Source organism: Elgaria multicarinata, chromosome 8 (assembly GCF_023053635.1).
Source record: "Elgaria multicarinata webbii isolate HBS135686 ecotype San Diego chromosome 8, rElgMul1.1.pri, whole genome shotgun sequence".
Lineage (NCBI taxonomy): Eukaryota > Metazoa > Chordata > Lepidosauria > Squamata > Anguidae > Elgaria > Elgaria multicarinata.
The window spans coordinates 105796825-105851599 of record NC_086178.1 but is presented as its reverse complement, the minus strand read 5'-3'; the positions used below and the strand labels follow the sequence as shown (position 1 = coordinate 105851599).

The 54775-nt window shown below is 43.7% G+C and overlaps 3 protein-coding genes across 11 annotated transcripts; all 3 read left to right on the top strand.

The window, feature by feature from the left end:
• The first annotated feature begins 3095 nt into the window (after positions 1-3095).
• LOC134402292 (mannose-binding protein C-like) lies at positions 3096-10645 on the top strand. 6 transcript variants are annotated; one of them, XM_063131671.1, is made up of 6 exons: positions 3096-3183; positions 4402-4475; positions 5260-5462; positions 6208-6312; positions 7627-7710; positions 10056-10645. In XM_063131671.1, exons 3-6 carry the CDS (start codon positions 5279-5281, stop codon positions 10442-10444), a joined length of 762 nt encoding a protein of 253 aa, XP_062987741.1. In that variant the 5' UTR covers positions 3096-3183; positions 4402-4475; positions 5260-5278; the 3' UTR covers positions 10445-10645. The 6 variants fall into 6 exon arrangements, with proteins under 6 accessions (XP_062987741.1, XP_062987740.1, XP_062987745.1 ...); XM_063131673.1 differs by lacking the exon at positions 3096-3183 and adding an exon at positions 3735-3786; XM_063131672.1 differs by lacking the exon at positions 3096-3183 and adding an exon at positions 3803-3823.
• A 3106-nt stretch (positions 10646-13751) lies between these two features.
• Positions 13752-24804, top strand: LOC134402291 (mannose-binding protein-like). The gene is made up of 7 exons (XM_063131669.1): positions 13752-13828; positions 14387-14538; positions 17146-17248; positions 18939-19131; positions 19804-19911; positions 21618-21701; positions 23500-24804. The coding sequence occupies exons 4-7, from the start codon at positions 18948-18950 to the stop codon at positions 23871-23873; spliced, it is 750 nt and encodes a 249-aa protein (XP_062987739.1). The 5' UTR covers positions 13752-13828; positions 14387-14538; positions 17146-17248; positions 18939-18947; the 3' UTR covers positions 23874-24804.
• A 5347-nt stretch (positions 24805-30151) lies between these two features.
• On the top strand, positions 30152-52181 carry LOC134403075 (pulmonary surfactant-associated protein A-like). Of its 4 annotated transcripts, none has more exons than XM_063133150.1 (6): positions 30221-30303; positions 31982-32066; positions 45874-46058; positions 48747-48866; positions 49851-49928; positions 51516-52181. In XM_063133150.1, the coding sequence occupies exons 2-6, from the start codon at positions 32032-32034 to the stop codon at positions 51890-51892; spliced, it is 795 nt and encodes a 264-aa protein (XP_062989220.1). In that variant the 5' UTR covers positions 30221-30303; positions 31982-32031; the 3' UTR covers positions 51893-52181. The 4 variants fall into 4 exon arrangements, with proteins under 4 accessions (XP_062989217.1, XP_062989220.1, XP_062989219.1 ...); XM_063133149.1 differs by lacking the exon at positions 30221-30303 and adding an exon at positions 30313-30541; XM_063133147.1 differs by lacking the exon at positions 31982-32066 and having other exon boundaries at positions 30152-30303.
• The last annotated feature ends 2594 nt before the right edge of the window (positions 52182-54775 follow it).

Here is a 54775-nt window from a genome sequence, read left to right as displayed (position 1 = left end):
ATTCACCATGGTTAAAGCCGTAGTTTGAGGTGTCTTCAGAACAAGGCCTATCTTTGGCCCAAGGTCATGGTTGAGTGGGGATTTGAACCTGAGTCTCTCCATGTTTTGGCAATCCAGATGTATCTGAGGTTCCCCTGTACCTGTTGCTGCAGAGAATCTAGATGCATCCTTGTTCTTTCCCTTGGGATGATGTGTTTACATTATATTGACATAGAAAGGGGTTATCAACATTGCACAGAGACAGAGTGACCATATTTGGTAAGCCAAAGAAGAGGACACCCAGTGGGGGGGGGCAGGATTGGAGACCCCAATTGGAGGGGAAAGTGTGTCATTCCTCCTCCGTACTGCTCCAATTGGGCCTGTTTCTATAATGTCTAGAATGACATTCCCCTTTAAGGACCAGATTGGAGCAGGGGTGTGTGCGATGCACCCCCAGAAAGCACACGCTGATGGCAGCCTTAAAGGGGAAAGTGTGTCAATCTAGGACATTATCGAAAATTACAGATAATCCCCCCTGACACCCAGGTTAGAACAAAACCCAGGACAAATCAAGGGAAATCCTGTCAGTTGGTCATCCTACACAGGGATCTTCTTGCTCTGACATAGGCATAATAAAGTGGTGGATGAATTCCACATGATGGCTTAATTTTCAAGGCACACTTCAGTAGGATGGCCACATATGAATCACCAAAAAACAATGACAAAAGAGGATACTAATTTGCATAAAAAATTAATGTATAATATATAAATGCAAATTTGGAAATAATTATTAAATAGAAACACAGTACCTGTATGCCTGCTTGTCCAGGGACTGTTGATGGCCAGCTTCCAGGCCCATCTCATGGTTCTTTATCTTTAAAATGGCTTTGGACTGGTTAGCCCTTCAAATAGAGGATACCTTCAACATAGAGGACTCTTTGGCAACTCTTCAAATAGAGGACTCTTCAAATAGATGGCATGTGGCCAGCCTACACTTCAGGTCATTTCATAGCAAATGCTTAGGGAATCAATCAATCAATCAATCAATAGTCTATGAACACTGTATGAAACTTTACCAGTTGTTGCACTTCCATCCCAGATATTCTCTCCAAGGAACCTATAGCAACTAATCTCCTATAAAATACTTAATTTGTTATAGGTGATTCGTTTCATTTGTTTGTATGTTACCTTCATAAAGAAGGGATTGAGGTTAAAACCAAAATCTAAAAAATGGAAGTCTCTAGACAAATTTACTCTGTGATAATTTAAGAGACAGGTGGTCTGTTAACTGTCAAATGGCCATGTGGTACTGATACCATTGCATATCAGCTAGAAAATGCTGCCTAACAATAAATATAATTGTATGTAAGCTATCAAATTCTGAAATACAGTTACAGGCCAACTAGCTTGCAGCCCCCAGGAAAGCCAGAGCTTACTTCTGAGTAGAAGTAAGATTATAATGTAAATCTGCAACCCTAGGCACACATACTTGGGATTAAGCCTCATTGAACACAATGGGCCTTATTTCTGAGTAGACATCGGACCCTCAGCATACTTACTTGGGAGTAAACTCCATTGAACTTAAAAGAATGCTCTTGGTGGGGTGGGGGAAGCATTTTACCCTCTTCGCCCTCAATTGCAGACATGGAAAGTCGTTCCTTAGCAAGTTCATATCACAATGCCAGCTTTATACACTGCCAATTTTGCACCATTAGGGTTTATTCCAACTTTTCTTTGATCTATTTTATAATGGAATAAGGGGGCGGGGGAAACCCGTGGAAGAAGTCATGGCTGATGCCGACATCATCAAAAGGACCCGCAAACTTCCATGAGTGGCCACTTATGAGCGCGCTTTCTTTTGCTCATGTGAAGAAGCCCACAGACTTAGCTTAATGGCCCTCAACCAGCCCACCACTAGTCCAGGATCTTCATGGCCACACAAATGCTAGAAAACTAATATTCACAGAACAGCTGTTGAATATTTGACACCAACATGTGCAGAACAAAATTGCTGGAAATAAATTAATTTCAGCTTTAATATAGATCTATATCTATAGACAAATGAGATGGTAGTTTCCACCAGGACCTGCTTGAGAGCCTCCCGAAAACAACTGGGTAGCTGTAGGTGTGGACAGAGTGATAAACAAGATGGTCATTTGTCTGTTGCCCTGAGGCAACTCTAATGTTAAATCTGAATGAGGCCAAAAAGTGCCCTTTCATAAGATTCTGTATTATTTTAATTCAGAATATATCAGGCAAAAACTTGTACTGGAATAAGCCAGTGTGGTTGCAATCCTATACACCAGGAGTTGCCAGAAGGTAGGTCTCCAGTTGTTTAGGACTTCAACTCCCAGAAGTCCCTGCTAGAACAGCAAGTGGTTAGGAATTCTAAGAGCTAACATCCAAAACATCTGTAGATCTACTTTCTGCCAAAACCTGCTACACCATGGGTGGGGGAAGCAGGTGCCATTTTTACATACGCCAAATGCCCCCCATGGGGTGCGCTCCCGTTTTCAAGATTTGGTTGCTTTAGGCTACCTTAGCAGTTTGCCACCAATATTGGCAGCAAATCAGAAATGTTTTTGCCACCACCACACATATCAGCAATAAGGACTACATGCAGCCCATGACTTATAAGTTACCAACTCTGCTATACTCACATATCTGGATTAAGTCCCATTGAACTTAATCACTATAAAGGAACAGAACTGTCCTGCATCTTTGTATTTCATTTGGTTGTAGGATATTATGGGGTTAAGTGTGTGTGTGTGTGTGTGTGTGTGTGTGTGTGTGTGCTAGTCAGTTTCAGCCATATTGTTAATTGTTTAGATGTTAAAAGTTTAGTTTAAGATATAAAGGTCGGGAAGTTTAGACCAGGAAGCAGGAGGATGAAAACTTCAGCCAAGGTCAAAATGTCATCCTAGAAAATGGAATATTATAAAGTTCAACAAGAGGTCCAAAGAAAAAAAGAGAGGGAGGGTTAGTCAGGAAACCGAAACATAGTTACCAGAAATGAACAAGAAACTACCCTCCTGATTCGCTGAAGTTCAGGAAAGAAAAAAGAGAAGAAAAGATAAAAGCCAGAGATAAAAAGTCAGAGAAAGAGAAAGCAAAAAGAGGCCAAAGTGCTGGAGAAAACAAAAACCAAAGCTGAACCAAGGACTTTAAGATATCACTTGGATCAAGAGACTTGGATAAAACAGGGTAACAGCCTAGTTAGATTAGTTAGATGCATTAATCTCTGGGTGTTTTCTAAACCTATCGATCAGGTGTGTGAATTCAGATTTTGCAACTTTGTTATTGACATTTTTCTTCACTAAACTTTAAACCTTTTTATTTGAAATTTTGTGGTCTCTTTTGGTGGAAGTGCACATTGCATGTCTAATAGCTAGACACACACCACCTAAAGTAGGTATCTAACACCTGATGGAAGCAGCCAGAGAAATAAAAATGTCACTCTGGTGGCAGAGGAAAAACCAATGGGAAGGGAAGAGCAAGAAGAAGTGTGGCATTTTGTTTTGCCTGTTACTCCTTCCACTCACAGAACAGGGTGTTGCTGGTCTATGGCTGGGACCTACTTCTGAGTAGGTGTGCATGGGATTGCACTGCAAGTCTTCCATTTTGACCTTGCTTTCCTACTGCACCATAAAGTGCCTGATGTCCCACAGAGTCAGGTGGAGAAAATAAATGTGTTACAGAAATCACGTGCCACAGAAGTAAATAGCAACGTACTCAGTTGCAGAAGGCAGCCGGCAGTAAATATTATACTGCGCATTCGATTAAACTGTAACCAAAAATTGTTGTCAGGTACTTATTTTATCTGGTCAAACAAAAGTGGGTGCTGGTAAGTGCTGCTGTTCTAGGCACTGTGAATATTTAGCGTATTTAGAATGTGGATATTTAGAAAATATTTGCGTAAAATAGAAATACAATATTTGCTTTAAAAGGCTAAGCTATGGTGAAGAGGGATGTAAGCTGACATTTCTATTGTATTCCTTAAAAGCTACAACAGAAATAATAATAATAATAATAATAATAATAATAATAATAATAATAATAATAATAGCAGCAGCAGCTGGAGGACACCAGGTTAGAGAAGGCTAAATTATAACCAAGGTTGTTCAGAAGCGATAAGAGGTTTTCCTAGCTCTTATTTTTGGAGTTGAAAGTGGATAGGCAAAAAGATGATTGGATTATGCAAGAAATACTAAGGCAGAAAATAGCATAATATTGGATAGGAAACAGCATTAAAACCAGGAGGAAAACAGCACAGGCTTCCTAGGGTAGGGCTTCTCAAACCAAGCCATCCATGAGCTGTGAAAAATTAAACCCTCTTGAATGTACGCAATTCTTTATTTGACCACTTTGGAGGGGGGGTAGGAGCTCTCTTTAGAATTAAGGCTGTACATATTTATATTTCAGAGATTAATGCTGAAGAGCTTGGGGAATCAGGAAGTCCACATTTCAGCTGAAATTAACAATTCATTCCTAAATTTGTAAGTCCTATTGTCCTCCTTGAAGACTGTTCAATGGCATTTACTTCTGAATAGACATTCATAGGATTTTGCTAAAACTGAATTAAACTGGCTTGAATTCCATTGTGTTGCTTTAACCATGTTAAGGTTTAAGCAATATTGAAGCCCACTCTTACCTCAAGAGGGACAAGAAGTTCTGCAACAAATATTTGTATCATTCAGAAGTGAAAACAGAGTGGTACTCACATGCTACAAAATGTCTTACTAAAGCTTTACTCCTCTGATCAGATGCAGCAATTGGACTTTGGAAAGCAAACAAACATGTTTATGCATAAGATCTCTTTAAGCTCAAGCATCTTTGCAACTTTGACAATTCTTGTAGAGAAATAATAGACCTTACATCATCTGTTCTTCCTGGAGCAGCAGAATAGCTGCTATGCTGGGGCGACCATAAGGAAAGGAGGACAGGGCTCCTGCATCTTTAACAGTTGTTTAGGAAAGGGAATTTCAGCAGAGGTCAGGGATATTTGATTATGTGAGCAGGACCAAGGTGGCCACCTCAATTTTGCTCAAATGCTAAGCACCCCGTGGCTGCTCCTCCATCACCATTCCCCATTGTATTTGTATATTGAGGTTAACCCATAAATGGTTTCTCCACCATTACTTTTCATGGAAATTTGTCCGCAATTACTGAACATCTCATTAGAGACCACTCTGATGAGCTTCCAAGTACCCCAGGGTCCCCCAAAATACAATCTGAAACCGCCAAAGTTAGCTATTGTTCTTTTCTGTTATTCTTTTCTAGACTGAAATACCCTTGAACAATGCTCTTGCAAGTATTTTGCATTGTTGTGCTGGCCACATTGTGCGTGAGGACAACTGACCCTGACCAGTGCAGATGTGAAGATAGAATGCATACTTGCATTGTCCGTGATGGAACTCCTGGAGTTAATGGATTACCTGGGAGAGATGGGTTGCCAGGACCTATAGGTGAAAGGGGAGAGCAAGGTACAACCCAATTAAAATATTAGGGAGATGTTTAATGTGGCCAGAAATATTGCAATATATAGATTTTTTTTCTCCCAATGAAACTGTCATTGAGGTCAACTCATGTTCAGTGTTTACTCTAGTAGAAAGAGTTAACCTCCTATCTAGGAATAGAGGTGGATGAGATCATCAGGAGGAGACACAGGCCTTAGCTAGACCTACCTGCTATCCTGCGTCAGAGGAGGGAAGATCTTGCATTGTGTTTAACGCGAGATCCCTCCGTCTACACATGACAACGTGCGACAACCTCAGGAGGAGAGGTGTCGCGCCCGCAATTTTTTTTTAAGTGACTCGAGCACACAAACACTCGTTTGCAAAAGGTAGGTCTTTATTATTATTTTTCCTGCAACTGCGGCCTAGTCTTCCTGTTTGAGTCCTCGGGCTCAGTTGAAGCAGCTGCGGGACCGCAGACCGATGCAGGTAAGGGAGAGGAGGGAGAGGGTTTACCTGACGCCACTCCCCGCCACTGCGGAGCTCCGATTCGGAGCCGGAGCTCCGCAGCGGAGCGGAGTAGCCCCCAGGCGGATCGAGGCGGGGAGGAGCAGGCCTGATCCGCAATTTGCAGATCGGCTGCGAAGAGGATCGGGGGGTCTGTGCACACCCCTATTAAATACTGCAGTCAGGAGCTTTCATGGTGCCAGGAAATCCTGCTCCATAAATATTTTTTGTCTGTTGCTTTCACCCATCCAATTCATGGGATGACCAGGATTGCAAGGGATTCAGGGTCCCCCAGGGAAAGCCGGGCCTCCTGGGCAAAAAGGAGATTGTGCTCCCTTAGGAGAGAGCGGATCAAGTGAAAGTAAGCATATTGGTAAGTACCTGAGGGTTGTTGAGTTGTTTTCCTTAAAATTAAAGTGGAAAGATGCCATACAATGACAGACAGACTTAGAATGACTTTTTGGTACAAATTTTTACTATGTGGGCCTAAAGTACACATAACGTGAGTCCTGCCTACACTACCAATTGTGGGGAAAGCAGAGCAAGGTCCAAGGCAAAGTGCAGAGAGGGGAAAGAACTGTGCAGAGGAGAAGAGGGAGGGAGAGGGAGGAACCCGAGTGTCCCCCGGCTGTATCAAATACGATGATCTCACATGTTACGCCAGTGTGGTGTAGTGGCTAAAGTGTCAGACTGGGAGTTGGGAGGTCTGGGTTCTAGTGCCCACTCAGCCATGGAAACCCTCTGGGTGACTTTGGGCCAGTCAAACTCTCAGCCCAACCTACCTCACAGGGTTGTTGTTGTGAGGATAGAAATGGAGAGGAGGAGGAGGAGGATTATGTATGCCGCCTTGGGCTTTTTGGAGGTAAAAAGGCAGGATATAAATGCAATAAATAAATAATAAATAAAATAAAATTTGTATTTGTGGGTACTTGTTTCTTTCTAAGTAGCATCAATGTGCCCCCAATCCAGTTTATGATTGTGGGGAGGGGGGAACATAGGGGGGGTTACAATTTCCCTCCTTGCTATGGTCTTGATGAAAATGTTTCTCACACACATACACACACATTCAAAAGCTGGTATTTGCCACAGGAAGGAAGCTACTACTGGTGCCAATAGCAGTTTCCCTCCTGGGAAAAACAGCGTGGGAGTTGGAATCATCAGGACCACAGCAATGGTTAAAAAAAATTCTCCAGGGATAGCTTCAGGTTTGGGGGTGCCTTGGGCAAGTGGGACACCTCCTCCATCTTGGGCCCTGGTGGGCTTCCCTGGCAGTGGTATTCGTGCACCTAGCTGTGCTGGGTGGCTGAGTGTACTTACCATTTAAATTTCCCATAATGCCCCTGAGTGATGCTACTTCAGTGGCATCACAGTAAATTAAAACGGCGAGTAGACCCAGCTGCCTGGCCTTGCTCAGAGTGCCAGGGTGGGGAGGAAAATAAAGTGGGCCAAAGGTAGGCCTCAGTGGTGGGTGTCTGGCAGGGTCCTGGGTCTTGGCACCTGCCCAAGGATGCCAGATAAAGAGACCAGACTGGGCCCCTCTATCACTGCATTGACACAATCCAGTTTAGCCCAGACACAAGGGGTGGTTATTTAAATGCACCAAAGTGAATCTGCATTTAATGCAATGTTTACATTGACCCTGGTGAATATTGTAAGAATAATAAAAAAAAATCACTTTTTTGTTCAGAGCTTGAACAGCTTAAAACTCAGATGAAGGAATTGCAAATACAACTGCAGGCTTTGCACGAAGAAGTTAACAAAACCAAGAAAGGTAACTTGCTGTAACATAATAGAATGTGGAAAATGATGTAGTTTGGCTGAAGGCAGAAAATGATATTGTCCATTTGGCGGGGGGGACTGGACGAACTCTTCTACTACCATCTCTTTTTTCTCTCTGTAGTTTATGCTACTCAGGACAATTGTTGAGCAGAATAGACAGTAACCTTGAAGTTCCCTAAAATCAGATTTATTCCTCCAAGGTGCAAGCATTCTAAGGGCTTGCTGGACAACTCTATACTAAATTTAATAAAAATGAAGCTAAATTTGGCATTCATCAGAATTAGACATATTAACAGTTCAATCTTATCTACTCAAAAATAAGTCCCATTGTGTTCAATAAGGCTTACTGCCCCCACAAGTAAATAGGTATGGGATTGTAGCCTAATTACCAGGACGTCACTTTGAAAAGCACTGAATATACTCCATACATAATTCAGCCGTTTTGCTGCATTTAATTTTTGACACACTTGCGCAGTCATGAAAACTTGAGAATTTTCCTTCGAAATTATCTCCAGCTCTGTTATTGTAGGTTAAAGCAGCAGCAGCACTTATTGTGCAATGTTTGTTAAGATCGCATATTCAATTAATTAGTCATCTATACTATACTCAAATGTTTTTATGTTTAGGTTTATACTCACATTTTATATTGCTTTTGTCTTATTTTGCTGATTAATTGTAAGCCATTCCAAGATAGTTTTTTCGGCTGAGGAGTGGAATAAAAATACTTTAAATATATAAATAAATTCATCCTTATGCCCCCACTTGTTTTGTTGAGGGGGACATAAAGTCACTGATAGACCCTCTTGAGCAACATGTTGTTTTTCACAGGCTGCCCTGACCCAGCACTGAGTAGGAGTACTTTGGGGAGCAATGACAGTGTTATTCATTACAGGACAAATGTAGCTTGAACCAAATGGGCCCTGTTCGTTATCATTTTGCATTTGTCCCAAAATGAATTCACACCCCTAAAAAAAAAACCCAACAACTATCAATTCGGTATTCAACAACTATAGTGAACAAAGTCGGTGTATTTATGAGGGCCTTGCTAGACCAGGGGTTAGCGCGGTGCGAGGCCCGTGCTCATTCCTGTGCGTCCAGATGACGCACAGGGGATCCCGGCCTCAGCCAGGGTTCAAGCCGCCCTGGCACCGCGCTAACGGGAACTGCTTGTAGCATGGTTCTTCCCATGGTCCTGGCCTCAGGTCGGGCTGAGGCTGGGACCGCAGGCATGTAGCCAGGTCCGCCGCTTTTCCTGGCCATTGGATTTACTTCCGAGTAGCCAGGAAAAGTGGTGGACAGGCCGCAGTGCTTCACAGGAGTGCTGTGGCAGTCAGGGCTATGGGGGGGGACATGGGGGGCAGGAAACAGAGGCCGGGGAGATTGGGGGGAATCGCGACCCAGGGGACATCGGGGGGAATTGCTGGCGGGGGGGGACATTGGGCGGGGGATTGGACATCGCAGGCAGGGGGTGGGCGGGGGAAGGAGATTGGGGCCAGGGGGCAGGCAGGGGATCGGACATCACAGGTGGGGGTGGGGGGGAGAAGGAGGACAGGGCCGGGCAGGGGATCGGACATTGCGGGTGGGGGGTGGGCGGGGGAAGGGGAATGGGGCCAGGCAGGGGATTGGACATTGCAGGCGGGGGATGGAGAATGGGGCCAGGGTGGTGGTGGGGATTGGACATCACGGGTGGGGGAGGGAGAACTGGGCTGGGTGGGGAGATCGTGGATGGGGGGAAGGAGAATTTTTTTAAAAAACACCCCTACTTACCTTTCCTGCCTCCTGCCACTTTAAAAATAAAAAATGGCGGCCGCGACAGCTCTCCTCCAGAGCTCGTTGTGGCTCGCGTTTGAATAAAGGTGAGATCTCGCATTCTTCATAATGCGAGGTCTCCCCTCCTCTCCCCCGGATTCTCACTTAGGTCTAGCAAGGCCCCATATGAAGCATGTACACAAAAATCCATCTGGGATCTGCGTAATATTAAAAGTAGGAATTATGGAAGTGCTAAAAGAAATTATCAGACTCAGGCCTTAGCTAGACCTAAGGTTTATCCTGGGATTGTCCCAGGGTCATCCCTGCCTGCTCCCAGGATATCCTGTGTGTCATTTACATGAACAGGGATGACCCCGGGACGATCCCGGGATAAACCTTAGGTCTAGCTAAAGCCTCTAATGGATCACGTGGATTTTCAACATGGGAGGATTTGTGGTCTTCTGCTATAATAATCAGAATATATGGCACAAGTTTAGGTTGGTTTCACACATCCCTACACCTAATGAGGTTGGGCAGAGCTGCACATTGCAAGTGAAATAAATTTGGGACATTTCTTTATCATTTCAGCTCTGTGTAATCCTCCTGGTGTAAGAGTTGGTGAAAAGATATTCACCGCAGACGGCTCCAAAGGCACCTATGATTTTGCAAAACTCAGTTGCGTGCAGAAGAGTGGCATGCTCGCATCTCCAAGGAATGCTGCTGAGAACAGGGGTGTGCAGCAAATTGTGGGGTTGCATAAGAAACATGCAGTCCTTGGCATAAATGATAAAGAAAAAGAAGGTACATACAAGTATCCGAATGGAGAAACAATAGGATTTACAAACTGGAATGAAGGTGAACCCAATAATCTTAGTCAAGAGGACTGTGTAGAGATATTTGAAAATGGATTGTGGAATGACGTTGCATGTAGCACTGAATATCTAATAGTTTGTGAATATGAATCCAGATGTGATTGAGAGGATTCCTTAGTATGGCATTTTACATATGTTAATTTTAACTTTCAGACAACTATAGAATTTATAGTCGATTAACCTTCTGTTAAGGTCTAACTGATGAATTAGTTGTATTTATATTTAAATAAATGTGTGTATGACTCAACATTTAGTAGAAGGCTCTTTTTGAATTCTGAGATAACAAAATCTAGCAACTATTGTTGGGGGTGGAGGGCATATTTCAATAGCACACTAGAATCAAGACAGCTTCAAACATGTTACATTTATATATTTTAACATTTTTCAATTATACAAAAGGACATGATAATATATGAAATTAATCCCCAAGGAAGATAGGTTTGAGAAGCAATTGAAAAACTTCCTAATTGTCATTTATTAACAATAATGGAATTATACTTGTACAGTGGAATGTCTGTAATGTCAACGGGGCAGTAAAATAAACCTTTTTTTGAAATTTTAAAAAATAAAGTAAACATGTGGGGATGTATCCAGGATCTGTCTCCCAGAAGAGGAAGGGACCTTCCACCTCTGGTCTCTTTTGTATTCACCCAATAAGACAGATTTACAATCAATTACTTTTATTATGCAAGCCATAGCTAGATCAACAGTGCCTAAGGTTACAATTGGAATCCAGAAATAGCAATGTGGAGCTAAGTTGTCCAGGCAGCTTTGCATAATGTGATACTAATTTGACTAAAAGTAGCTATCATTGGTTAATGAACTCTGATTGAAAGTGGCAATGAAACCACTGCCAGTCGTCTCTTCACAACCTGAGTGGCTATCTAAATCCTGATCCAGATTAGAGGCCCTGTGTCTGCTCTAGAGCAAAAATGATCTGCTAGACCTCCCTGCTCCCGCCCCGTCCTGGTTTTGCCAGCTGCTTCATGGATAGTTCAAATGGGCGAAGCTAGGAGAGCATCACCTCCACCCCCAGTCTCATCCAACTGGGTCTCTGTGATACAAGCCAAGTCAGCATACTCTAGGGTGACCCTATGAAAAGGAGGACAGGGCTCCTGTATCTTTAACAGTTGTATTGAAAAGGAAATTTCAGCAGGTGTCATTTGTATATCTGGAGAACCTGGTGAAATTTCCTCTTCATCATAACAGTTAAAGGTGCAGGTGCCCTGCCCTCTTTTAAATCTGGTCACTCTGGTATAGCTCCTGCAGCTTTAACTGCTGTGATGAAGCAGGAATTTCCCCAGGTTCTCTATATATACAAATGATACCTGCTGAAATTCCCTTTTCTATGCAACTGTTAAAGATACAGGAACCTTGTCCTCCTTTTCATATGGTCACCCTAGCATACTCATCCAGGATCAAGTCCAGGATGGCTGTTGTTTTCCCAATCACTGACCTGGCATTCAGCAGCAGTACCTTCAACCCAGTGGGACTACCACCAAGGTCATCCAGGCTCTGTGAACTGAGAGGCATTCCAGGAGCAAACAACTCCCTGTTGCAATCTCTTCCCCTATAATGCCCTGGCTGCCTGCTACCATCATATCTCCCTCTGCCCTCCACTTTTAAAATGGCTGCTGCTTAACTAGGGAAATGTGGAGTTCTGTTTTGCAATCCATGGAATTGTGCAAAAGTAAGCTGGCATATTCTTATCTGTATGATGTTTGTCCACTGCACTTCTTGGCCAATCTTAGTCAAAGATCTTCTGACTTTTTAAATGATCTCTTCTACAGTCAAACTGTCTGCTTCAGCTTGTCCGGTGGAACCACTTTGATTCCGGTAACTAATACTGCTTTACATTAATGCCGGATCAAAATGATCCCCTGGCAGGCAGGGGGCGGTAAAACTCTCTGGATTCGAACATGTAGTTTGGCATTCCATGATAGTGACAAAGATTGAAGGAAAAAACATCTATACATGATGGTGAGAAGGCTCCAGAGTGCAACCAAATGCTTGGGGTCAAGGTTCCTTCAGAAGAGCTCTTGCATGGTTGTCGTCCCCTTCAACAAGACTTCCATCAGAGAGCCTCCTGGTGGATTGCACTCTATGAGAGTGCAATGCCAAGGTTGCTCTTTTAGGATGGTAGAAGTCCTGGTACAGACACAACGCTTGCTTCTTGAAAGCCATGATTTGCAAATCAGAAGCCAGTCTTGGGATGGAGTGTTTGTTCTCTCCCTCCAACTCCCCACAACTCTCTGGAGTAAAACCACACACCACCACACCACCCTTTTCAGCTCAGCTGTAATTATGGTTTTCTGTTACAAAGCAGGTTATCTCAAAGTCCAGGGATTAAAACGATGGTTTGGGCCAAATTTACAGATGAGGGCTATAAGGGAATTTTGTGTCTGCATGCAAATCTCCAGTTAAAGCAGGGAAAGGAGGAGTGGGGAAAAAACATTTGCTTCTTAAGATGGCTCCTAATTTGCAAACTATGGTTTTCCCCAGCTTGCTGGGAACCTGCATTGTGGCGGCACTAGGCCACAGTCTTTTGGTTTCCTTTAAAACTGATGGAAGGTTACTTTCTGTGGTTGTCTCCAGTTCTAGTATTGCAAGAAATATAATATCCGATCATCATTAACAGTATTTCTGAATTTATGTATGGTTTTACATATGTCTACGAAGATCCCCCCCCCCGCACCGCCCTATGGGTCTATTTCTTTTCAAAACTGAAAACCCAAATCCTTTCTACAGCTGCAGTATCATTTTGTAGAAACCCTTTGATCATTTCCGTTGTCACTTAACTACAGCAATGTCAAAGCTGATTTGATTCAGTGGGCCTATTCACATTTGATTAGGGGAAGGGTGGTTAGGGTAACCATGGAATGGGGAGTGTTAGCGAAACTACAATGAGCACAGCTAACACAGGACCATGTAACTGTACAGCACAGTGTGGTTCCCTTACTTCTCCCTTCTCCATGGTTATTACATTGTCATCTCTCTGTGGCAGCTGTGTATTTCAGCAGCCACTGTGTGTGGTAATCTTGACCATCAAGAAGGTCTACACTAGCTAGAACATTGCCGGAAGTTGCAGCCAACTCTATGGTTGCCAGATTTGTCTCACAGAACAACTTTTTTAATCATCAGAGATTCTGACAGATGACACAGTAAGCTACTCCCAGGGCCCCTTAACCCCACTGCAGGGCAGGGGTTACCCATGGTGGTTAATTAGCCATTAATGAGTTTTTCGCCCCTCACACGACAGGAAGCCAAAGTGGTTCACTTCCCAACACTAACCACAGTGGCTCAGCATTGTGTGTGAACAGGCCCAATGAGTGGCTTGCACAAGTTTAGTCTTGAATTTCCATCCTGTTCTTTTCTCTCTGCAGCCATACTCTAAAGAATTTTCTCCTAGGAGGTTTTATTCCATAATCAGCAGCCTTGCAAAACTAGAATTCCCAGGAATTTGCGGATGGACACTGGGTGGTGGTTGAGGTGAGCCATGATAGCTAACTAAGTTTCAGATCCCTTTAAATTCATAATATATAGTCTGGCAATAGCTGTCCATGCTCTGGTAATCTCCTGCTAATGTACCTCAATGCATTGTATGTGGGGCTACCTTTGAAGACTGTTCAGAAACTTCAGTTAGTTCAAAATACGGCTGCTAGGTTACTAACCTGGACTGGCTGATTCAGCCATCTGATCCCCGTGCTTCATCAGCTGCACTGCCTTCCAGCCATTTCCAAGCCCAATTCAAACTGTTGGTGCTGACCTTTTAAACCATTTAGGACCAGTGTATCTAAAGACACATCTCCTCTCACATGTACCTACTTGGTTCTTTAAGTTATCTTCAGGGGGCCGCTTTTGGGTGCCCCTCCAAAGGAAGATAAGCAGACGGCTACAAGAGAGAGAGCTTTCTCAGTGGTGGCACCTCACTTATGGAATAAACTCCCCAAAGAGGTTCACCCAGCACCTACGTTGTTATATTTTCAGTGCCAGACAAAGAATTTCTATGTCCAAGTTCTAAGCAATGTATCTTCTCCAACTTTTCAGTCGCCTAGTGGTGGGAACATTACTGGCACTGGCTTATTTTTTTTCCAGTGCCTACATGTGTGGAGAAAAACCGAGCACTTGCACAGTGATTGCATGTGGCAGCTGGGGGCTCAATGGCAGAAATGGAACTAAAGGCAAGAAGGCAGACCAAGGTATCGTGATTCATGCTTATTCTGTACATGATGCGTATGATAAGAGGTGATGATGCGTGAAGGTACTAGGCTCCTTTGAAGAACATGATTAGCTATTTCAGTACGGTTGTGAATCCATTCCAGGTTTCAGTCAGAACCAGCCAGAATGCTAAAGGAGCTATCCAAGGTTCTGAACCCTATCCTTAAAATAGGCCCACCACCTTGGAACACTCCTTTAGTGGTCTAACTGGTTCTGACTGAAACCCAGAGTGGATTTATTTCCCCACTGACATTGGAGCCACCAGCCTCCACTGCGGAGAAGCTAAATCTGGGACAAATAAGAGCATTTTTGGAACAGAGAAAAGAAGCAGGTTTTGAAAGTGTGTGAGAGAAATTGCACTTTCAGGCAGAGATGCAGAAAGTGATGCACTGGGAACTCTTATGTTGAAAGCATGCTGAATGGTTGTGGTGGTGTGTTTCTCTGGGAACTCCTCTACACCAAGCAGGATATTGCACTATGAAAGTAGTATGAAAGCAGTATATAAATGGCAGGAGCCACACCAAGCAGGATATCATGGTATAAAAGTGGCATATGGTATGTGTCAATGGGCCCCAACAGTTGTCAGTGCACTTCAATACTGCTATAAAGCAGTAGTGTGGCTCCTGCCTTTTATATACCGCTTTCATACTGCTTTCATAGTGGAATATCCTGCTTGGTGTAGATGAGCCTTGGGAATCAGATATGTGGCTACCCTGCAAAGGACTTACACTGTTTGCCTCCACCAACACCCTACTTGTATATTTATAAATAAATTACATATTACAGAAACACGATAAATCTCCAGTCATCTCTCATTCCAAAGTAACCCCAATCCTGAACCATCTCATTGCTGGAGAAAGTGGAATACATAACAATATGAATGAAGAAAAGTAACTGGCACATAAGAGAGGGAGAAAAGGCCTACAACTCCCAGCACCCACCCACCCCGCGTCCCCCAGCCAGACATGTTGCCTGGGGGAATGCTGGGAGTTGTAGGACTTATTTCTGATTGAACATGCATAGGATGGCACCCTTGATGTATAGATTTTTTCATGCTTTTAAAATAAAATTGATACCAGTACAAGATGCTTTAAACTGCCATTTAGAAGGAAGTCTTTTGAGGTGGGTAATTCGCTAAAAAAAAGAGTTTAGTTTCCCTATCAGTTTTTATAAAACGTTGTCAGCTTCATCATTTTTTGAAAAAGAAAAGACTCTTCAAGCACATTCAACTAATAAGAGCAATTGTGTTTGCAACCCTGTGAGGAAAAAAACATAGGCTTGGGGCCTTGCTAGACCTACCTGCAAATCTGTGTGGGAGGAGGGGCCAGCCCGCACTAAAAGTAGCACAGGCCGTCACCCCTGTCTACACGTAAGACACGATGGGCTGCAGGAAGGACCTGTCGTGTCCGCCATATTTTTTTTTAGTTTAAAGGGGCCATGTGTGCAGGAGCGCACCAACGATAAAGATAGACTTTTTTTAAAAAAAGAGTTCCCCACTCCCCCCTGCCCCCGATACCTGCCCACGATCTCCGATCCCCCCGCCCGCAATCTCTGATCCCCCCATCCCTCCTGTCTCCATTTCCCCCCCATCTCCCACCCTGCCTTGATGGCCGCAGCGCTCCTGCGGAGTACTGCGCGCCATCCACTGCTTTTCCAGCTACTCACAAGTAAATGCAGTAGCCAGGAAAAGCAGCGGAACAGGCTACACACCCGCAGGAAATACTGGGCCAGAAGTGGTGCCGGTTATCCCGGGCCAAGGGAGGGTTACCCCTGCCTGAGCCCGGGATCCCCTGTGCATCATCCGGACACACAGGGGCCAGGCCAGGGCTCATACTGGGCTACCCCGTCATCTAGCAAGGCCCTTGGTTTAAGAACTGGAATGGCAGCTGTTCAGCTCCCCTACCTGGGTGGGAAATTAAGACCTCTGAGGCTGGAGAGACAGATGATAGACTGGCAAGTCTGATGAGAAATTATAGGAGGGCAAAAGAAATACATGTTCATACATCATGGGAAGAAAAACATTTTTCAAATCACATTCAACTCTGTTAAAAATCTGCCTCCAGCTTATTTTTCTATGAAGGGTTTTATGGCTTCTCGGGACATTTTAATTACACAGAGGGGTCATACATGGACCTAATCATTGGGGAAACTGGGATTGTTTGAACAAGTGTGTACACAAAAATGGGGCTTTCCCCCTAATCCTTATTCCCTTTTGGTTTCACATATTTTACTTATCCTAAGAGCTTAGAAGAAAGCTTATTCTAAATGAACTTACCTGATGGTTAAATACTAACCACCTTTCTGATAATGGTTCAAAAGGACCAAGTGTTACAGAATTCTGTGTCACTATAATTCATAATATGCCAGATCTATTTACTGGAAGAAATTGTTTTGGTGGGGTGATGATCTGAAAGGGCAGCTAATAAATTGTGTTTTCGTTTTCCAGGAAATTGTTTGGGAAAGAGGTTATCCTGAAACATTGCATGCAGTGCCAGTAAATGGTGAAGCATGAAGTCCGATTTTGCAATCTACAGACTTGTGCAAAAACAGAGATTAAATAAAGATATATTGCTGTGTGGTTTTCCTAGCTTTTCTTACCAGATAAGAAAACTTCCCCTTTCTTGGGCAGTCTTCATTTCTTTCCAAATCGAATGAACTGTTTCAATTGATCAAAGAACCACATTGGATCCGGTAAGTAATGCTGCTTTACATTAATGCTGGATGAAAACTATGCCTTTGCTTTTTAAACTCCCTCCAAGATTACAAGATCCAAGTGCTATACCCCATTCACATGGGCTATACAAGCAATTCAATACAGGGACTTCAAGTTTTAATCAGTTAGATGACTAGATTAATCAACAGCATATTTAGGGAATGTATTAGTGGGGACTAATTTGAATTGCTGAGAAAAAAAAATGTGGTGATACTTCTTTTTTTAGACTCTTTTGGTTTTTCTTTGTTCAATTAAATTACCTCAAACATCCTTCAGTATCTCAAAAAAAGGCATCCGTCCTGAAGATCTGGTAATACACACATATTTTTTTTAAAAAAATGTAATTGATTAGTCAATGCATTGGTTAAAAGGCAGAGTATTCATCAGCTAAACCTTTAATTGGTTAACCCTAACATATGTTTATGCAGGATTTAGCTGAAGTTTGGTATACCATTAGTCCATGACTCTAAACCTCAGCAAGTGTTCACTCTCAAATGTAGGAGGGGGCTATGGGGATATGTGGGGCTAGTTCTACCCCCTTGAAGATGCTGCACATGTTGCCAATCAGCTCAGTTTGAAGTGGACACTATTACAGATTTTAAGAGGATAGTTGATTTAGCTTTACTGAAATCGTTAGGAAGGCTCCTGAAATTTTTTTAACTAACCTTCCTCAAAATGAAACAAGACATATTTTTTATGAAATGCCATGTGAACTTAAAGTTTTGCTTATCCATTAATAAGCAAAGAATTATATCAGGTATCAACTATTTTAAAAACCAGCTGGATATGAAATGTGTAGAAGGATTTATATATTAAGGTTTAAGTAGTTGATTTTGAATTAGGAGGTCTCCTCAAATATATAATTAAAAATTAATTTTATCTAGACTGAAAGATATATGCTTAAGCCTTCTTCATATATTTTAATGGCATTGGTAACTTTTAGGAATTAAGACTGGGAGCCCAAATTTAGGGGCCAGTAGATAGTGACCCAGTTTGCATGCTGTGGTAGCCCAGACTTTTTAAGTGGCTTGATCACTGCTGGTAAAGCTAGGGTGACCATATGAAAAGGAGGGCAGGGCTCCTGTATCTTTAACAGTTGCATAGAAAAGGGGATTTCAGCAGGTGTCATTTCTATATATGGAGAACCTGGTGAAATCCCCTCTTCATCACAACAGTTAAAGCTGCAGGAGCTATACTAGAGTGACCAGATTTAAAAGAGGGCAGGGCAGCTGCAGCTTTAACTGTTGTGATGAAGAGGGAATTTCATCAGGTTCTCCATATATACAAATGACACCTGCTGAAATTCCCTTTTCAATACAACTGTTAAAGATACAGGAGCCCTGCCCTCCTTTTCATATGGTCACCCTAGGTAAAGCTCCTTCTGCCAGCAGGAGCAGCTAAAGGACCCAGGGATGCTCATACCCTGGCTTGTTAGTGTTACATCCAAACCTGAAACTCTGGCTTCTCTCCCCCTCAACAAGACAGAGTTGTAATCCAGGGTTTGTCCTCATCGTGTCTATCAGCATGGGCAAAACACATCCACAGTATAGTCTATTGGGTTTCTAATTGAAAGTGTCTAAATCAGTGTCTGGCATGAAAAATAGCAGAGTGGTCACAAGCCCCAAACCTGTTTCAAAATAATCTCTCTTAACTTGTTCTCTGTCTAAGGTCCCAGCAATGCATCTTCTCCAGCCTTTCAATGTCCTTCTGCTGGGAACATCACTGGCATTGGCCTCACTTTCTGAAACGTGCAGATGTGCGGAGAACACTTGCACAGTGATGGCATGTGGCAACCCAGGACTGAATGGATTACCTGGAAGAGATGGGAAAGATGGCACCAAAGAAGAAAATGGAGACCAAGGTATCCTGCTTCTGATTCTCTACATATTTATATAACAGGAAGGAGGCATGTTAACAATTGTGATGATTTGCAAGGACATCAGTTTTCCACCTGTTGGATTTGTTGTGTACAACCTATGACACTACAGGGTAGACACTACAGGCACAGAGGTTGTACACCACTGATCTAGAGGAATAAAGGCAGCCATCATGAGTGGAGGATGTCAAAGTGCCTTTCTTTTTTTTTTTCTTTTCTTTTCTTTTTTTGGTGGTTGATTGGGGGAGAAAGTCAAAGAGCTTCTCTAAACGAGTGATTGATTGCATGCTAGTGATTGGCCACTCACAGAAGTTTGTGGGTCATTATATGACATCGTCAACATCCAGGACATCTCCTGTGCTATGCCCTGGAAACCCCTCCTTTTACAAAAAAACAAACAGACAGAGATCATGTGGTATTATCTGGGAAATCATAGGATTTCCCAGTGTGTAAACTTGGTGTCTAGATGGCACTGTCTCGTTAAACTCAATGAAGCCTTTCCAAGGAGGGAAGTCTGCAATTCAAAATCATGTGGTCACTTGTAAAGTACAGTGTCATCGTGGTGGGAAAACTGCAAAGGACCAAAGCCCTGATAAGGCTGCAGGATTTTTCCTGTGTGTAGAGCTCAAAGAGATGTTTCTTTTTGTCAAACACTAGGAGTCCAAGTGAGGGGCCAGCAGGGTTTCCCTGGGAAGGCTGGGCCTTCAGGATCACCGGGAATTCAAGGTCCCCCAGGCCAGAAAGGCCAAAAGGGAGACATCACAGGTAAGAATGCAATTCTTTGATGCTGAGTTTTACCCACCTTAGAGTCTAATAAACATGCACAGCAGTATCCTGCCACTTAGGGAACAGTTAAGCAACCTCTTCTCCCCACCCGCCCAAGAATTTTTCACTCTAAATCATCCCAAACAAAATCCTCTCCTGGTCTTCAATCTGATCCTGTCGGTGCTACGTTCTCACGATGGCAGGAATGGGAACTTCAGGGCATCAGGTGCCTGTCCCCAAGGCAGTTGGTGACTAGTTGGCCCTTGGAAATCATTATTCTTCTAAGCTCTGCTTAGGAAACTGTAGGCCCAAGTCATACATCCTGTGGCTACCATGCCGCTGGGGATACATCAGCCATCAATGGGCTCATGTTGGAAGTGCCATTTCTGTCAGATATCTAGAGCCACCCATGTTTTCCATGATTCAGGTGGCAGTTTTCTGAGCCATCGCTATCACTGAAATGGTGATGACAGGTGATACACTAATGTGGAAGGCTTGGTTCATACAAGTAGTGTCTCCATATGAACTTGGCCACAGCACTCTTTCACAGGCAATCACATAGAGCATGCATGGGCAATTTCATAGGAACATTGGAAGCTGCCTTATACTGAGTCAGACCATTGGTCCATCCATCTAGCTCAGTATTGTTGACACTGACTGGCAGCAACAGATTTCAAGCAGAAAGATTTCAAGCAGAATTCTTTCCTTGCCCTACCTGGAGAAGATGGGGATCAAACTGGGGACCTTCTGTATGCAAAGCATATGCTCTATCACACTGAGCTATGGTCCTTCCCATAGCTTCTGAGGGTCTGGGAGCCAGTTTCAACCCTGGGACTGCCTAAAGGCTGCACACTACCACCACTCCCATATCACCGAAATTCAGCACTGCAGCAGCAATTAACAGTTTCAGTCGAAGACACAACAGAGACTGAAAAGGGCCAAATTTAGCTTTTTTTTAGAGCTATGTTTGGCCTTCTTTGGCCTCCGTCACATTGCGCCCCTGAAATTTGGCAACAACCGCCAGTTGCTTTGCCGCTGCCACTGCCACAGTGTGGAATTTCAGCAGTGTGGGTTGTGAGGGCCCCATGCGGCCCATTGGACCATGGGTTACCCACCCCCATCATAGAGATTGCTATTGTATTTGAAATTTGAAAACATCCTGTTGATCATTGCTAGAAGTCAGGATCTGTTCAAAGAAATTGAATACTTCAAAGCTCTCTATGTCACTTAATCCACTATTGAACTGCTCCTATACTTGGGTTCAACATTAATTGAATAAATCCTAAATCTCCCTTCTTGCTGCTTCTTGCTTCTGCCCACAATGAAGAAGTGTTCCCTCCCTCTCTCTTCTTGTATTTGTACTTAGCTATGCTTTGCACCTCTCTTTTAGGTCAAGGGTTTTCAGTGTCTGTGTTTGTGAATGTACAGGTATATGGCTCCCAGGATATGGTCTGAAGGCAGAGGAGGCAGAAACTTTGCTGAAGTTCAGCAGCCCATGGTCTGGTCTATGCTTGGATAAGAGACCAGCTAGAAACTTCATCCACATTGTCTTGAGCTCTGTCATGGAAAAAAAGACATGCTATGAATGGCATATTAAAAAATTAAACAAAATAACAAACTGCAGATAGTACAAATGAAGGGACCAGAATTGAATTTGTATTTAATTATGTCCCCCTATCTCCAATCCATTCCCCCATCTTTCTTAGCTCTTGATGCTCTTCAAAGACAAGTAACTGCGTTGGAAAGGAACGTCCAGGCTCTTCAAGCTGATCTTAGCAGACACAAAAAGAGTAAGATGGCATATGTATTTTCAATGCTTTGTTTTCAACTTTATTTTAAATGCTTACTCAAGTGTGTGTGTGTGTGTGAGAGAGAGAGAGAGAGAGAGACAGAGACAGAGACAGAGACAGAGACAGAGACAGAGACAGAGACAGAGACAGAGACAGACAGAGAGAGACAAAGGCCTTAGCTAGACCTGAGGTTTATCCCGGACTCGTCCCGGGGTCATCGCTGTTCATGTAAATTACACACAGGATATCTCAGGAGCAGGCAGGGATGACCCCAGGATAAATCTTAGGTCTAGCTAAGGCCAGAGAAACAGAGACAGAGACAGAGAGAGGCTAATTATGAAATAAGCACTGTGAAAACTCCTCCTATATCATGTTCCTTCCTAGTAAACAGCCCTCTTCATATGTGCATCTAGGAAAATGGAAGCTGTTTCCACGTGGTATCACTACACACTGCAGGGCTGCAGGTTTGAACAATGCAGCAACATGGATGAGGAGGTCAGTTACATGGCTTCCTCACATAGCGGATTTCTACATGAGACTTTTATCCTTTAGCACACTTTCTGCTTCTGGATTTTTGCAGAATGAAAATTGGTTCTTTACACAGCCATTTTTTCCTTTAACAGAATGCTACCTGCTATTCGTACTGGTGGGTGGAGCCTGGAAAGATGTTATCAGACCTCAGCAGCATTGTACACCCACTGTCCACCCCCTTTGGGGTAGCCTCTTCCCCCTTCTCAGCATGAACTTTTCCATTTCAACTTCTTTGCTTTCTGTTTACTCTCCCACTGCCTCTGATCCCAACCTCGGGCACTTTTATATCCACAGTACTTTGGCAACTTTGGAAGTCTGGCACCTCCCTCTCCTCCCCCCTCTCTCTAACACACACACACACACACACACACACACACACACACACACACAAAGCAAGCAGTTAGACTTTTCTCATTTGTGTGCACTTGGTGATTGTGTAGAAAGGGGTTCAAACTCTGCACCAACCACAGAGCAGAGTGATCCCTGGATCCCATTGTAAATCAGAGGCAGCTGCAGCTGAAAGGGCTGATGAGAGAGGAGGAGGCAGGGGAGACTCCCACCACTTCATCATTGCTGGCATCACACCCCTACAGATTGGATGTAACACAACAGCAAAAGTACATGGGAGGCAGTTGTGGTATCATTCAGGAACTGCAGAAAATATTGCACTTTCCCTGTTCAGAGAAAGCACAGGAAAAGCAGCTAGAAGGCACAGGAGAAGAAGTGGAGAAGAATGACATTGTGTAAAGAAAATACCATGCCTGAAGAACGATGATCACAAGACAAAGCCCTTGTGTAGAGAAGCTCACAGTTAGCAACCCCATCCTCTGGAGGAATGGTGCCAGTATGGTGGAGAAATGCCCACACGTTTCATCTACTCCCATGCAGTTGCATTATTCATATATGTGCTCCCTTGCTGATGGATGGAAGTAGCATTCCTCAGGCAGATTTAAGCCAGTGCCCTTATCAGCATGGCACTGATAAAAGAGGAAAAGGAGAAGCAAGAATAAAGTTGTGAGCAAATGAATGAATATGAATATGGCATGATCCATCCTGCCTTGAATACTTTTAAGTCACACTGATTTCAGTAGGAGAGTAAAGGATGTAGTCAATTCTTCTGTTATTGAAATCGATGTTCATCAGAAGTGCTTCACTTTGGCTGGATCATGGCTACGGGTTGCGTGGACCAATTATTATATAAATGTTCATTTCCCACAAGCTGTTTCTGCAATTTCTCACTCTCTTGTGCTTTTCTCTCTGGGTCTAGTTCTACTGACGCAAGGGGCAATGATCGTCGGTGAGAAAATCTTTGTTTCAACTGGTCAGCAGGACACTTTCCCAAATGGGAAAGCTCTGTGCGCAAATGCCGGTGGAGCCCTTGCAAGCCCAAAGAATGTGAATGAGAACACAGCCTTGAAAACTATAGCGAACAGGAATTCTATGTACGCTTTTCTCAGTATAAACGACATCCAGACTGAGGGTAGATTTGTGTATCTGAATGGAGCACCTGTAAGTTACACAAACTGGAAACCCGGAGAGCCAAATGACATGAATAATGAGGATTGTGTTGTACTACTTGTAGATGGAATATGGAATGATATTAGTTGTGAACATAAATCGCTGATTATTTGCGAAGTTTAATGTATTTATGAAGAACCCAGACTTCAATTAGTAATTGAAACCTAGCAAAGCACACCATATACATGTGAGTAACTGCCATAGGGAATGTGGTAACTTAAAGCACCTGACCCTCAGAATAAAACATCCATAAATGAATTAACTTGAGGAATGGGGGTGACAACATGCAGACTCAGATATAATCATTGCTCTTTCCGATGGAAGGCCCCTGCACAAACCAACATCACCTATGCTGCATGGTTGGAAAAATAAACTCATGGCATAAACATCGATTGATTGATTGATTGTATTTATAGGCCACACAAAACATTAGATTAAATTTGAGATGTCAGAGAAATCCATTTGGGGGTGGAGTTTCCTAGGTTCAGCCCCCTGGACTTTCTTTTGGTTCCCACTGTGGCACCTGACTCAATCTACATCAAGTTTGAGGATTTTCTGGGAATTAAACTCATGTTTAAAGGTTCTGCAATTTATGTAAATTTCTGAGCAATTTGCACAAATGTTGGTTAAATTTATTCAAATTACAATCGAATGCAGGCATGTTTGCACAAATGACACAAATTTGACTGTAATTTTTGTGATTTGTGCAAATTCAGCTGTGCAAATTTTGTGATTCATGCAAATTCAAATTAAGGCCCATTTGAAAGCCTGTATCATCGGGGTCAACCCTATTTCATTTGGAAGGGTGTTGCATACATGAAGTAAAGACAGTAAATACAGTTAAGCGTTCTCCCTGAATCCCTGGGAGGTGAGAAGGCTATGCACAGCATTATAGTGCTTCCTTTAGGATGATCCGATGACCCGGGAAACTCCGGAGACCTCCTGTAAAACGAAGTGCCTCTGGGGTAACCGGGGCTGGCTACCAAATTCCAGGGAAAATGGGTGCCCAGCAGGAGAACACATCCCTTAGGCCCTCCCAGCAGCAATCCGGCCTACCCAGTGGAATTTTAAGATGTTTTTAAAATGTTTTTAGGATGTTTTTTAGGACGTTTTTGGCAATGTATGTTGTGTTTTGGTTGAGTATTATGTATTTTATTGTTTGTTGTTGTTCCCCGCCTCGATCGGGGTGGAAAGGCGGGCAAGAAATAAAATTATTATTATTATTATTATTATTATTATTATTATTATTATTATTATTATTATTCTATTTGGCCTGCGTGATCATGCTGGCCAAGTAAAGGCCTCTATCTGCATGGGGCTGAGGCTGGAAAGATGTGTTTCTGGGCTTCCAGAAACATGTCCCTTAAATCCCTCCCAGCATTGATCTGGCTTTTTATTTGGCCCGCGCGCCTGCGCCTACTAAGTCAAGGCCTTGATCGGCACAGGGGTGGGGCTGGAGGGACGTGTTTCTGGGCTTCCAGAAATACATCCCTTAGCCCCTCCAGTGTCGATGTGGTCTTTTATTTGGCCTGCATGATCGTGCTGGCCAAGTAAAGGCCTAAATTGGCATGGGGTTGGGGCTGGGCCTGTTGGGGCTGGAAGGACATGTTTGGCTTGGCTGCTGGGGGAGTGCTCCTGCCATAGGACTGCCAGCACACACTGCTTGGCTGCCCTGGGCCTTCCCCCTCCCAGCTGGTTGCCACACCACCAAGGATATGAATTGGCTTGGCTGCTGTGAAAAAGTGCTCCTGCCAGGGACTGCTAGCCTGTAGGCTTGGTACACATGCTGCTTGGCTGCCCCTGTCCTCCTCTCTCACTCCTGGAATTAGAGGCTGTGGAATTTTCTTGTCTGCATAGGTAGTAGGGGTGTGCACAGGCCCCCCCCCCATCCACTTCTCTTCCAGATTTGCAACTTCTGGATTGGGTCCACTCCGCTGCGCTCCACCTATAGTCTGCTCTGGTTCGCTGCAAAGCTCTGGATCCAGATCGGAGCTCCACTTCCCCCCCCCCATAGACTTGCATTGAAATCCAAAAAAGCCTACAACTTTTTTTCTGTTAATGTTAGAAACCTCAGGGAGACAGATTTGAAGGTACAAATAGGGCGACAGAGCTGGGAGGGACTGTGGAAACAAAGAGTGTTGAGAAGTATGTCAGTGAGAATAAAAGAGAATTACTTTAAAATTTTGTGGAGGTGGTACCTAACCCCGATTAGATTGAATAAGATAAATGAGCAGCATTCAGCAAATTGTTGGAGAGGTTGTGGGGAAAAAGGAACGTATTTACATATGTGGTGGGAATGCAAATATGTTCAAAGATTATGGAAGGTGGTGTTTTTGGAAATTGAAGAAATAGTGGGAATGAAAATAGAACAAACACCAAAGATTGCATTACTGTCACTATTTGAAGATTTAAAATGTGGAAAAGAAATTAAAGAATTGATATCGAGTTTGCTGACTGCAGCACGATTGATGATAGCTAGGAACTGGAAGATTCAGTGGGAATATTCTATTGAAGAGTGGTATAGAGAAGTTTGGGATATAGCTATTAACGATAAATTGACTTGTAATATTAAGTGGAGGAAAGGTATAACTAAAATAAATGAGTTTGAAGGAATCTGGAAACAGTTCCTAATATTTGTGTTTACTAAGGGAAGTGGGAAACCGCCAGCGGAAGAAAGCATGAGATTTTGGAAGCAGGAATAGATCCCGAGGTGAAGGGTGCACTTACATGTTTAGAATGATTATATATGTAATGATAGGATAGGTTATAGTTAATATTACTTTATATCTGTATTCAACATTTATTCAAAATGTATGTAGTATGTTGTGTTGTTTTTTTGTAAGATGTTTATTTTGTGTTTTAAAATAAATAAATAAATTTATTTAAAAAAATGTTAGAAACCTCAAACTCAGCACTATAATAGCTTATCTATGTATACACATGCATGCCAAGCCTCAAGCAAATCCAAGTATCCCCTGATTTTCAGGGAATTTTTGAAAATTGGACACCCCATTTTCAGACATGGGATTTACTCTGACATTTTGACAGATAAAAACTTGGAAGCAGGCACCCTCACAGATGCCATCTAGATCCACATTCATGGCAAGTTTCAAGCAAATCCCACCATCCCCTGATTTTTGGCGGGGCTTTAACCTCTAAAGCATCACCCCTAACCCCAATTCACACCCCTTTTGATATCTCCATCAATTTTCATGTTAGAAATGTTAAATTAGGCACCATGACACCTGATGCATGTATACACATGCATGCCAAGCCTCAAGCAAATCCAAGCCTCCCCAGATTTTTGAGAGATTTTTGAAAATCGGACACCCCATTTTCAGACATGGGATTTTCTCCAACATTTTGACAGATAAAAACTTGGAAGCAGGCACCCTCACAGATGCCATCTAGATCCACATTCATGGCAAGTTTCAAACAAATCCCATCATCCTCTGATTTTTGGCAGGGCTTTAGCCTTTTAACTCACCCCAAATCAAGTCCTATGCTAGAACTCCATCAATTTTCATGTTAGAAATGTCAAATTAGGCACCATGACACCTCATGCATGTATACATATACATGCCAAGCCTCAAGCAAATCCACTGACCTTGAAATTGAAGCGGATGAAAAACAAGGCCCACCGCTTTTGATGCTGCGTCAGCTTACGCGCCGTCTGGAGATATTCCAAGTTGTGGTGGTCTGTCCTCACCTCCACAGGATGCGTTGCCCCCTCCAGCAAATGCCGCCAGGTCTCGAAAGCTGCCTTGATGGCCAGAAGCTCCTTCTCCCAGATGGTATAGTTGCGCTCAGGAGGCGTGAGCTGTCTGGGAAAAAATGCACACGGCAGCATCCGAGAGCCATCACGGGTTGGCTGAAGCAGCACCGCCCCGACCGCGACATCGGAGGCATCGGTTTCCATGACGAAGTGTGTCCAGGGGTTGGGATGTTGCAGGATCGGGGAAGAGGTGAACCGAGCCTTCAAGTCCACAAATGCCTGGTGGGCTGCTGGTGTCCACTGGAACCAGGTTTTATCCCGCAGCAACTGAGTTAAAGGTTCCGCCAGCATTGCAAAGTCTGATACGAATCGCCGGTAGAAATTGGCGAATCCCAGGAACCGTTGCACTTCCTTCTGGGTCCGTGGAGGCTGCCAGGAAAGCACAGCCTCCACCTTGGAACAGTCCATTTCTATCCCCTTAGCCAAGATCCGTTAGCCCAGGAAGTCCACCTCTGTCAAGTCAAAGTCGCACTTCTCCAACTTGGAATAGAGCTGGTGCTCCCTGAGCCTCTGGAGTACTGCCCGCACATGAGCATCATGGGCAGTCTGGTTAAAGGAGTAGATCAAAAAATCGTCCAAGTAGATTATGACAAACCGATCCAAGTAGTCCCGGAAGACGTCGTTCACGAAGTGTTGGAAGACCTCTGGGGCATTGCAGAGGACAAAGGGCATGATTGTGAATTCATATTGCCCATACCTGGTCATGAACGCAGTCTTCCATTCATCCCCAGGCCGAATGCGCACCAGGTTGTATGCGCCCCACAGATCCAGCTTCGTGAACACTCGAGCATGGTGAAGACGTTCCAGTAGTTCCGAGATCAAGGGCAACGGGTAGTGGTTGCGGATCGTGAGCTGGTTCAGGGCTCTGTAATCATTGCATAAACGCAGTTCACCACTTTTCTTTTTCACGAAGAGCACAGGAGCCCTTGCAGGCGACGTAGACGGCTGGATGAAACCCTTCCTCACATTGCATTCCAAAAAGTCCCATAGGGCGGCCAGTTCCGGTTCGGACAAGGAATACAGGCACCCCGCCGGTATAGGGGCCCCTGGACCCAAGTCAATGGCACAATCATATGACCTGTGGGGGGGCAGTCGCTCGGCCTCCTTCTTCTCAAAGACCCCCGCAAAATCTTGGTATTTCTCGGGTAGACTGACTGAAGATTCCAGGGAGGGTGTCTCCTGGGCTGCAGGGATCTGTTCCAGCCAACAGTGCTCCTGGCAGTAGGGTGACACAAACAGCACCTCCTGCCGGGTCCAAGAGATGCAGGGGTCATGCTGGGTCAGCCAGGGCATTCCAAGGACCAATGGGAAGTGCGGGACGGCGACAACAAAAAACTGGGCGAGTTCCACATGGCCCTGGATCTCCATGGTCAGCACAGCCATCTGGTGGGTCATGGGGCCTGACTTGAGGAGCCGACCATCGATCATCTCCACGGGCCGTGGTTCATCCAATAGCTGCAGTGGGATCTGGTGTTAGGTGGCAAACCCCAGATCCATAAAGCTACTGGAAGCCCCGGAGTCTATCATGGCGCCGACTGACAGCACCCGGCCCTCCTGCCCCCTAATGGTAGCCATCACCAACAGTGGGTATCTTCTGGGTTCTGAATGGGGTGGGGTAGTGTTAGACCCTGGTTCTCCCAGGCTTCCGCCCCCAACTAAGCCTGGGAGTGTCCATTTCCCGACAAGGGGCCCCCTTGCCACTTGGCTGGGCAGCTACGGGCAAAATGGCCCCCTTGCCCACAATAGAGGCAGAGCCCAGCTGCTCTCCTCCGCTCCTTTTCAGCCACTGAGAGGCGTGGGTGGGCTCCCCCTAGCTGCTTGGGTTCCTCTGGGGGGCTAGAGGGAAGGGCCGCTGGAGTGGTTGCAGGAGCCGCTGGAGTGTCTGCAGGAGCCACCGGGGCAAATCCATAGGTCCAGTGCATGGAGCCCTGTCGAGCCAGTCTGCGGGCTGTCAGCCTGCCATCTATCCTGATGGCTTGCTCAATGAGTAAGGAGAGAGAGGCAGGCGGAGCATTCCGGGCCAGCTCATCCAGAATGGGGTCAGCTAACCCATAACGAAACTGGGCCTGGAGGGCACTGTTGTTCCAGGTCAAGTCCTGAACAATGAGCTGGAACTCTGTGGAGTAGTCAGCCACAGACCCCTTCCCTTGGTGGAGATGATGCATGCGTAGTTCTGCTGTCTCGGTCTTGACCGGGTCGCCCCACGTTGCAGTCATTTCTTTGATAAAATTGTCCAGCTGATTCAGGAGTGGGCTGTCCTGGAGTAAATAGGGAGTCACCCATTTCTGCGCCGGTCCCGAGAGCAAGCTGACCAGGAAAGCCACCTTCTGAGTATCTGTAGGAAAGTCTTCCGGCCTGAGTATAAAGTGTAATTTGCAGTTAGCTAAAAAACTCTCTAACAGACTTTTCTCTCCACTGAACTTCTCTGGTAGAGCAGCGAAGCATTTGCTCCGATGCGGGGGGGCAGTGGGTGGGCTGCCACTTGAACCTGCAACAGGGAAACAGCTTGTCCTAGTTGTGCCAGCTGGAGTTCTAATTGCTGGTTCTTTTGCAATAAATTCTCCATGTTTATCTTGTCAGCCAGGTCAATGATTAATCTGTCTGGGAAAGCTGCCAATGGCTGATGATAGATAAACACTAGAGACTCTCAGGAATGCAATTGGTCTTTATTAGAAAATATGAGCAGGCAGTAAAAGGTTTGGAATACAGGAGACGAAGGCAGGAATGGAACTGGGAGCCACTGGGAGAAAGCAAAGCAAGGGTCCAGGCTTACGGCAGGTAGGTTGGTCTGTAGCAAGTCCAAGGTCTAGGGCTTTGGCAGGCAACGTGGTCCAATGTCAGTCCAATGGTCAGCACAACGAGCAGTCAACGAAGTCCAAACACAGTCCAGGGGTTCAGCAGGGCAGGAGTAGGAAGACATAGTCACGGCCGGTCCAAGGTCAAGGCAGGAAGCAAGGCAAGAGTCTGAGTAGCAAGGCAAGGGATCAAAGGATCCAGAGACTGACGCTTTCGCCAGGTAACTCAGTTAATCTCTGACAAAGCTTCCTCGGCTTCCTGCCACGTATTTATGCTGAATCATGCTCCCCCAGCTGTTCCTTAATTGCTCAGCATTTTAGATAAAGCCTGTGGGAGCACCGCCTAGATTCTTTCTCTGCACGCTGCTGACTAAATGACAGAGCTGGTAAGCTTGCCTCCTCATCTAGGCTCTCTGGATTGGCAGAGGTCCCTGCTAGCACACTTGTGCCCGGCTTTTCCCCTTCTGGCTCTGCAGGAATCTCTGCTGGCCCAGACTCCATGCTCCCTGGGCTGGGCCCCTGGGCACTGAGTCCAGGTTCCTCCAATTCCTCATCTCCTGACTCCATGTCCACGCAGGGCATGACACTAGGCTCAAAATGACCCCTACCCACGACTCTCTAAGCACACCAAGTTTCAAATAGATAGCTTGAAAAACAAAAACGTTATCCACTAATCTTTTCCGCAATGCAATCCTATGGGCGAAAAAATACAAAATGGCAGGCGGATCGCTCCGCGAAAAGAGGAGCACTCTGCTTATGGTCGCCTCTCTTCGCCATGCTTCTCCAGCCCCCTGATTTGCTTCTCCTCTGCCTCAGGCGGAGGAGGATCACCCCAATTCGCTGTTACTTCTCCGATTCTAAGCGAAGCAGATCACACCCCTAATAGGTAGGATACATTTAATTTTACGTTCTATTAAAAGAAAAACAAAAAAACCAGTGTTCATATAACTCAGACTAAGGCCTTAGCTAGACCTACCAGTCTAGTGGGATGGAGGGGTGAAGATCCCATGATAGTTTCATGGCAAGATCTCCCCCTCAATTCACACACAGTGCATGATGACCTCAGAGGGAGAGGCATTGCACCCGCCATATTATTTTTTTTAGTTAAAGGGCTGGCAGTGCACAAACCGTCATGCGCAAAGGTGAGTTATTTTTTAAAAAATAATTACTTTCCCCACTTCCCCCTCCCAACCCCCAATGGGCACAGTGCTACTGAGGAGCGCTGCGCCCCGTGCACGGCTCCCAGCTCCTCACGAGGAATCATGAGGAGCCAAGACAAACTGTGGCGCCTGGCCACACATTCCGCAGTCTCAGGCTCAGCCCGAGACAGTGGAAAAAACGTGCCTAAAGGGGAGGGTGAGATCCCGGGGCAAGGGAGGGATCATCCCTCCCTAATCCCGGGATCCCCTGTGCATCATGTGGACACACAGGGACGGTCCCAGGGATTACCCTGGGATGTCGCCCCGTCTAGCTATGGCCAATGAGAGCAAAAAAGTGGTAAATTTAAAAAAGAAGGAAGAGAGATAGAAAATTGGTTGATTTGGTGGGCATTCCCAAACTTGCTCTCTGCTCCAGCTGGCATTTCTTCAGCCACCCTAGCTAGGCATTCACGAGGCTTGCGTTTTTGAGGGGCCATATCTCAGCTTGCTTGCTTGTTCCAGCCAGCAGCGACCACCTTGTTGTTGTCGAGCGACTCCCTCCCAGCCACAGCATGCCCAGGTCTCCAAAACAAGGATACCTCTTCAGGTAGTGGCTTTAAAAGTTGCTCAACTATATAAATTGTGTGTGTTTGTGTGTGTATTTTGGACTGGCATGTTTCTCTGCACTTCTGCTTTATGCCCAACTGGGAATTGCTGCTCTTGCATGTGTGTGTGTGTGGGGGGGGGGATTATTAAATTAATTGAAGTCTAAATGAAATGTCTCTAGCTGCAATCTAAGTCTAGTGGAGGGGTGGTAGATTGGATTTCATTTCTGGCTGCATTGATGAAATAAGTTGGCACTGGTTTTCTATACATTCTTTGGGTACTGATTATGATGAATTAATTGGGTGAGTGCATGCAGGGAATGGGCTTGCCTGGGTGTGTTTTAAAACAATTATTAGTGGGTGAGTATGTTGGTGTGTCTGGATTTGTATTTTATTTTTAGCCTTGGTTGTGTGCGTATGTTTTTTGTTGGTTGGTTTTTGCCTTGGTGCGTAGGTGGGGGATGATGATGATGATGATTGGGAGAGTATATGGGTGTGTGTTGTATTTTTAATGGCTTTTTTTTTTTTGCCTTGGGTGTGCATGTCTGTGTGGATTTATTATGTTGTTAAATGTTATTTTTCCTTGTGTGGGTGGCTGTGGATTATTATGATTTTGCCTTTCATGAGTGTGGGCTGAATTTTTATTCTGCTCCACCTGTCCACCAGTTAAGTGTGTGTGTGGAGGTTTCTTTGTTTTTGTCTTGGGGAGGGAAGGTTTGGAATTGTCATAAAATGATACCTCAGTAAGGTTTTCCATTGTATTGTGTTGTAACTGAATGGGTATATCTGAAAGTTTAGGCATTAGTTTTTTTAAGAGCATCTGGAATGATGGGACAGTTGCCTCAATAAAATCCCTGATTGTAGGCTTGTAAACAGTATAATATATTGGAGATATCTGGTTTTAGTAGTATTCATGTCAGCATACTAGCTGTATTTAATCTGCAGCTGCCATACACATTTGAATAACCAACAGCAAGAAGATGAAGATGGTGGTGTATGAAAATTCCCATGAGAAAGAGAAAAATTGCTTGTATCCAATGTTAGTCTTAAAACTATTAGACCCATTGAAATGAATGGAATGTAGACTCTGAATACAATCCATAGTTTTGAAAAGCAACTTTGCTTGTCTTTTGGCATGATTTGAAGGACAAGGATCACTGATTTGTCATTGTTCTACACTGCAATCATGGGCTACTCGTTCAGCTATACTCAATCTCCTCTCAGTAGCCATCTGTGCTTATCTTGGTGTGTTCACATTTTATTCTTAATTTTCTGCAAATAAACTGTTCTTGTGACATGGCAGCTGATGTCTCAAATGTTGTCCCAGAATTGTTCTGTCCCAGCAAGATAATTATATGCGTGTATAGCATGATTTGGCTTGACTTCTTTGAGTGTGTCTGGACCTCCTAGACACTGAAAGCATCTTTTTGGAGAGCACCTGTTGGTTGCATGAGCCACGAGGCCAGGTTCTGAGTGCATGGTTGTCCTTGACAGGAGAGGCTTGCACTTGCCAATGTAAGGTGAACAGATGTGAAGAGGCAGCAATCCTATATTCATTTATCTGGAAGTAAGTTTTATTGAAATCAATGGGACTTGTTTCTGAGGTTTCTTTGGGACCATGATTGGGATTTCTGTTTTCTGCACACTGAGGCAGGAGATATTTGGATAAAAGGACAAGATCCATGTCCAGCATTATGATAATAGGCATCTGTCCTGGCCTTTCTTTGTATTGCTACTGACCATGGTCTTGTTTACATGTCTAATGAACCAGAGACATAATGGCATATTTTAAGATTAATTTCTCACTAATAAACCAGAAGTTGTAACACTGATAACACTGGTTTATCTCACTGATAAACCAGAAGTGAAGTGTTGCTAGTGAGAAGTGACAGCAACAACCCTTTAGTCCATTTTGTTCCATGGCTAATGGTTGCAGGATAAAAGTATATTATATTCTTTCTGAATGCTAGGTTTCTAGTTTGTTGTATTAGATTTTTCTGCACTTGTCAACTGCTTCATTTGTTCAGTGGTAGCAGTATGCTGAATCTGTGAGTATGGATTCAAGAAAGGTGATGGGGGAAAGAGTGTTAAATGTTAGGGAAGGTGAGACTATGGTCATCCAGTGAAGGAGTTGCGGTCAGAAAAGATATTTGAGGAAAGGGGAGACTGTTTCACACAGAGCATAGCAAAAGCTTCAAAGTACATCAAAAGCTACAAAAGTAGGAGTGAAGTTAGTTTCAGATACATTGAATGTCTCACTTGTTCTTTATTCCAGTGATTTTAATATTAAGATGTTATGTAGAATAGGATTGTCTTAATTGTGTGCTGTGAAATTAGATATGTGACCAAGGCCATGTTTGGGTGGGCATGCCCCTTTGGGGGTTGGACATGTTGGTGGACACACACGGTTAGGGGTTGGACATGTAGGTGGGCAAACCCCCTTGGGGCAGCCATGTTGCACTCCTTTTTTGGTTTCCAAAATATGGTCAGCCTAACTTCATTTCCATTTGTTTTAGAAAGCACTAGAGATTTGTGGTATTCTTTTAATACCTTTTCATGTACAAATATACAAACAGAACATTTTGTGAGCAAACAGACTCCTTAAAATAAAATTAAAAAAGCTTGACAGCTGCTAATCCTACCCTGGGTTCTCACAGAGAGCAACTGTGCCTTAGGGATCCATCAGCCAATTCCAGGCCTCTGTCTATCTTCCAAATAGAGATTATAATTTCTCTGCAGCATCCACTAGCTGAATTGTGTCACCTTCAGGATGCCAATTCTCTCAGAGACAAGGTGGCCACTCACGAATAACCAAAAGAAGAAGACACCATTTTGAATACAATTTGCATATGCTGATTTATATTATAGATGCAAATTTAGAAGTTATTAGAATTTAAATAGAAATACAGTACATCTCAGCACAATATGGCAAACTTTGACCATGTGGCCTGTGTACATCCTTTCTGATGGTGCTTTATCTTTAAACAGCCCTTAAATTCAAATAGAGGATACCTTCAAATAGAGGATGGTCCTCTGGTCACCCTTCAAATAGTGCCCTGTAAAAAAAAAAAAGTCAAGAAAAGAAAGAGGGAAGAAAAGAGGTCACATAGTCACCCTAGGTTGCCAGTCATTAGGCCCCATTCATGGAATTTTGACAGTTTTCATCATAACTTTGAAATATTGACTTGACAGCTATGGAATGCTTGCCTGATGCAAAGGATTCTGGGATATGTTCTAGGCTAAACTGTCAGTTTACCCAGGGCACAGGTGAAACCTTTTGGGCCTGTCCATGGCCCCACATGAATTGAGAGCAACTAGCTCTCCACAGGAGCTGTGCATTGTGAGGAATGTTGAATACTGATGGGCAAGCTATCTTTCAGAAAGGTTTGTCCACTATGACTAAAGTTCCCGTTAAGGAACCCCAAATAAACATCCATGGCATTCCAAGTTTTCTTGCAAGTCCCATTTGAAAATCACTACTCTAGCCTCTGCTCTGCACAACAATCATAGAAGAACATTATCAGTTTCTATGTTTAATATATTACCAGTTATAATATCTTACACTGCATCGAGTTTGTGATAATGGCATTCTTTGTGCATAAATCAGGACAAAAAGAGCCGTACTATGCAGGAAGAAATGCAATTTTTGGCACTGAAAAATAGCATAGGTTCACTGAATGCAAATGGTAAATTTTCTGATCTGAATTATATTTTCCTTGCCTCCACTGAAAACTTCTCTGTGTAATTCTCATGAGAGATTATGTCTTTATATTCAGTAATTGGTGTTTCTGCAGTACAAAAAAGGCTCTTAGAAGTATGACAGGGTATTTTGATTAGATATTTACATGGAGATGCAGGAAACACCTGTAAATATAAGGCTATATATTCAATAGCAGCACAGTATTTTTTTAAAAAATCTATTCCACATTTAACTAGTTTATGTATTCTGAAGGTGCACCATTGCACTTAAGCAAAGTTTGAAGTGAATTTAGAGGAGCCTTGGGTGGAATATCTCTATAGGCATTTCGGAAGACCCTAAAAAATAATAATCTTATAAGCAGGGCCATGAGCCTCGTGTGGTGCAGAGCAGTAAAGCAGCAGTTTCTGCAACTGAAACTCTCCCCAGGGCCTGAGTTTGATCCCAGCGGAAGCTGGTTTCAGGCAGCCGGCTCGGGTCGACTCAGCCTTCCATCCTCCCGAGGTCGGTAAAATGAGTACCCATTTAGCTGGGGGAAAGGTAATCATGGCCGGGGAAGGCAACGGCAAACCACCCCGCTATAAGGCCTGCCAAGAAAATGTCAGCAAAAGCTGGCGTCCCTCCAAGAGTCAGTAATGACTCTGTGCTTGCACGAGAGGTTCCTTTCCTAGAAGGGACCTAGGCCCACCAATATAATATCTGGCTCCATGCTGGAGTCCTCATTTACAACGTTGGAGACCCAGGGTCACGTGACGCTGTGCGTCACAGTAACCCATTCAAAACGTTAGAATAATATCAGTGTAGATTCCCACTATGTACAGCCCAAGAGAATTTGTGTTCATTAGCCAACTTTTTTTTTCTCACAAGTGGTCATATTCTATTTTTATTTGTTTTTAAAGTGATTTTTAATAGGCAACCCTCTGTCGATGTTTATACATTGTACATAAATTAATAGAAGCACTATGATGGTGATAATGTATTGCATCGTTTCATTGATTTCTCTTCCCCGGTGAAGAGCTGTGTACAGGACATGCAGTATAGGATGAACCCATCCTTAGCCTGTCACTTTGTTTTCTGGTAAGAGGTGACCTGCTGACATTGTGTCTGTCTTGGTTACTAGCCCTGATGGTTATGTGCTACCTCCAGTATTGGAGGCAGTAAGCCTGTGTGCACCAGTTGGTGGGAGAGTGCTGTTGCACCATGTCCTGCTTTGTTTGTTCCTGGTCAACAGCTGGTTGGCCACTGTGTGAACAAAGTGCTGGACTAGATGGACCCTTGGTCTGATCCAGCATGGCTCTTCATATGTTCTTATGTTAGCATTGTCTAAGTGTTGAATGAGTTGCAGAGACAATACTTTATTAACAAGCCCTGTCCTGAATTTGCAATGCTTAGCCTTATCACTATGCCCTATTTTATAAATAGTAAGTTTTATTTTATTTTATTGCACACTGAAAGAGAGCTTTGTTAGCTTGTTACTTAGACAGAAACATGGCAGCAGAGGTTTTTCTCTCTCTTTGCTTCTGAATTTAGCCATTCGAAAGGGAAGAAGCAGAGTGAATACCTCTACTGTGTCCTGCAATGAGGGGACAAATATTCAAAATCCACAGGACTTGCAACTAGGGCTGTGCATGGACTCCCCGATTCACTTTGGAGGCTGTTTTGGAGCCTCCGAAACAGCCCTGATTCACCTTGGGGTGCTTCGGGGGGTGCCCACCTCACCATAGAGCAGAAGCCAAGGCGAGATTCAGGCCCTCCAAGGTGACTCGGCCTTTTCTGAGTGCCAGCTGTGCAGCTGGCACTCAGAAAAGCCTCCCTTGCCCCACTCTCCCTGCTTACCTGCTGCCATTGCCACCGCCACCTCCTTGCTCCTGCCACCATCGATGCTGCTGATGCCACCAACGAGAAGAATCAGGCCGTGATTTTAAGGTATCACGGCAGTTCTGATTAGTACCTCTATAGCCACCATAGTGTCCATAGAGGTACTAAACAGAGACCCCGCAATATCTTAAAATCGTGGCCTGGTTCTTCTCGGTGGCAGTGGTGATGGCAGCAGGAGCAAGGAGGAGTTGCAAGTAAACGTTCAGAGTGGCCCAGTGCCACTCCAAAGCAGCCCGAGGCACCCCGAAGCTTCGGAGCCGATCGGCTTTGGGGTGCCCCAGGCTGACCCAGATCCGCCTCGGAACTGAGGCAAGGCGGGCCGAATCAGCCTGCCTCACCTCAGTTTCGGAGGTTTGGCCGAGGCACTGCACAGCCCTACTCGCAACCGCATTCTACTGATGATGGTTGTTCTGCTTACTTTACAAAGAGTGATATAATCCAAAAATGGTGAAACTGCTAATGTTGATTGCTGGCAGGGTGTTCTTTTTAGAAAGTGCCAAAGAATCTCAGGAAGGGAATAATTGAGGGCACCTGATTCACTTCATAAATGTGCCTGTTCTCAGAAAATACTATCAGCATGACTCAGATGTGTACTGAACATTTTGCTACCAAACAGTTCTCTTCCCCCCTCCCACTTCCTTTTTTCATGTGTCTTAAATTACACAAAGGTTGGATATTGCTTTATTTTCCTAGCCATTAGGGCTTTATGGGCAGTCCCTGCTGGACATTTAATCTTGTGTTAATTATACATTAGCAGGATTAGCACCAATCAAAGCCTACGCATACGGCACTAATGGAACTTCTGAAGGAGTTCCGATTAGGGTTTGCAAAACGAAGGGATTTTATTAAAATAATAAAAATAGAAAGCTGCTGTGTGTCTCTTGGATAAAGCAGAGCGCAGAGCTGTGAGCAAGCCTGGAGAACTGTCGTTTCTTATATGATTATGGAAATTCAAAAAGCCGCTTTTCTTTATTCTTCATTACAAGCAGGGAATGGAAAATCATCACAAGCCTTGGAATAATGTTTAGGCAACAGGCATGAAAATCCATATTAGTGGTTCCTTTTATAACATATTTAATCCATGATTTCATCAATTCTGTCTAGCTGCTCACATTGTCAGACATGTGAGCTGATCTTGATGTATGGACAGGTTCATATGAGTGTAGAGAGTTCCTTAAGTAACTTGCTCCCAGATCTTTTAGGGCTTTAAAGGACAATGCCAGCACTTTGAATCTCACCCACAGAGAACTGATTGGCCACTGAGGGACTGGAATACTGGACTAGAGAGGTCATTCGTCTTTTCCAGCATGACTCCTCTTATGCTCTTATAGTCTTAAATAATCGGAATAACGGAATAACGGGCTCAAGTTAAAGGAAGCCAGATTCCGGCTGGACATCAGGAAAAACTTCCTGACTGTTAGAGCAGTGCGACAATGGAATCAGCTACCTAGGGAGGTTGTGGGCTCTCCCACACTAGAGGCATTCAAGAGGCAGCTGGACAACCATCTGTCAGGGATGCTTTAGGGTGGATTCCTGCATTGAGCAGGGGGTTGGACTCGATGGCCTTGTAGGCCCCTTCCAACTCTGCTATTCTATGATTCTATGATTCTATGAATCCTTTTCATCCAAAACTGCCTGAAGTTGAGATGCCAGCAAACACATGGGTGGGAAGAGATTTGAGCTCTTATAAAGTTCCCTATTCCCCTCCCTCTTTATGTCTAGTAATTCACTCTTCCATGCTTTGAAAAAACACTTACTGTATAATAATTTGGCAAGTGCATAACTAAAGTTACAGCCAATTTCTCAGCCACGAACAGTACACAGGATATAGAGGCAAGATAAACCGCATCTCCATTCTGTGCTAAAAAAAAAAAACCCACCTAGAAAACTCTTCTGTTCTATATGAAAAGCTGCCCTGTAGAAAATTCCCAACAAATGTTCTCTACATTTGCTTTTCCAGTGCTTATCTCTTATTTATTTATTTATTTATTTATTACATTTCTATCCCACCCAATAGCCAGAGCTCTCTGGGCGGTTCACAAAAATTAAAACCATTCAAAGTATAAAACAACAGTATAAAACCATAATATAAAATACAATATAAAACACAACCAGATAAAAACAGCAGCAATGCAAAATTACAAATTTAAAACACCAAGTTAAAATTTATTTATAGACTGTTAAAATGCTGGGAGAATAAAAAGGTCTTCACCTGGAGTCTAAAGGCATATAATGTAGGTACCAAGCAAACCTCCTTAGGGAGCTCATTCCACAGCCGGGGTGCCACAGCAGAGAAGGCCCTCCTCCTGGGAGCCACCTGCCTCACTTCCTTTGGCAGGGGCTCGCGGAGAAGGACCCCTGAGGATGACCTTAGGGTCTGGGCAGGTACATATGGGAGGCAGCGTTCCTTCAGATAGCCTGACCCCAAGCCATTTAGGGCTTTAAATGTTAATACCAGCACTTTGAATCGGGCCTGGACCTGGACTGGCAGCCAATGAAGCTGGAAAAGGACTGGCATGATGTGGTCTCGTTGGCTAGTCCCTGTTAGTAACCATGCTGCCCTGTTTTGTACCAGTTGAAGTTTCCGGACCGTTTTCAAAGGCAGCCCCACGTATAACACATTGCAGTAATCCAAACAAGAGTTATCAGAGCATAGATAACTGTAGCTAGGCTATATCCGTTCAGATAGGGCGCAGTTGGTATATCAGCCTAAGCTGAAAAAAGGTGCTCTTTGCCACTGAGTTCACCTCTGCCTCAAGTGACAGTCTCTTCATTATTTATGTTCAGGACCTGATATTCAACAAGTAAAAGGAGGCATAACAACTTTAATGCAAAAAGGAAGAAACATATTTACAGTAAACGAAGTGTGTGTGTGTGTGTGTGAGAGAGAGAGAGAGAGAGAGAGAGAGAGAGATCTGAAAACGCCTGCCTCTTCAACGTCCCCAAACTACGTCAACCATGAAAAACAAGTCTAAAAATAAATCTATTTTGCACCAACCAACCAATATCCTCCTTCTGGGAAAGACTGAGTGTCTTTCAATTAACAGATTTTATTAAGTCCAAGGAAGATCTGTGAATTATGCAGATTAGAAGAACAAACCCATTACAGGAACTCCCAGGTGCTAGAACAAGGCAACTAATAAGCGGTTAGCCAAGGGAATAAATTCTTCAAAATTACATGATCAGGAAGAACAGGCGCAGTGAAGCAAAGGGTACATCAAAGCAAAAGACATTGTGGTTTAACAGAAGAAGATATCTCATTTAACATTAGTGAATGGACCTGGGTTTGCATGAAGTGCCAGCTGCAGGTTTTTGGGGGTACTTGGGCAGGACTGTGCTCTCCCTAATAATTTCTAGCTTTCTTCATCCTAAGGGCTTGGAATGGTTAACACTAAGGCCAGAACTTCTGTCAAATCATTGTGAATGTGGAATAAAAAGCAGGAAATAATACTATGGGAGCGGTATACAGAATGGGCTCCATCACACCAGTGTTTTATCGCACTGTCATCCTGCTTTGTTTATTATTTTGCCCTGCGACACTCATACAACATCGTCCCTGTCCTGCAGTTGTCCCGCATCTTCCCTTCCATTTCCCATCTTTTTCTAGAGCAGCGAAAGTATGATTTATTTTCTCCATGCAAAATAAAAGCGCCCCTCTGTCCCCATGTAATGCCGTCCTCGCACTATGTTGCTTTTTGAGGGGACGGTCTTACTGATGAAAGAGGAGGGTGGGGCGGTTTCCCCCCAGCTTACTGAATTTGTCGCTTAAATGAACAGACTTGTGCTGAGCTGGTCAAATGTACTTTTGCTGCTGTAACCCCACCCTTATTGCCCGCAGAAAGGGCACCCAGCCGATTGAATGCTGAATCAGTAAAACCCTAGACAACAAAACCACGGGAAGGCAACCATGTCTATAACCCGACAAGAGCCAATGAACTGGAGAGGGAAGGAGAAGGGGTGGGTGCAATAGCAGTAGAGCAACAAGTGAAAAGAGAGTTCACCAGTACAGCAATGAGCATGAAAGGGACCAGCGCTTGCTGTGCTAATGAAACTATGGTCAAAATCGCGGGTGCATACCAGGGGGGGAAAGTGGATGTGATGGAGCTCAATGTGTAATGTGTCCCAACAGTTGTCAGTGCACTTCAATACTGCTATAAAGCAGTAACATTGATCTAGCCTAACACAATTGTCCAGATAGAGAAACTTTTTTTTCGGTTGAGGGCCACATTCTCTTGAGGATGGTTTGTTGGGAGCTGCATGTTGACAGTGAGTGGGGTTAATGTCAGCAGCCAGACACAAAATCAAGTGATCCACCCTTTTTCTCTTTCTGCCACTCTTCTCTCTCTCTCTCTCTCTCTCTCTCTCTCTCTCTCTCTCTCTCTGCCATCCCCTTTCCTTTTTCTCCTTTCCACACAGCAGTCTTCCAGAGAAGGGATAGATTGCTCTTGCCAGAGCTCTGAATTGATCACACCGAGGGCTGCATGAAGTTAGGCTGAGGACTGCATGAAGTTAGGCTGAGGACTGCAGGTTGCCCACTCTTGCAGTAGTAAAAACAAAAAATCCCAAAGCCCTGATCAAATGCCAGTGTTAATAATACTAAACTAGTATGTAGAGCTAAAATGACTTGATACTATATGGAAGTCATCCAAAATCTGGTAGACGTGCCCCTTTTAATTGAGGCTGATTTGCCCCTGAGAAGTGCCTGGGTCCATTCTATTTAACCTTCAGTGCCCAGAGAACCTGAGCATCAAAAGATAAATCTCAGTCAAGAGTTCCCTTTGTGCTTGAAGCACAGGAAGCTGTGCACAGGCGAACATGGTGTTCTTTTTATTCACAATAGAGCCGAGGGTACTAGTTCCTGGAAAACTGTCAGCACATTTGAACTTTTAGATCTTCTCCCCATGTGAAACCATTTTAGATGTTAATTGTCCATAGTAGTAACCTGGTTACACTAACTCCCGTAGGGAAACATTGTGCATATACCAGATCAGTCAGTACAAAACCAACCCCTTTGTTTTCATTCTATAACCATCAACTGAACTCCTTGTTCTGGGGTTTATTATCCACCCCGTTCATTTGAGGCTGGACTCGGAAGCATTATAGGAGCTGCTTCCCCACAGTCTGGTTTCAAGTGGGGATTTCCATCACTATGAAATCTGGCGCAAAAAGAAATGTACACAATTTGTAGCTGCAATTTGCACAAATTACAGACAAAGTTTGCCAAAATTATGCAAATTGCAACTGCAGTTTGCATACATTTCTTTTTTATCCAAATAAACAAAACAAATGGAAAATCCATGCAGTGGCCCAACTTGATATAGATGGGAGTCAGGCTAGTGGGGAAATGAGCCAAAGTCTGGGGGGCCAAGCTGATGAAAGCTCAGCAAACTCCACCCCCTGGATGGATTCTTCCAACATCCCTAGGGCTCATCTACACCAAGCAGGATATTCCACTATGAAAGCAGTATGAAAGTGGTATATAAAAGGCAGGAGACACACTACTGCTTTATAATAGTATTGAAGTGCACTGTCAACTGTTGGGGCCCATTGACACATACCACATACCGCATTCATAGTGTTATATCCTGCTTGGTGTAGATGTGTCCTGGGCCCCAACAGTTGTCAGTTCACTTCAGTACCACGATAAGGCAGTAGCGAAGATCCTGCAGTGCACTTCAATACCGCTCTAAAGCAGTAGTGTGGCTCCTGCCTTTTATATACCACTTTCATAACACTTTCATAGTGGAATATCCTGCTTGGTGTAGCTGAGCCCCTAGTTTCTGCAGAATGGGGTGGTCATGAGGTAGCAAGAGTCTTGAAGTGGTAGAATGTATTTTGTTGGAGGGATAAATTACATTTTTAAATACTTCCCTATATATATAAAAGCACCTCCCCACCTTGAGAAAACTGCCACATGACAGAGTAGGATAGGATAGAAACTGATATGGTTTTGGTTTTTGGTTTCTATATGCAGGAAGCTTTTTTTACATAGGGGAGTCTGAAGACCACTCTAACCGCCTCAGGATCCTACCATCCTATTCATGTGTAGGCCAGTCCTGAAGCTTGACCCAGGAATCTTTTGGGACTTCTGCTAGTGAGCTACCTGGGATAATGTATGCTTAGACCTCTGAGTTTTCTTCAGGCACAGAAGGGAATGGTGCTGCTCAACGTTTAACTATTCCAACTGGCAGACCATATGAAGTTTCAGGATTGGCCTAGCCAGATGTAAATACTATGAGCTTGGTCTTATGCTTTTACCTAGTCAAAGAGCAGTTCCACCGGTCAGCTCCAGTTCCAGTATCTGATCTCAGAAAACCTGCAGGGTCATCTCCAGGGTTGAGCAGGACTTCAATGTATGGCTCTTTAGTGACATGCATATACACACACTTACCCAGCGACAGCACTCCCGCAATTAGCACTGGCCGTGTTTCTGTGATCAAAAGTGGGGGGCAGCCATTTTAATTTTCCGCAATGCTCCTCAGTGATGCTACATCAAGGCATTGTCAGAAATGAAAATTATGTCCACTGGGCAAAATATGAAATGGGCTCCAGGGCATTGGGACCATGACACTGGCCCAGGGATGCTGCATGGTACCACCAACATTCTAGGGAAATTAGTTGTTAGTGAAAGCTTACCTTATCCAAACATTATTGTATTGCAATGTATCGTTATCTTTTTGCAATATGTGTGATATTGTGACTCTTAAGACCAGAGCCTTATCTTAATTGAGTATATACCATTGAATATACCTCTGCAATGAGCAGGGATTCCATGGCAGGTAGACCAAGGACCCTCAAGTTAAACTCAACATAGAAAGACTTCCTTCAAGTTGAAAGGTTTGAAGACCTTTCTAGAGCAGGGTCAGGTAATCTGTTGGTTTGTTTTCTGTCAAGGGCCACATTTCCATATGGGCAATCGGTCAGGGGGCACATGTTGGCAGGGCCAAAGCTAAAAGGGGGTGGGTCTGCTGTTTGTCCTTCTCCTTTTTCTCTCTTTTTCTGCCACCCCATTTTTCTCTCTCCAACTTCCTCTCCAGCAGGCTGGCAGGGAAGTGACAAATTGCTCTTGCCAGGGGTCTGAACTGATTGCATGCTGAGAGCTTTTGAAATTAATCTCACAGCTGCATAAAATTAGGCTGAGGGCCCCATGTGGCCCTAGCACCACAGCTTGCTCACTCCTGGTCTGGATTCTCTAGAAAATTGAAGTTGATGGAGAGCATGACAGGAAACCTGTCCCAAGACAGACAGAGAGCTCAATGTAAGTCCTTGTAGCCTTTGAACAATGCATCTTTTAACTTGTGCACACCCTTATATCTTTTGAATGAGAATCTAGTTCTTTGGATTCTTGTGTACATTTCTGAAGAACTCTTTCACTATAAAGAGGTTTCTCCTCCCTGTGAAACATCATCACAGGGTCCTTTACTGTATCTCACTATAAAATATGAAAGGAAGCCTCTCCCTAGGGTTCAGTGTAAGTGTTTCTGTCTTTTGAATAGTGTATCTTTTTATCACGTGTAAACCTTTCATATGTCTTGAGCAAGAGTTCATTTCCTTGGAATCTACTCTCATCAACTTTATTCACATGAATTTTCTTCCACATTTTTTCCATCAGAAATTGTGTGTATGTGGGTGTGGGTGTGTGGTCTAAGCAGAAATGCCATCAGCACAGGTCCTTCAGCCATTTGAAGTATTTGCCAAGTAAATGGAATGCACACGTAAAACAAAGACATATTCAAACCCACCTGTATTAAACTTCCATCTATGTTCAGAAGTGTATATCAAATTTCCACTTAACTATGAACACACCTATGCAGCAGCACTCTATAAATTAGGTGATCTGAAACCCTTCTTTCCTGTCACAGTGGGACAAAAGGGTAAGTTGAATTCAGAAATTACAACATGACTGCAATTAGCATTTAGCTGTCAGCCTTACCAGTGGAAACTTGCATTGCTGCTGTTGTTGAGATATTTCTGTTCAGCGTCTCTTGCATTGACCTGATTCCAGTTGGTACTACTGAGTTCTAGAGATTATAATGTATATTTCCTCACTTTCTTTGCCCATGATGAACATAATGAGAACAACCAAGCTTCAATAGGCAAAACAAAACAAGTGCTTGAAATTTCACAATTAAGAACCAACAGTTTTCAATGTATCTTAATGGGTAATGAGTAATGGGGTTAGTACCATTTTACGAGTAATGATGTCCATTTTAAGTACTTTTTTCTTGTTATAGAGGGTCAAAAATGAGACTCTTGCGCCAGTTGCTTCATGTGGCTGTTGTAGCAGCAGTGTTTTCCCTGTCGTGTCTTGCGCAAGAGAAATGTGCGGGGGTTCCAGGAATTCCAGGGACTCCGGGGGCTAATGGGTTGCCTGGAAGAGATGGACGGGATGGCATGAAAGGAGATCCAGGACCACCAGGTATTTGCCTAATACACAGTGCAATATATTTGTAATAAAGCCTGATATCAAGAATTGCTGTTACCAAACTAGTGTTGAGTCTTATAGAGACTTGGGGTCTTGCTAGACCTACCTGATAATCCGGCCGGGAGTTGGGGTGAAGGCGTGCTGCAACTAGCACGCGCCATCGCCCTTTTCCACACATAAGACACGTCCGCCATTTTTGTTTAGGGTTAAAGGACCATGTGCGCAGGAGCGCACCACCGGAGAAGGTAAGTGTTTTTTAAAATAAATATAGGGTCCCCGCTCCCCCTGCCCCTGATTCCCCCCCCCACATAATGCCTGATGCCCCCCCTGGCCACTCGCTCACCTGTCCTCCCCCCTCCCCAATGCCCTGTCCCCCGTCCTTCTTTCCCCCCTCCCCGATGCCCTGTCCCCCGTCCTTCTTCCCCATCCCCCGTCCACCATGTCTGTGCTCTGTCCCCCGTCCTTCTTCCCCCATCCCCTGTCCGCCCTGTCCGTGCCCTGTCCCCCGTCCTTCTTCCCCCATCCCCCGTCCGCCATGTCCGTGCCCTGTCCCCCGTCCTTCTTCCCCCCCTCTCCTGCTGGGTCCGGCCTTTCCCCTGGCCCCTATCTCCCCCCCCGTGATTCCCCCCAGCCCGATGGACACAGCGCTCCTATGGAGTGCGCGGCTTCTCCCGGCTACTCGCAAGTAAGTGAGCAGCCAGGAAAAGCCACGGAAGTAGCTAGAACATGGAAGTAGCTCAGCCTGGGGCTGCAGAAAAGCCGGGCCATAAGCGAATCCGCTTATCCCGGCTTAAGGGAGGCATTAGCCCGGCCTGACCCCAGAATCCCCTGCGCGTCATCTGGATGCACAGGAGGGACACTGGGCCTCACACCGCACTAACGCCTGGTCTAGCAACGGCCTTGCTTGAGGATTGGTTCATACGAGGACTCCAATTAGAGGTAATGAATGAATCCTTAATGCTAAATGTGATAAGCCATCACAATTTGACATAGTTAGAAAAATAAAATACAAGTTTTTTAAAAAAAGCTAAATGGAATAAAAATAGATAACTGAAAATAAAATAAAAATAGTAAAGAAAAATACAAAAATATAAAAATCGAAAGTCACATTAACATAAATTAAGAGCTCCCCGGTGGGGTAGTAGATCAGCACATATAAAAAGGGCAAAATCTCCAGCTCTTCATTACGAAACTTGTAGATGGTCTTGGTGCCTAGCTCTTAACTTACTTGCAGCCAAGGCAAATTTTGCAACCAGAGCAGTAATAAATGCAATATTGCCAGCCAGCAAGATACAGATTTGCTCAAGGGAAGGTCGGTTAGAAAGATAACGAAGAATGTAATCGGATGTAATGTCCAATTAGAGAATCAGGGGAAAGTAAGCTCCTTCACCTTTCTTGATGGCCCCCTTGGCTACTGTTTATAGAAAGCTATGGGTGGGGAGCTGATTTATTGAGGTATGGGCTAGGGGTTGGGGCTCATGGAATTCATTAGGGACCCCCCTATCCCCATGTCACCCCCCCCAATTCAAACCATAATTCATAAATGATTGCAGTAGCATGAGAACAGTTTCCACGTGGTGTCATCTCACACCTCTCCAGTAAAATCTAGATTAGGCCTGTCTAACTAATACTGTCTGAGTAACTCATCAAGATGAATGCAGCACACCAGCCATGAATTGCGACCTACAACAGGCTTAATATATTTCCTGGGCTTGTGGCTTGCCTGGAACTGTGAAAATAGAAAGGTTGCCAAACACTTGCTAGGCCACATTCCGTGGCTGATGATCTTTGTTTGGCTTTGTGGGTCTTAAATTGTCTCCTGCTGGACATCAATAGTCTATGCAACTGCCAGTAAGTGTGTGTTCCTTGATGAAGTACAATGTGGTTGGATGAGTTATAAACACCACTACTTTGGTTATTCAAGGGAATGATTAACACCCCCCTACACATGCGGGGGTTAAAAAACAAAAAGAAAAGAGTTTCCATTGGAAAAGTTTCCATTCCTTTTTTTACCCTCATGGAGGGGGGAAGATTTCTGGAAGCAAACGGAAGGATGTTGCAAAAGTTTAATCCTCCTCTCCTGGTGTGCAGTGCTCCTGACCTGAATCAAGCCCACATACACTCTAGAGTTTTAAAAAAGATAAGCTTCAGCTACACCCTATGCACTTAACATAATGTGTAGTAGTTTGATGCTTAGATTTCTCAAGAGGGACTCATCTCTAACTTTTGTACAACTGTTAATAACTATGAATATTTGAAGAAGCTTGTTAATCTTAAATACAGCTCTCGGGTGCACTGTTGGTTGTACCAGAATGGGGCACAAATGAACATTCTTCAGTATTTGCAGTGTAGATCACACAAGTGTTTCTGTTTTACTTGTTGGAAGCTAGACTTTCCCCTTACATTTATATTGTGCTCCAAATAGAAGTTAAGAAACAGGGATTCCCATTGGTGTACTAATTGGTGCCCACATGCTAAACCTATAGGACACTGAGTAATCCTGTTTTAGAGGTCAGGGTCTAGCATACACTCTGATGTTTGTTGCTGGCTCATGCTTCCAAAGAGATGAGTATACAATATGAGTTATTCAATCTGCTCCCTTGAAGGTCACTCTGAACTTCTCCTATAGTGTACCATTGAAAAGAGTGTGTTGCAATTCTTTATTCTTGCATCTCCTTCTAGGTCCTATGGGTCCCCCTAACGGCCTACCTGGTGCGCCTGGAAGAGATGGGCTTCCCGGTCCAAATGGGCTGAGAGGTGAACCTGGAGAGAAGGGAGAAAGGGGGCAGCCTGGACCAGAAGGTAAAAATAATTAGCATCCATGTAATTTAGAGGCATTCAGAACTGCTGCTTCTTTGCATAACATTTACACCACCATCAAGGAAAATATGGAAACCGCCTATCATGAAGGCTAGCTTCATTATTACACCATTTCCACCATGTAAATTGGTGTCATTCCTTTTTCATTTGTAATTCTGAAAAATGTGGTCATGGCTACTACCATAGATGGCTTTACACTTCATCAAGGATTAACACTCATTCACTTACTTAACATTGGTTAAAAGAAATTGTCTAACCCTAACCCTAAAATTAAACAAACGAGGGAGGTGAGTTGTTGTTATTTTGATGCTCTGGGAATAAACACTATGATTAACATTTGGGGCTTTCCTCTAACTGAGTTTCTTCTCTGAAGGAGGCTTGGAAGGCGGCAACAAGGGAGAGGGTCTTCTCAGTGGTGGCCCCCGACTACGGAACGAGCTCCCCACTGAGGCCCGCCTCCTGCTGCCACCACTGTCATCTGTTCAGTGTCATGTTAAGAACATCCTCTACTCCCAGGCATTTAATGGCATTTGATTGGTGTACTTATGTCACCTGTCTTGAACAGATCTGTTATTGAAATTTATTGAAATTGCTTTTAGCTATTTAAACTGTTTTATATTTTGTATGTTCAACTGTTTTTTCAGCTATGTTTTATTTGATGTTGTGGTGTACTATTTCAATATTGTAGTTTGTATTTTATTTCTGTGTTGAATTGTTGTGAGCTCCCCAGAGCGCCTTGGCTATTTGGTGGTATAGAAATTATATTGATGATGATGATGATAAATACTACCTCAGAAGTGATTTTTCAGTGGTTATTGTTGAAGACTAACCAACGTGTAACTATTTTAATAGAAAGGTGGAATACAGAGAAAATAAATAAACCTCTACTGAAATGTAATATAAAACTATTTACACCCAAAACATGAAGTACAGTTCAGCTCAATTGTTCTCTTATTATATGTGCAGGCCGCCCTGCTTTTCTTGATCCTGGAGTGCAGGAGGTCCTCAGACATCTGAAGCAAAGAATCATGAACCTTGAAGGAGGTAAGCTCACTGCTTTTACTCATCCTAATACTGTTGCATATGCACAGAATAATGTGTGAAACCCTGGGGGTTTCCAGATGAAGAGGTCCTAGGGCTAGTCATCAGAAGGCACTGGGCAACAATCTGGTCTTGTCAGATAGTCCACAGCAGGGGGGGAAAGATGGCGGAAGTGCAGGAAAAAATGAGAGGGCTACAAGTTGAAGATGATGTCTGGATACTTTGTTAAGTTCCATGAATGAGACAGAGTGATGGCAAGATAAAAGCCTCATCTGGGGGCTCGCCCTATGCTGCTTGAGTAGCTTTGGCTGCAGACAAGGAGTAGCATTTAAGAGTGTTGGAAATGGTTTGAAAGAGGCTTCAGTTCGCATAGTGGCCACACATTTTTGGCCTCTAGGGGGCTGTCTATATGGCTTATTTGCCCCATGGTGGCTGCACGTGGCACTGCGCTGGTTATATGATGCAGCCACCAACCCACAGCCACCACAGGGCAAATCATCAAAGTTGCACCTTAAAAGGTTGGAGATTTACCCCGACTTTTCCCTTTGGAGCAAGGTCATCATGGCCCTTCCACCACTCCAGTGTCAAGCCAGGAGCAGTCCAGGATGGATGACAATTCCTGATTGGTCACTGGAAGCTCAGGAAGAGGGAGGAGGTGGGCTCCAATACCTAGATGGCCAGAAAACCCCATGCTCCCTGCTGGCATGGGGATTTGCCACCCTGCAACAGTGATGCCATGGGGTTTCAGCAGGCTGGAGCAGCAGAGCAGTGCTATAAAGACAGCCCCTCTGTTGCCTCTGGTCAAGCAAGTTTGACAGATTTTTGAAACAACACAGAACCCTGTTTAGCAAATGTGAGTCAGATGAGTATCAAGAGCAGTAATCCCTCTTTCAAACAATATTCAATTCTCTGAAACAGGTAACAGCTATTGCCTCTCCCTTCTTTTAAAAATGAGACATCACAAATTGTTATCTAAAAACAATAATATTTGAAATATTAAACACTCTAAAGGAAGGGAAACTTCATGGCTCTGGTCTTGGTTGTATGGTATTCAGTGTTTTATCTTTCTGAAATAAGGAACATCCCTCGTGTTTTGTAGAACTGTCATGTTTAATTTTTTACTAAATAAATTAAAAGTTTCTGGCAGTACATTGAGATAGTAAGAGTAAATGCTGGGATATGTGAGGAGTTCATTCTTTGCAAATTCTGATAAGAACTGACCTGATCTGTACATTTTGGACTAATGTATGAATCAGAATTCAGCTACCACCAGAATTCACACTTTCTGAACATTTTGACAAAGTTCTCAGCTCAAAACAAGATCTCAAAATGTGTTTTAAAATCTGTACTTTGAGAGGAAAATACATTTTAGAAAGCCCCCTGCTGATGAATGCAGAAATGGGATCTATAAATTCATGAATAAATACATGTGAAAGTAACATGGACCAGAAATTGGTTGATTCACCCTTCCCTCGTATTTATATGTATGTCTGTCACTTGGTTGCTTTGAAATCAAGTGATGTCTTCTACATACTAATTTTAGTTGTAGTACTACAAACTGGATAACAAGGTGTTTTCTTGTTTTGGCAGCCCTGGCTTTGAAAGGAATGATAAAGAGAGTGGAAAACAAGATACTGGCTACTAATGCGAAGACAGTTGATTTTGAAACTGCTCTCCAAACATGTCAGCATTCGGGCGGTTCCATTGCCAGACCCATGAACGAGCAGGAGAACGAGGCTGTTTTGGATATTGTGAAAGAGAACAACCAATATGCTTACTTGGGAATCAAGGAGAGTTCTGTGGCAGGACAATTTGAGTATTTAGATGGGATGGCTGTGAATTATACAAATTGGCGTCGCTATGAACCAAATGGCAAGGGAAGTGAAAACTGCGTGGAGATGCACACTGATGGAGGCTGGAATGACAAAAAATGCAACCAGTATCGTCTCATTGTGTGTGAATTTTAAACACATCCCTCCATCTACACTACAAGACTGAAACCAGAGTGTCATATAGCCATGGCTTCTGGGAATTGTGGTTCTGCGAAGGCATTCAAGGTATCTGTCAGAAAAGTCCCACCCGCCCTCTCAAAACTACAATTTCCAGGGTTCCTTATGGAAGCCACGATCATCTTAACTGATACAAAGACAACTCTAAAGTAGTAATATAAACACTGCAGAATCTGTTTGTTGTGCCCTGTAGTGTAATAGACATGGTGTGTGTGTGTGTGTGTTTTACCTAGATCTGGCAAGAAGAATGAAGAAAATTACAATTTCCAGGCTTCTGGCTGCTCATAATGAATTTAAATAATGTTTTATAGATCATTAAAGCCATATCAGGCTGCTGGATTAAAACTGATCAATATGAAATATCATTAAATCAGTTCAAAATTGGAGCTAAAACAAACCAGGGGGGGGGGGGGGAATGAATCTCAAATAAAAATTCAAACATTTTGAAAGCAAGAGTGAAGCTATGGATGTCCCGTTGTGATTTCTGCATGAATTTTGGATTTCAGTAGAATGGTGTATTTGGCAATATTCCAGTGTCAGTCACAAAGAAGTAGATCTCTGAGTATAAATGTCAAAACGTTTAATAAAACAGCCTGTCTAAACTAGACAAAAGAATCATTGAGCATGGTTCAGAGTTATCTCCATGTGGTGTTGTAGTTCTCCCCCTATTCTTATCCTAGCATGGTCACCTGAACTCCAGCAAACCATGGTACACCTGGGATCCAGAGACTGTAGCCACAGGACTATATACAGCAATTCCCCATTTCAGTCACAAGAGCCCTTAGCCAGCAAGCAGGGCATTAGAGGCCTGAAGCTCCCGGCCGAATAGGAAGGGCCAACAACATTGTTAGAACCAGTAGACAGCCAAGCCATGTAATCTCTGGACTACATCTCTTTTTTTATATATATATATAGTTTTTATTTGTTTTCTACACTATATAAACATACATAAAACATTACAATAGTAATAATAATAACAAAAGAAAAACATTAAACAACTGCTACATACATATTGAATAAATGTTGAGTACATATATGTTGAATAACTATTACCTATACATTATCATACTATAACATAATCATTCTTAACATAAAAGTGCACCCCCCACCTCGGGATCATTCCTGAGTCCAAAATCTAATCCTTCCTTCTGCTGGCGGTTTCCCACTTCCCTTAGTAAACACAAATATTAGGAACTGTTTCCAGATTCCTTCAAACTCATTTATTTTAGTTACGCCTTTTCTCCACTTAATATTACATGTCAATTTATCATTAATGGCTATATCCCATACTTCTTTGTACCATTCTTCAATAGAATATTCCCCTTGAATCTTCCAGTTCCTAGCTACCATCAATCGCGCTGCAACCAGCAAACTCGATATCAGCTCTATAGTTCCTTTTCCACACTTTATATCTTCAAATAGTGACAGCAATGCAATCTTTGGTGTTTGTTCTATTTTCATTCCCACTATTTCTTCAATTTCTGAAAACACCATCTTCCATAATCTTTGTACATATTTGCATTGCCACCACATATGTAAATACGTTCCTTTTTCCCCACAACCTCTCCAACAATTTGCTGAATGCTGATCATTTATCTTATTCAATCTAATCGGGGTTAGGTACCACCTCCATAAAATTTTAAAATAATTCTCCTTTATTCTCACTGATAAACTTCTCAACACTCTTTGTTTCCATAGTCCCTCCCAGCTCTGTCGCTCTATTTGTACCTTCAAATCTGACTCCCATACCATTTTCTCTGGGTTCTCTCTAAACTCCTTCTCTAACAATAATTTATATATTTCACTCATTAACCCTTTTAAAACTATACTACCTCCTTTCCCTTTTTTCTGGACTACATCTCTGTAACCATGTAATCTCTGGACTACCAGATACAAAAGAGGGCAGGGCTCCTGCAGCTTTAATTGTTGCAATGAAGAGGGAATTTCATGAATACAAATGATACCTGCTGAAATCTCCTTTTCTACACAACTGTTAAAGGTACAGGAGCCCTGGCCTCCTTTCCATATGGTCACCCTACCCTGGACTCCAGACTAGATCTAAGAGGAAGAGATAGCATGTCAGGCAGAAGGCTAGGCTGAATCCTTTCTCCTGACATGCTAGTTTTCTACATGCTGGGAGGTTTTTGTTCTTTGTTTATCATGAGGAAAGCATTCAGTTATGTGATTCCTCCACCTGCATTCTGAAGTGGTAAAATCTAGGAAAAGCTTAAACATTCTTAATTCTGCTGATTGGATTAAAGTGGCCCTGAGCCGACTAGGTAAAGGGTGTTGTTGTTTTTTAACTCTGTACATGCTGGTACCATAGAAGATGATGGCCCTAATCTAGGGTGACCATATGAAAAGGAAGACAGGGCTCCTGTATCTTTAACAGTTGCACAGAAAAGAGAATTTCTGCAGGTCTCATTTGTATATATGGAGAATCTGGTGAAATTCCCTCTTCATCACAACAGTTAAAGGTGCAGGTGCCCTGCCCTCTTTTGTATCTGGTCACTCTAGTATAGCTCCTGCACTTTAACTGTTGTGATGAAGAGGGAATTTCACCAGGTTCTCCGTATATACAAATGACACCTGATGAAATTCCCTTTTCTATGCAACTGTTAAAGATACAGGAGCCCGGTCCTCCTTTTCATAGGGTCACCCTACCTAATCTTAGATAGCCATGTGCACAGGTGGGAAGGAAATGTGAACAGCTGCAGCTGGAGATGTTTTGAAAGATTCCCCTGCAGCTGATCACCCAGCAGTACCAACAAGCTGCTTTTTTAAAAAAATTAAAAATAAATAAACAGCCTTGCCTGAATAGCTGGAAGACCGTTTATAATT

Excerpts from the sequence above, each read along its gene's own strand:
- LOC134403075 (XM_063133147.1), top strand. The coding sequence starts at position 30,179 with ATGCAATTGGTCTTTATTAGAAAATATGAGCAGGCAGTAAAAGGTTTG. Across the intron at positions 30,304-45,873 it reads AGGGTCCAGGCTTACGGCAG|AGGGTCAAAAATGAGACTCT; the intron begins GTAGGTTGGTCT and ends TTCTTGTTATAG. Across the intron at positions 49,929-51,515 it reads AATCATGAACCTTGAAGGAG|CCCTGGCTTTGAAAGGAATG; the intron begins GTAAGCTCACTG and ends TTGTTTTGGCAG.
- LOC134402291 (XM_063131669.1), top strand. The coding sequence starts at position 18,948 with ATGCATCTTCTCCAGCCTTTCAATGTCCTTCTGCTGGGAACATCACTG. Across the intron at positions 19,132-19,803 it reads AGAAGAAAATGGAGACCAAG|GAGTCCAAGTGAGGGGCCAG; the intron begins GTATCCTGCTTC and ends GTCAAACACTAG. Across the intron at positions 21,702-23,499 it reads TCTTAGCAGACACAAAAAGA|TTCTACTGACGCAAGGGGCA; the intron begins GTAAGATGGCAT and ends CTCTGGGTCTAG.
- LOC134402292 (XM_063131670.1), top strand. The coding sequence starts at position 5,279 with ATGCTCTTGCAAGTATTTTGCATTGTTGTGCTGGCCACATTGTGCGTG. Across the intron at positions 5,463-6,207 it reads AGGTGAAAGGGGAGAGCAAG|GATTGCAAGGGATTCAGGGT; the intron begins GTACAACCCAAT and ends TGGGATGACCAG. Across the intron at positions 7,711-10,055 it reads AGTTAACAAAACCAAGAAAG|CTCTGTGTAATCCTCCTGGT; the intron begins GTAACTTGCTGT and ends TTATCATTTCAG.